This window comes from Stegostoma tigrinum, chromosome 10 (assembly GCF_030684315.1).
Source record: "Stegostoma tigrinum isolate sSteTig4 chromosome 10, sSteTig4.hap1, whole genome shotgun sequence".
In the NCBI taxonomy this organism is placed as follows: domain Eukaryota; kingdom Metazoa; phylum Chordata; class Chondrichthyes; order Orectolobiformes; family Stegostomatidae; genus Stegostoma; species Stegostoma tigrinum.
This window is the reverse complement of record NC_081363.1, coordinates 77,712,338-77,784,426: the sequence shown is the minus strand read 5'-3', so window position 1 is coordinate 77,784,426 and position 72,089 is coordinate 77,712,338. Positions and strand designations below refer to the sequence as shown.

Sequence of the window (72,089 nt, the reverse complement as noted above, 5' to 3'; positions counted from 1 at the left end):
GAAGCTACTGTAGATGATACTGAGGGATAGGATCTATTCCCATTTGGAAGAAAATGAGCTTATCAGTGATAGGCAACATGGTTTTGTACAGGGAAGGTCATGTCTTACCAACTTAATAGAATTCTTTGAGGATGTGACCAAGTTGATAGATGAGGGAAAAGCTGTAGATGTCATATACATGGACTTCAGTAAGGCATTTGATAAGGTTCCCCACAGCAGGCTGATGGAGAAAGTGAAGTGACATGGGGTCCAGGGTGTGCTAGCTAGGTGGATAAAAAACTGGCTGGGCAACAGGAGACAGAGGGTAGTAGTAGAAAGGAATTTCTCAAATTGGAGACCTGTAACCAGTGGTGTTCCACAGGGATCTGTGCTGGGACCACTGTTGTTTGTGATATATGTAAATGATCTGGAGGAAGGTGTAGGTGGTCTGATCAGCAAGTTTGCTGATGACACTAAGATTGGTGGAGTAGCTGATAGTGAAGGGGACTGTCAGAAATTACAGCAGAATATAGATAAACTGGAGAGTTGGGCAGATAAATGGCAGATGGAGTTCAATCCGAGCAAATGCGAGGTGATGCATTTTGGAAGATGTAATTCAAGGGCAAACTATACAGTAAATGGAAAAGTCCTGGGGAAAATTGATGAACAGAGAGATCTGGGTGTTCACGTCCATCGTCCTCTGAAGGTGGCAACGCAAGTCAATAGGGTGGTCAAGAAGGCGTACGGCATGCTATCATTCATTGGACGGGGTATTGAGTACAAGAGTTGGTCGGTCTTGTTACAGTTGTATAAGACTTTGTTTCGGCCACATTTAGAGTACTATGTACAGTTCTGGTCACCACATTATCAAAAGGATGTGGACGCTTTGGAGAGGGTGCAGAGGAGGTTCACCAGGATGTTGCCTGATATGGAGGGTGCTAGCTATGAAGACAGGTTGAGTAGATTAGGATTATTTTCATTAGAAAGACGGAGATTGAGGGGGGACCTGATTGAGGTCTACAGAATCATGAGGGGTATAGACAGGGTGGATAGCAAAAAGCTTTTTCCCAGAGTGGGGGACTCAATTACTAGGGGTCATGAGTTCAAAGTGAGAGGAGGAAAGTTTAAGGGAGATATGCATGGAAAGTTCTTTACACAGAGGGTGGTGTGTGCCTGGAACGCGTTGCCAGCGGAGGTGGTAGATGCAGACACGTTAGTGTCTTTTAAGATATATTTGGACAGGTACATGGATGGGCAGGGAGCAAATGGACACAGACCGTTAGAAAATAGATGACAGGTTAGACAGAGGATCTTGATCAGTGCAGGCTTGGAGGGCCGAAGGGCCTGTTCCTGTGCTGTAGGCTTCTTTGTTTCTACAGGTGAGTGCTGAAGTAACTCTATTCAACAGCACTCGGAACATCACACCTGAGGACAGCAAGATTTTGGATCAGTGATACTGTTTCCTGCTTCTGACTTAGTGCAGCATCTGAATCCCACACTACACAATCTGGAGGAGTTTGGTTTAGAAATCTGGGCTATCATGCAACAGGGCACTCCCACCTGTTGACTGTGAACGATAAGTGTTGCAGCTCACAACATCCATCCACTGCATAGGATTAATCGGCAATAGCTCATTTTTTTAACACTTTCGTCTGGGTCAGAATCAAGTTAACACTGTGGGAAATTGAGACCATAATCTAGGCTGGCATTCCAAGCGTAGTGCTTAGGGAGTGCTATGCTGTCTACTGATAGAGGCCCTATTTGAATTGTGCGATGAAATCCATTTATCTTTGTATCCAGTTGTACTGTGGAAATTGTGAATATTGTGAATATTGTAACATTCAGGAAAACAGGTGTTGCAGTCGTTGCAAAGTGAGTATGTTCAAACCTGCACAGGAACGGAGGGAGCATTTGTTGCTGAAGTAAGTCACTCAAAAATCCAAAGGCCATTGGATGATTCTGTCCAGTTAGGGCCCAAGGACTGTACAAGGTGCCAGTAAAGCAGTGAAATGTTAAGAGTTAGGGCTGTAGGCAAGGCTTAGAAGTTGTGAGGGTCTCAGATGAAGCCTGTGAGCAGTTAATGTTCAGTGTTGCTGAAAGTGAGGGTTGGAAAGCCTGCCAACGTTATTTCCTTGAGCAAGGTTGGAGGCCAAGAAAATGCCAGCAGTTGTTTCAGTTTGGTGAAGCTAGCTATCTGAAAAACTGGAGTTATGATTCCAAGCATTCTTCCCTCTAAACTGGATTGTTGCACAGCCACTCCAAGGTTCCATGCATGCTGATTAACATGATCAGCGCAATGATACCTTGACTTTCAGTGAGAAGAGAGACTAAGAGCCTTCAGAGTTCTGCTGACTGAAAGAAATACTAGAGAAAATATTACTTGTGAGCAGGTGCTGGAGTGCAGTTTTTCAGAATCTAGGAAAGTCAGTACCCAGAAAAGGAGGTGCATTACTTGGACAGGAGTAGTCACTGAGGCAGCCAATGAGGTAGCAGCTTTATAAAGCTAAGTCTTCAAAAGAAAAGAACCAGGCTCCCTTTGAAAGTATTAATGAGTTTTGATGATTCAACATCTGTGGAGTTGGTGAGGAATCAATGGGATGTATTTTGACCGCATTTTGAGTTTTGATATGGGTGTTCAGCTACAGTTTGTCTGTTAGTCACATTTACTTCAGGTTAATTCTGGATATTAGAATATAAATTTTATATATTGAGTAATTCTTGTTCTAACTTTTTTTATTAATGTGTTTTTTGGTTCAAAACATTGGAATTGTGAAGCCTCATTCTCTTAGCAAGTATCTCAGATCTCACACAATTTATCTATTTATAAATAAGTTGCTTATAAATAAGCACAAATTTGTCAAAAACATGGCATTGTTCTGAAGAAGAAGAGAGGAGTTACCCGAGTATTAACGCCAATATTTATCCCTTAAACAACATAAGAAAAGAACATAATAACTTCGGAATCAGGTAAAAGAGTAGGTCATTCAGCCCCTTGAGCCTGTTCCACCATTCAATGCGATCGTGGCTGATCCCATCGTGGCCTCGACTCTATTCTACTCTCCATTACCATTCAATCCATTATTTATTAAAAATCTATCTCCTCCTTAAATTTACTCAATGTCCCAGGATCCACCACACTCTGTGGTAGTGAATTCCACAGATTTGAGACCCTTAAAGAGAAGTAATTTCTCCACTATCCAAAAACCATGATCTCTCATTCTAGATTGTCCCACAAGGGGAAGTAGCTGCTCGATGTCAATCCCCTTTAGCATCTTATATACCTCAGTTTGATCTCCTCTCATTCTTCTATATTCTCGAGAGTATAGGCCCAAACTGCTCAATCACTCCTCATAAACAAACCTCTCACCTCAGAATCAATCTAGTGAACCACCTCTGAACTGCTACCAATGCAACTGCATCCTTCATCAACTAAGATGCTGAAGACTTTTTGCGGTTTCAATAATGCCTCGTCGATTTGCAGATTACACCGATTATCTGGGCATTGTCACAATACTGTTTATGGGAACAATTAAGCTATTGCATTTCCTACATTATGACAGTGACTACACTTCAAGAAAACAAATTTAGTTTGCTGTAAAATGCTCTCTGATATCCAATGGTTTTGAAAACCACTTTACCACTTTCTTTGTCATCACTTTTATATATGTGGGGATTTAATGTGTGAAAATTGCCTGCAGCTGTTTCTATATTACAACATTTCAAAAATTACATTATTAGATGTCCTGGGTCACAAAAAACATTAAACTACTGTAAGGTCCTTCCTTCACTTGTAAGTTATCTTTAGAGCTACAGCGTATGATTTTACTCAGTACTGCAGAAGTTATTAGGGTCCGTCAGCAGAGCCTCTGTAAAAGGGAACTTCTGCCTGTCCAAACTTATTGAATTGTTTGAAAGGATTATTTAGAAGAATGGTGAGAGGAAGATGGCCAATGTTGTACATCTTGACATTTTTCAAAAGGCTAATTGATGAAATGCCACACTGGAAGCTGCTGGCTAATGTAAGACCTTGTGGAATTATCAGAGGGGTATCAGGCACAATAAAAATTGGATAACAAAGTATGGAGCTGGAGGAACACAGCAGGCCAGGCAGCATCAGAGGCATAGGAAAGTTTCATGTTGAGACCCTTCTTCAGAAAAAATAATAACAAATGGGTTGCTTTTACATAGATTCTTTGGGTTTGGATGGGGCAGGAAGTGAATAGTTGTTAATGGTCATGGCTCTGTGTGGGTCTGATCACCACGTGTAATAATGTTCTACCCTTTTGTTGGGGAAGCATGGAGGCAATATTACAATGAAAGTTCCCAAATCTGCACTTAATGCTAACAGTGAATGACAAGAATGGTTAAGTAGTCCTCTCTGTGATAAAATGTATCAGCCTGATAAAGACAGCAGTCTGTGAAAGTAAGTTAAATATTTAACAATATTTACATGCATTTTGTTTGTGATGCTGCCCAATTCATTAGTAGTGATAGATTAGTTATGGTGCTCTCCAGGAACATAGCCAATAATTGTGTTTGTCGTCGAAATGCTGATTATCTCAGGGTCAATTATCAATTAAAATAATAGTCCTTGAATAAAATTACAAAGGTAATTTTCTGGCTCAGTAATGGTATACTTTTTTTTCAATGCCAATTTATTTAGGACCTGGGTTTCTGCATAATCCTGTTGAAGTACACATTTAGTTTCAGTCCACGCAGGTAATGAATATGAACCAAGTACTGGAAGTTGGGATTAGTTTAGATAGGTTGGCATAGGCTCAATGGTCTCAAGGTCCTATTCTGTGTTATGTCCCTCTATGACTGTATGAAGGTGATAGTCTTTGCGCGTTTGTATTTTGTATATTTACTTACATCATACCAAAATGGAGTAAGGTAGCTGAGCTGCATACTAAGGAGGTGCTGAAGTCATTTGGGCCCTGGGCTTTCACTTCTATAGACTTCAGTTACCTCTACCTCAGCCTGATGAGACAAAGGTCTCTTCCTAGTAAAAGGATCCTGCAGATGCTGGAAATCTGAAATGAAAACAGAAAGTGTTGGGGAAACAAAACAGGTCTGGCAGCATCCTGTGGAGAGAGGAACAGAGTTAACTGTTCAAATCCAATGTGATTCTCCTTCAGAACTCCTGTTCAGACTCGAGAGACTAATTTCGTTTCTCTCTCCAAAGATGCTGCCAGACCCGCTGGGCATCTTCTGTTTCTGTCTCCCCCCAGTTGTTGGCTGAAGAGCTCTTCGTATTTTGCATGCATGTAAAGCAATTGCATTCTTCCAATTCTGACCTTTAGTGTATCCAGAGTTCTTTCCCCATCCTACTGACAGCCATGCCTTATTCTGGAATTAAATACTGGAATTCTATCCTGAAACCTCTCTGTTTCCCTACTTTCCTCTATTCTTCCAAGGCATTCCTTAAAATGCTCTTTTTGACCAAGATTTTCATCACCCATTCTAACATATCGTAATGTGGCTCCATGTCTTAACTACATAAAATGTGCTATATAAATGCGCGTTGCTGGTGGTCATTGTGATATAAGGAAATAGTTCTAAAAGGGTTAACATTGGAGATTGCATTAAGCCCCACCCATTCTGATGATATCACACAGTCACGGCGAGAGAACTGAGGAATCCAGCTCTAGATCGTGATGGGGTCAGACAAGCTATGACTGGGTCCTGTTAGCTGTTGTCATGATGCCCGCCTAGGTAATGTAACTTGAGATAAGTGTTACTTTATTGTTTAAGATTTAAAAGTGGCCCATTCTAATGTTACCTAAATAGATCCTTAGACACAATAAAGGCAGGTTCTCTTTAGGAACCAATGGGCACCACACAGGCTAGAAAGCATCAACACCCCAATGACATTTTGAGTTGATTTTGATAAATTTCTGTTTGGTTCTGTTGAACATTTGATCAGATTTTGTTAGTGTCCCACCAGAAGATGGCTAACTTGATTAACATTTTGTTTGAAAGATTACAAAATAGGGCTGGATTGCAAGGGTTCTTCTGATGCACTAGCATTGTCCTTAACTCTGAGCCAGGTGCACTAGTTTCAAGTCCCAGCTGCTCCAGAGATGTGCAAATAACTTTCTGAAAAGATAGATTAAAAATACCTTGGAAGGAGGCAAAACAGTACGCCCACCACAAGCTGCCATTTTTGTGCTCCACATCTATAGAACTGTCATGAATTTCATTACATTACACTTCCCAAATTCAACACTGCATGGAACTAAATTGCAAAGCTCACTCAGCGATGCCACAACTGAGGGAAGTAATGTAACTCCACTACAGCAAGGTTTGATTTTCTTTGATTAAAAATTCATTACAGATTTGTAAGAAACTTTAAGTGCAAAAATGTTAATTGGCTCATAATGATTACTTCTTTGAAGGATTCTTTGGAGAATTACCCAGAAGCAAGTCTTTTTAATGATCAGGGATAATGTAAGCAGATTTAGCAACAGTGCTGCTAATGAGATACAGTGCTTAAATATGGGTTTCAGCCTTGGCTCATTTAGTAACATGTTCACTTCTGATTCAGAAGGTCAGAATCCCACATCAGGGTTCTGAGCACTTGATCTAGGCTGACACTCTCAATGGAGTACTATTGAAATTTGATAAGCAGGCGAAGCGATAGGGGGTGGCAGGAAATGAGATAGCGTGGCTATTAGTATCGATGGGGGACCTGTACAGTACATGGTCGACATACTAAATTGTAGTGTTGGGCTGTAAGGATGAAAGCTGCAGATATAATTTTCATGTTACACGTCACTGGATAATGCAATAGAAACGGAGCACTAGTTTTCCCCAAGTCGGCACAAAAGTTAAAGATTTTAAAAAGTATGAAAGCTTCCCACTTTAGACTCAGGTTAACAGAAAGCACAGAACAGATTTCTGTATTTAACACTGCAAATGATGACTATATCCTTGAGAACTACACGGGGGGTGGTGCATACGTGGAATGCACTGTCGGAGTTAGTGGTAGAATTAGGTACAGTTACAACATTTAAAAGACATTTGGAGAGGCACATGGATAGGAAAGGTTTAGAAGGATATGGGCCAAACACAGGCAAATGGAACTAGGAAATGGTTTAGGAAACCTGGTTGTCATGGATAGGTTGGACCAAAAAGTCTGTTTCCAAGCTGTATGGCTCTTTGACTCTATAAGTCTTAGGTTCCTGCTTCATTGCGAGGGATGGATGCCTTGCAAAGCAGGGTATTGGGAAACAAGGGCTATCCTTTGTGACCATCGCTGATGATCCCATTATGCCCCATGCCCAAGGTTGAGTGTAAATACAACACAGCACATTCCTCAACTAGGGCCACCATGGAGCAGACGATAAGTCTCATGAAGAAGAGGTTTCAATGCTTGGATTAGTCAGGGAGAACACAGGAACTTTGAAGTGTGCATTCCAGACAGAACATGATCATTGCATGTTGTACTCTGCACAATTGGACCATGCAATGAGGAGGATATGTTGAATGCTGAGGAGCTGGGAGAGCAGGATTTTCAGTACATCACCATTTGCATGAAGGAGTTCAGAAGCATCAGGCACTACAAGTTATACAGGGCTTAACTGTTACCTGGTTCCAGTCAATCAGAATTGGCTGTGGTGATCACTCACTGAATGTTAATTGGTGCGCAGGCAAAGGGCAAACAGTCATTTCTGTTCCAAGAGGCAAATGCAGCTTCTATTTGTTCATGTTCATTTTTGCTGTGAGGGAATAAAAGTGAACATTTTGAACTACTTGAATACTTCCCTGTACGTGACTGCGCCACATTGGGCAACGAGAAAATGCTGGGCATCACAAATCAAGTTGCAAAGAGTAGCATTGACTTTGTCAAGGTTGTAAGGTGAGAGGAGGCTAAGATGAGTCAATAGTGCATCGTGGTGCTTAAACAGTGATAAATATGATACTGGGAGCCTGTATGTGCAATGAAGTGTCAACCTTACCACCTGTGTACCTGAGAAGCATTGGATTAGCGTTGCTCTCCTACTATGTATGCAGTGAAGGGCAACTCTGAACTGCCAACACTTGACTGTGAACACAGTTCAGGTTCAAATATGGCACCGGTATCAGAAATTCCAGGATATCCTGGCAGTTCCCAGAACACATATCTAGGGCAAGTCAAAGAATAGAATGAATGGGAGACATTTGGGACTTGATCTGAAGCAAATGAGGAAAGTTTTGGGCTCACTAGGCCTCACTGAGAGAAACTCTCCATGAATCGACACTTCGGTGATTTTCACTACTCTTCCTCATAGAAATCCTCACAACTAATGGCATAATTCAATATAAAATCCCAAGGCGACTTGACAGAGTTGATGCTCAGAGGGTGTTGCCCCTCATGGGAGAGATGAGAACTAACGGACACAGTTTGAAAATGAGGGGCCTTTCATTGATGATAGAGACGAGGAGAATTTTTTACCCATAGACAGTCAATGGAACTCTCTTCTTCGAAGTAGTGAAGACAGTACCATTGCATATTGTTAAGCCATAGTTAGACAGATTCTTGACTAACAAAGGAGTGAAACTATATAAGAGATAAGCAAGAAAGCAGATTTGAGGCCACAATCAGACCAGCCACTGGCTTGTAAAATGTCAAAGCAGTCTCAAGGGGCTGAATAGCCTATTACTGCTCCAAATGATATCTTTCATATGGATAGTTATATATACCAATAGTATCACATTGAGACTTCCAAAAATTAATAATATATTCTAAGACCATCCCTTCTGACAACCCTTGAAATACCATGCCCTAGGCCTAAGCATACAATCATATAGTCATATGAGTCATTGAGTCATAGACTCATACAGTTGTAGAGTCAAACAGCAAGGAAACAGATCCTTCAGTTCAACCAGCCCACATGGGCCAAGTTCCCAAATGAAACTAGTCCTGCTTGGCCTATATCCTGCCAAACCTTTCCAATTCATGGACTTATCCAAATGCCTTTTCAATGTTGTAATTGCACCTTCATTTACTACTTCCTCTGGCAGTTCATTCAACACACAAATCACTCTGTGTAAAATAATGCCCCTCATGTCTTTGTTAAATTTTCTCCCTTACACCTTAAAAATATGGCCCCTGGTTTGAACGCCCCCACTCTAGGGAACAGACCTTTGCAGCTCACCTCATGATTTTATCAATTTCTATAAGATCACCCCTCAACCTCTGACCCTCCAGTGAAAAAGTTCCAGCTTATCCAGCCTATTTTTACTACCAAATCCTCCATTCCTGTCAACATCCTGGTAAATCTTCTCTGAAACCTCTCCAATTCAATAATGTCCTTCCCATAACAAGGTAACTACAGACTGAACATAGTATTCCAGAAGAGGCCTCACCAACAACCTATACAGCCTCAATGTGATATCCCAACTTCGCAAAGGTCTGAGCAATGAAGGCAAACATGCTAAATGCCTTACTAACCACCCTGTCTACCCACGATGCAAATTTCAAAGCAATACATACCTGAATCCCTAAGTCTCTCCATTCTACAACACTATCCAGGCCCCTACAATTAATTGTATAAGTTCTGCCCTTGTTTGTCTGACCAAACCTCACATTTAACCAAATTAAATTAAGCCCGTTGACCCAATTGATCAAGAGTTCTTTGTAAAGCCATCTTCAACTGCTTAATTAATGACCTTCCTACCAATGTAAGGTCAGAAGTGGGGATAACGTATGTCCACTTTCAGTAAGACCTGAACAATATCCAAGTTTGGGCAGCTAAATGGCAAATAAGATTAGTGTCACACAAGTGTCATGCAACAGCAATTTCAAGCAATAGAGAACGTTATCATTGCCTCTTGGTATTCAACGGGTACCATCACTGAATCCCTCACTACCAACATCTTGTGGCTTACTATTGTCCAGAACCTCAACAGGACTTGCCACATAAACACAGTGGCTACCAGAGCAAGTCAGAGGCTAGCAATACTGCGGCAAGTAACTCACATCCTGGCTCCCCAGAGGAGGTCCACCATCTACAAAGCACAAATCAGGAGTGTGATCGAATAATCCCCATTTGCCTGGATGAGTGCAGGTCCAAAAACACTCTAGAAGCTTGACACCATCCAGGAAAGAGGAGCCCACTTGACTGACACACCATCTGCCGCCTAAAACAAAATGTAAAGAAAGAGATCGGAGGCCCAAAGATGCCATGCATAAACCAAAAGGAGAGAGAAATTCCCCAGAAATTCAGTTATACGTCTGCAGAAATTCAGTACGAATATCCAGATATGTAAACTTCTGCAGACAAAACAACTAAGTAGAAAATTTGACATCCTGATGTAAGACGCAGACTTCCAGCTCCCGAATTGAGACAATGTTCTTTCTGCCAGCTCTGCCTAGATAAACCTCTGGATGTTTCATTGCATGACTTCCCAACCTAAACCACGAAGGTGCATAATTGGTTACCTGACACTGTTGTCCCATACAATTTTCAAGCCGATTGGAAAATGGGCAGTCTCCTCATTCCATATTACATCACTCCTGCCCGTCACTCTCCTGTGTCTGATACTTCTGTAACCATTAAGCAAAGTTCAAATACAATAAGTGAACAGCCCTAGAATTATGTTGTGACTCTCGGAGGTTGCAGCATGTTCCTGGAGGGTTAGCAGCCCTAGATTTGCCCAAATTTCTCCTTCATATATGAGAGTTGCCTGTGGGGTAAGGGGGCAAAACCTGGCATCCTTTATATTCACATTGCACTGCTATCAGGTTGATTTAAATGTTTATGAGAGAGAAGGTAATTGCTCAAAAATTAGCGGCTTCAGCCAATTAATTCATTTTAAAATCGATTGTATGGTTAATTCATAAGTTCATAAGATGCAGGGGCAGAATTAGGCCATTTGGCCCATCAACGTCTGCTCCACCATTCGATCATGGCTGATGTGTTCTAACCCCCATTGTCCAGTCTTCTCCTCATAACTTGCATTCCCAATTAAAAATCTGTCTAACTCCTCCTTAAATTTACTCACTGCTCTAGCGCTCACTGCACTTTGGGGTAGTGAATTCCACAGATTCACTATCCTTTTGGGAGAAGTAGTTTCTCCTCAACTCTGTTTTAAATTTGCTATCATTTACCCTAAGACTGTGACCCCTCACCTTAGAATGATGCACACGGGGAAGCATCTGTTCCACATCTATTTTATCCATACCTTATGTCATTTTGAATACCTCAATTTGATCGCCCTTCATTTTTCCAAATTTTAGAGAGTATAGGCCTAAAACGTTAAATCGCTCTTCTTCCGACAAACCCCTCATCTCTGGGATCAATCTAGTGAACTTTCTCTGAACTGCCTTCAATGTTATCATATCCTTCCTCAAGTAAGGGACCAAAACTGTGCACAATACTCCAGGTGCAGTCTCACCAATGGCTTGTATAGTTGCAACAGTATTTCCTGACCTTTATATTCTATTCCTTTAGCTACAAAAGCCAACATTCCATTTGCCTTCTTTATTATCTGCTGTACCTGCCTGCTAGCCTTCTGCGACTCATGAACAAGGGCACCCAGATCCCTCTGCACCAGACCACCCCGAAGTCTCTCCCCATTTAGATAATAGGTTGCCTTCACATTTTTCCAACCAAAATGCATGACGTCACACTTATCCATGTTAAACTCCATCTGCCAAATAATGCTCCGCTCTCCTCATGATAAAACATCTATCCATTTGTAAGGTTCTTATTTCTTCACTGCAATTTACCGACACACCTATTTTTGTATTGCCCATAAGTTTGGCTATAGAGCCTCTAACTCTGTATCCAAGTTGTTAATGTAGATTGTAAATAGCTGAGATCCAAGGGCCAATCCCTGTGGCACTCCACTAGTTACTTCTTGCCATCCAGAAAAAAAACTAATTTATCCCAAATCTCTGTCTTCTGTACATCAGCCAGTCACCTATCCAAGCTAATAAATTACCCCTAATCCCATATGATCCAACCTTCTGAATTATCTGCTGAGCAACAGCAGTGATTGTATCATCGACTTTGACTGTAAGTTTTCTAAAGATGGCAATCACTGCAGGCAAATATTTCATTTATGACAGACAATGTATATAGAAACATAGAAGATAGGCACAAGTCCAGATATATTAACATCTATAGGATCGCCATTATCCATTTTACTTGTTACATTTTCATAGAACTCTAGCAAATTAGTCAAACATGATTTGCCCTTCATAAGACCATGCTGACTCTGATGGATAGTGTTTCGACTTTCCACATGTCCTGATATTGCTTCCTTGATCACTAATTCTGACACTTCCCCAACAACATGTTAAACTAACTGGTCTGTAATTTCCCGCATACTGCCTCCCTCCCTTATTGATTAAGGGCATTGCATTAGTATTTTTCCAAACCACTAGAACCTTTCTCACGTCCAAGAAATTTTGGAATGTTGTCACCAATGGATCCACGATCTCTGTCATCACTTCCTTTAATAGCCCAGGATGTAGGCCATCAGGCCCAGGGAACTTGTCTGCCTTCAATCCTAATAGTTTGCTGAGTACCTTGTCCCTATCAATATTGGTCGTTCTAAGTTCTAGCCTTTCTATTACCTCTGACTTGCCCGTTCCAACAGGAATGGTACTATTGTCTTGCACTGTGAAAACTGATCAGCGTTTATTAGATGCTAACTCAAGCCATTATATAAAAACTATGTTCAACGTACAAAATAATGACTCAACTTTGGTGCAAACAATGTGACCCTTCCAGCCATATTAACTGAGGAGAAACTGTTGTTGGGAAACAGAGGACTACATCAGATTCCAACGGAATCAGCTGGAGTATGTAGGTCATGTGTATCATTTATTCAAGTTTATGAATGGGATGAAGGATTCTTAGGACAAATGTAGGATTTATCACAGAGATGAGGAGACATTTCTTCACCCAAAGAGTGGTGAGCCTGTGGAATTCATTACCAGAGGAAGTAGTTGATGCCAAAACATTGAATGAGCTCAAGAGGCAATTAGATATAGCACTTAGGGTGAATGGGATCAAAGGTTTTGGGGAGAAACCAGGATTAGGCTACTGAGTTGGACAATCAGCCATGATTGTGAAGAATTGTGGAGCAGATTTAAATGGCTGAATGGCCTCCTCTTGCTCCTATCTTCTATGTTTCTATATATGTTGTCTGTCATAAATGAAAAATATGCCTGTAGCGACTGACATCTTTAGAAAACTTACAGTCAAAGTCAATGATACAATCACTGCCGTTGCTCAGCTGATAAAATACAGCAGCTAGCGAGAAAGAAATGCATTTCTGTCGTACCTTTTCTGACCCCCTAATGCCCCATCGTGCTTTGTAGCCAATGAAACGGTTTTTGAAGTGTAAACACTGTAAGAAAGACAGCAGCCTGTTTGTATGCAAAAAGGTCCCTCCCAGACAGCAGTAAGATAACGAAGATTACTTGACCACGTCCTGTAAAGAAGTCCTGAGAATTGAGGAGCCTGTTACCACACACTGCATGAATACCTTTTCTGAGTTTGGTAAGAGGTAAAAACAAATCAGGTCATTCCCAGGGGAAAGCAAGAGCCACAAATTAAATACTGAATGAACTTGAAGCAATTTAGAGCATGAAATAAATCTTAAGACAGAGAGAGAGAGTGAGAGAGAGAGAGACAGAATTATTGGATTATTGATAATAGTATCAGTTTGTCCCAATGCAAATGATTGCCAGACTGGGCATGTGATGTGTGGCCAACTCAATATTGCTTGCTTTGCTCAGCTGCCTAGGACAAACCTTTATGCTTCTGTGCTATTGCTGATGCTAACTCTTCAGCTGGCGCTATCATTTGTATTCCCATTTCCCTAATCTTGCTGTTCCTATTAGCTATCTTATGTAAATCTTTTCCTGAATTCATTGCAGCACAGTGGCTAGCACTACTGTCTCACAGCACCAGGGATCCAGGTTCAATTCTGCATGAGTTTCCTCTAGGTACTCTGGTTTTCTCTCACAGTCCAGTAAACCTAGCCATGGAAATGAAGATTACAGGGGTAGAGGGGGTGGGTCTGGGTGGATGCTCTTTGGAGGGTTCGTGTGGACTTGATGGGCTGAATGGCTTGCTTCCACACTGTAGGGATTCTATGATAGCCTTGCTGTTCCTATTAGCTGTTTTGTGTAAGTGCCAGCCTGAAACCCTGTTAACTCTTCTACACCCTGAAATTTTAAAGAGAGGTGAATGAGTATTGAGATGAACAGATCAATCAAAGTAGAAGAAAGAATTGTAGAATAGTTGTAACAATGAATGAGGTCATTCAGCTCATCATGTCTTAGCCAGAAGGTGAGAATGTTTTTGCTAGCCTATCTTGTACTTAAATCACACTCCCTTTTTCTTCTGATAGTTTTCCTATCATTATGTACTTCTTCAACTCGCTAATTCAGTGCTCTTTTCTAATTTAACATTTATTTTTGAAATCAGAGTTAATGTTTTTGGTCCAGCGACTCTTCTTCAGAACTGATAGCACGACTGCTGCCTGACCTGCTACAATTTCCAGCATTTTTTGTTTTCAGAAGCCAGGAAAAAGTTAAGAACAAAAACAGAAGTTGCTGGAAAAGCTCAGCAGGTCTGGCAGCATCTGTGAAGAAACAATCGGAGTTAACGTTTCGGGTCTGGTGACCCTTCCTCAGCGCTCTGAATTCTGAGTTCTGAGGAAGGGCCACAAGACCCAAAACATTAACTCTGATTTTTTTCTCCACAGATGCTGCCAGACCTGCTGAGATTTTCCGGCAACTTTGTTTTTGTTCCTGATTTACAGCACCCGCAGTGGTTTTTCTTCTGTTTCTGTTCCTGATTATAGTATTTGTAATTCTTTTGGTTTTTAGTTCAGAAAAAAATTGCTGTTATGCACAAGATTGGGTGGGGCAAGGAGTATACAATAGGTGGAGATAGAGCCCAAAGAGAGAGAAAACAAAGGTAGACAGACAAAGGAGTGGATGACAGTCAGCCTAGGAGAGTGAATGGCTGCCAATGGGGACTATTTGTGGCTAACAATGAGTTGTCTGTAATAGCAGACCATTTGATGCCAAGGGCTTTTGTTTTTATCACATGGACACATTCTCCCTTCAGTGTCAACAGCACAGCCAAGATTAAATACCTTATCCAAAACTGGCACCTTAATTTGTGCACCCTCCCTCGGCGAAGTATGTCAGAGAATGAACCATAATCCTCGAAGGATCCTCATGGGTAGAGCAGGGTGAGGAATGGATGCATGGATAGAGCAGGGTCAGGAATGGATGTTGCAGGTTCCAGGGTTTAGATCTTTCATTAAGGTCAGGGAAGGTGGTAAAAGAGGGGGAGGTGTGGCTTTGTTTGTCAAGGACAGTATAACGGTGGCTGAAAGAACTTTTGATGAGGACTTGTCTACTGAGGTGGTATGGGCTGAGGTCAAACACAGGAGAGGAAAGGTAACACTGCTGGGAGTTTTTTATAGGCCTCTGCAATGTTCCAGGGATGTGAAGGAGAGGGTCAGCAAAACTATTCTGGGCAAGAGTGAAAGGAACAGGGTGGTCATTATGGGACACTTTATCTTCCCTAACATTGACAGGAAATGCTATAACTCTAGTACATCGGATGGATTAGTTTTTGTCCAATGTGTGCAGGAGGGTTTCCTGACTCAGTATGTTGAAGGGCCGACAAGAGGGGAGGCCACACTGGACCTGGTACTTGGTAATGGACCAGGCCAGGTGTTTGATTTAGTGGTAGGTGAGCACTTTGGAGAGAGTGACCATTATTCGGTTATGTTTAATTTAGCAATGGCAAGGGATAGGAATATGCCACAGGGCAAGAGTTACAGATGGGGGAAGGGCAATTATAATGCGATTAGGCAAGACTTAGGTGGCATAGAATGGGTTAGCAAAATGCAGGAGATGGGGACAATCGAAATGTGGAGCTGATTTAAGGAACAGATATTGTGTGTCCTTAATAGGTATGTCCCTGTCAGACAGGGAGGAAGCAGTAAGGTAAAGGAACCATAGTTTAGAACATTACAGCACAGTACAGGCCCTTCGGCCCTTGATATTGTATCTGTTGTTAAGCGGAAGATGGAGGCTTATGTGACAATGAGACGAGATGGTTCAGATGAGGTGATGGAGAGTTACAGATTTGCTAGGAAGGCTTTAAAGAGAGAGTTAAGAAGAGCAAGGAGGGGACATGAGCAGACATTAGCAGGTAGAATAAAGGAGAACCCTAACGCTTTCTATAGGTATGTGAGGAATAAGAGGATGACTAGGGTAGGAATAGGGCCAGTCAAAGACAGAAATGGGAAATTGTGTGGACCCTGTGGAGATTGGAGAGGTGCTAAATGATTATTTCTCATCTGTTTTCACTGAGGAACAGGAGAATATTGTAGAGGAGATGACTGAGTTACAGGCTACTAGAATTGAAGGATTAAGGTTAGTAGGAGGAGGTGTTATCAATTCTAGAAGGTGTGAAGGTAGATAAATCCCCTGGGCCAGAAGGGATTTTTCCGAGGATTGTCTGGGAAGCTAGGGAGGAGGTGGCGGAGCCTTTGGCCTTGATCTTTGAGTCCTCATTGTCTACAGGTTTAATACAAGAGGACTGGAGGACTGCAAATGTTGTGACCTTGTTCAAGAAGGGCAGTAGGGTTGACCCAGGTAATTATGGACCTGTGAGCCTTACGTCTGTTGTAGGAAAAGTTTTGGAAAGGATTATAAGAGATAGGATTTATAATCATCTAGCAAGCAACAACTTGATTGGAGATAGTCAGCATAGATTCGTCAAGGGCAGGTCGTGTCTCACAAACCTCATCGAATTTTTTGAGAAGATGACCAAGCATGTGGATGAGGGTAGGGCAGTTGACGTGGTGTACATGGACTTCAGTAAAGCCTTTGATAAGGTTCCACATGGTAAGCTATTGGAGAAAATACAGAGGCACAGGATTAAGGGAGATTTAGCAGTTTGGATCAGAAACTGGCTTTCTGTAAGAAGGCAATGAGTGGTGGTTGATGGAAAATATTCAACCTGGAGTCAGGTCACTAGTGGTATGCCTCAAGGATCTGTTTTGGGACCACTGCTGTTTGTTATTTTTATAAATGACTTGGACGCAGTCATAGGTGGATGGGTTAGTAAGTTTGCAGGTGACACTAAAGTTGGTGGAGTGGTGGACAGTGTGGAAGAATGTTGCAGGTTGCAGGGAGACTTGGATAAACTGCAGAATTGGTCTAAAAAGTGGCAAATGGAGTTTAATACGGATAAATGTGAGGTGATTCAGTTTGGGAGGAATATTAGGAAGGCAGAATACCAGGTCAATGGAAAGATTCTTGGTAGTGTGGATGTGCTGAGGGATCTTGGTGTCCATGTACATAGATCCCTGAAAGTTGCCACCCAGGTTGATAGTGCTGTTAAGAAGGCTTACGGTGTTTTAGGTTTTATTGGTAGAGGGATTGAGTTCTGGAGCCGTGATGTCATGTTGCAACTGTACAAAACGCTAGTGCGGCCTCATTTGGAATATTGCGTGCAGTTCTGGTCGCCCCATTACAGGAAGGATGTGGAAGCATTGGAGAAGGTGCAGAGGAGATTTACCAGGATGTTGCCTGGTCTGGAGCGCATGCCCCATGAAGAAAGGCTGAGGGACTTGGGTCTGTTCTCATCGGAGAGAAGGAGGCTAAGAGGGGATTTAATAGAGACATACAAGATGATCAGAGGATTAGATAGGGTGGACACTGAGAGTCTTTTTCTGAGGGTGATGACTTCAGCTTGTACAAGGGGACATAGCTACAAATTGAGGGTGATAGATTTAAGACAGATGTCAGAGGCAGGTTCTGTACTCAGAGAGTGTTAAGGTGTGGAACGCCCTGCCTGCCAATGTAGTTGACTCAGCCACATTAGGTGCATTTAAACAGTCCTTGGATAAGCATATGGATAATGATAGGATAGTGTAGGGAGAGGGGCTTAGATTAGTTCACAGGCTGGCACAACATCGAGGGCTGAAGGGCCTGTTCTGCACTATATTGTTCTATGTACTAAGGACTATCGTCATCTCTCTTCATTGGAGAGTGACAATTGGTTATATATTGCTTGAGAGGCACTCAAGCATGAGGAAAACGCAAACAGACAGACCTTCATGAACTACAAAAGCTAGTTGAATCCACACCATCGGCATAATTCAGCAGCTTGCTCTGCTCAACAGAGCTATCCAACTTCCCACTGTACTGGATTATCAGCCTGGGTTGCTCTACATTCCTGAAATCCTCCCTTAACAGTATAACATTAAAATTGGAAATAAAGCAGCTTCTGGACATTATACCCTCACATTGCAGATCAGGAGTTAACAGCTCTGTGCTGACAGAACAACAGTGTGGAGCTGGAGGAATATAGCAGGCCAGGCAGCATCAGAGGAGCAGGAAAATTCATGTTTCGGGTTGGGACCCTCTTCAGAAAAAATGCTAAGAGACCCTTGAGTGTAATGGAGCACGTGGAAAGGGCTGGTATATCCCGTTTCACAAATCCTGCCGGAATTGGTGGGATTGTTGCTGCCTCAATTAACTTTGGAGGAAAGTCTTGGTAGATCACTCCTGCAACACTGGCTGAAAAGAACAGGGCATTTTATATCTGCTCAGCAAGCACACAAAAGTCCAATCAATGAGATTGATCCACTGGGACAGCAAAGATTGATGCAGGAAATAATAGATGCTAGCAGTTAAATCCCGTGTGCAGGTGATAGTAAATGATGTTTAAAAGGTGCATTGATTAAACCTTTTTGAGCCATGTCACTGTAAGCGTGCCCACTTGGGAGTGCACTCCCTCACTGAGGAAACGCCAATTCTGAGAGATACATAAAGTTCATGAAAGAGATAGTTAGAAACGTTAATTACAGGGGAAATGGACAGAAAGGGAAGATGCAATCCAAAATATGCTCTGACAAATGTAATAGGGCTTCAGGACCCAGTAGAAATTAAGATAGTTGAATTCCTTCAGTCTGAAAGTAACATAATCCTTGGCTGAGAGTGTCTACAACATTGTTGAGGAGATGAATACGTTTGGTATCCTGTCTGATGAAGGAACAACGTTGCAAAGACTTTAAAAGTGAAACATAGAATTAGAGAATCATACAGGACAGAAGCAGACCCTTCGGTCCAACCAGTCCATGCTGACCATATTCGCAAACTAAACTAGTCCCACCTGCCTGCTACTGGCCCACATCCTTCCTAACCTTTCCTATTCATGTACTTATCCAAATGTCTTTTAAAAGTTGTAATTGTACCCACATCCACCACTTCCTCAGGAAGTTCATTCCACAGGCAAACCACCCTCTGTTCAAAAAATTGCCCCTCATGTCTTTTTTAAATCTCTTTCCTCTCGCCTAAAAAAAAGCATCCCACCCCGGTCTTGAATCCACCATTCTAGGAAAAAGACCATTAACCTTATCTGTACCCCTCCTGAAATTATAAACCTCCATAAGGTCACCTCTCAACCTTCTATGCTCTAGCGAAAAAGTTTCAGCCTTTCCACCTATCTTTATAACTCAAACTTTCCATATGCAGCAACATCCTGGTAAATCTAAACTGAACCTCCTCCAGTTTAATTATATCCTTCCAGTAACCAGGTGACCAGAACTGGACACAGTACTCCAGAAGAGGCCACATCCTTGACCCAGTGACTCTGTGGGTCAGTGGGATGTGGGCTCATGTTTCACTTGAGCAGATAGATTGCACTTCCTCAGTGCTGTTGTCCATGTAGTTAAACCAAGTCTTACCTCACCACAGGGTAGGTGGTGTATACCATTTGCTGCTACCACTCTCACTGAGTGCAGTGATCTACAGTGCCTGCTTGGTAAGTGTGGTAGAGGTAAACGATTTCCCTGTCTGAGTAGAACAGACAGTTGTGCTGGGAAAGAAATAATTTATTGTATGATAGCAATCAGTTACTGTTGAAGAGGGCATTGTTACAAAGATTTTGAGCAGGATCTGAATGTTAGGTCTCACTGTTTTGTGATCCTAAGCTACCCCAAGTCCAGATAACATCAGCCTAGTGGGTATTATTCCTTTCAGACATGGACAACAAGTGACACAGTGGGAATTTCAACTTGGGATATGGCCTTTCAAGTTTCTAGAGACACCACCTATAGATTAATTTTGCCTGCATAATATTGGAAAGGTGTTGAAGCACTAGACAGGGGACAACACATTCACTGGGATGCTGCTAGGTATAAGGGAATACCACGACAAAGTAAGACTTGGGAAAATGGGAGCTATTTGCATGAGAACAGAGGAGAATTATGCATTGATTTGATAGAGGTGTTTGAAATTCTAAAGCAGTGGTACAATGGGTATTTCTATGGGATGACGAACCTCTAATAAGCAGAAATAGAAATATGATTAAATGCAAAAGACTCAAGATTAAGAGTAAAAGGAATGAGATAAGTTGAAAAGGCTGTTTTTCTGTCTAGGATCCAGGGCTTTATGAACTGTGGTATACAGTACCAATGCAAGGAAGCTGAACATGGTCAATAATATGGTCACAGATGCTGCCAGGCCTGCTGAGCTTTTCCAGCAACTTCTGTTTGTGTTCCTGATTTACAGCATCTGCAGTTGCTTCAGTCTTTATGATTAAGGCTCAACTGGCTTATTGAACAATTCTGAGCATCATATTTTAAGATGAGATAACAAGGTGTACAGCTGGATGAACACAGCAGGCCAAGCAGCTTCATAGGAGCAGGAAAGCAGATGTTTCGGGCCTAGACCCTTCTTTAGAAATAGGGGAGGGGAGGGGGTTCTGAAATAAATAAGGAGAGGGGTTGGTGGATAGAGGAGAAGATAGGTAGAGAGGAGTCAGAACGGTCAAAGAGGTGGGGATGGAGCCAGTAAAGGTGAGTGTAGGTGGGGAGGCAGGGAGGGAATAGGTCAGTCCAGGGAGGACAAACAGGTCAAGGGGGAGGGATGAGGTTAGTAGGTAGGAAATGTGGGTGGGGCTTGAGGTGGAAGGAGGAAATAGGTGGGAGGAAGGACAGTTTAGGGAGGCAGGGATGAGCTGGGCTGGTTTTGGGATGCAGTAGCGGGAGGGGAGATTTTGAAGCTTGTGAAGTCCACATTGATACCATTGGGCTGCAGGCTTCCCAAGCAGAATATGAGTTGCTGTTCCTGCAACCTTCGGATAGCATCATTGTGGCACTGCAGGAGGCCCAGAATGGACATGTCGTCTGCGGAATGAGAGGGGGAGTTGAAATGGTTTGCGACTGGGAGTAGCGCTTGGTTTCTCCGATGTAGAGGAGGCCACAACGGGAACAGCGGATGCAATATACCACGTTAGCAGATGTGCAGGTGAACGTCTGCTTGATATGGAAAGTCTTCTTGATGCCTGGTATGGGATTGAGGGGGAAGGTGTAGGACTTAAGATGAATGGCTTGGGGAGAGCATCTGGGATTTATCAGAATTGTTCTGTGGAGACACTAGGGAGGTTGGGATTGTTCTCCATTCACTGGAGGTTATAAGATTTAATATAATAATACAAATTGTGAGGGATTTTGAGAGGGCAGAAAGGGAGGTGGGTGGACTCATTAGCTCAGTTCACTAGACATATCGCACATGACTCAGGATAATACTAACACAGTAAAATTCTATTCCTGCTTCAATTGTGATAGGCCTGAGAGCTGCCTCCGCTCCTTGACCAGTAAAACCACAAACGTAGGCCACAGTTCAGCAAATTCAAATGATCAAAAATGTTACCTAGAAAAGAACAGCAAGACAGAGGGAAAGTATTTCTACCATCACATAACCAGAGGGCACAGATTTAAAATAAACAGCAAAAGAATCAGATGGAGCTGAAAGGAATTTTGGTTTTATTTTGTGAATCCTTGTGAACTGCAATGAACTGACTGAAAGGGCAGTGGAAGCAGTTTCAATAATAACTTTTGAAATAAATTGAATGTATACTTGAAAAGAAGAATAACATGGGATCCTGGGGTGAGACAACTGAATAGTTCTTGCAATGATTCAGCACAGACATGATGGACTGAATGGCCTCCTTCCTCACCGCATGATCGTACAGTCAAAAGATACATTCACCTAAATGTAGGCAACATCATTGTCTTTCCAAAGTATATTTTCACGTGGCACATCACACATATGACATTTCCAGACCATTTTCAATTGAAAGTTACAATGAACTTCTCTAGCTAAATGAACCATTGATGGATTGGTAGAATTCAAGTCCATCGTCATGGAATTATGTCAACTTTCTATGAAATGATGAATGTTCCTAATCTTCTGAGATGTTTGCAGATTTAATATTAACTCTGGTCCATCTCTAGAGTCAATGAAACAGCTTGACAAGTAGCAGCAAGGCCTAGCCTGCCTTGCACCAACCACTCATTGCATGCTGACTACAATTGATCTGACTTAAAGGCAATCAAATTTTGTCATTTAATCAAATTGTTTTCAATTTTATTTTTAAAGCAGGTTGGAATTTTATTGGCGTCAGAGTCAGACAATGAACACATCACTGAGATGTGATCTAAGCAACATCTTGAAGTCTATGCCAAAGGGCACCAGGGAGGTCAACAAGAGTTAGGGGAATCAGTACAAAACGTAATCAAGAATGAACATAGGAATGTAAGAACTAGAAGTGGAGTTGGCAATTCAGCCTCTTGAGCGTGCTCCACCATTTAATACAATGATTGATGATCTCATCTCAACTCCACTTTCCTGCCCACTCCCCACAACCCTTCAACTCGTTACCAATTAAAAATTTGTCTATCTCCTCCGTAAATATGATAACAATTGGTAATGGAGCACAGGCCAAAATTTAATGGCACTGAAGTAAATAGAAAAGTGATACTACAGCGAGAGCAGAGCCTTGATTAGTGTTCATCTAACGGTCCTTCGCTCAATTCTGATCGCCAAACCTCAGGAATGCTGCACTGTCCTGGGAGGGAGGTGAAGCACTGATTCACCAGAATGATCCCCCAGTTGGATGGTTGCATTACGAGAAGAAGTCGCATAAATGTAGCTTGTATTCTCTTGAACTACAGTGGTTATGGGAGATTTCAACATGCGGGTAGACTGGGAGAATCAGGATGGTACTGGACCCCAAGAAAGGGATTTTTTAGAGTGCCTCCGAGATGGATTCTTAGAACAGCTTGTACTGGAGCCTACCAGGGAGGAGGCAATTCTGGATCTGGTGTTGTGCAATGAACCGGATTTGATCAGGGACCTCAAAGTAAAGGAGCCATTAGGAGGTAGTGACCATAATATGATAAGTTTTAATCTGCAGTTTGAGAAGGAGAAGGGAGAATCGGAAGTGTCAGTATTGCAGTTGAATAAAGGGAACTATGGAGCTATGAGGGAGGAGCTGGCCAAAGTTCAGTGGTACAATACCCTAGCAGGGATGGCAGTGGAACAACAATGGCAGGTATTTCTGGATATAATGCAGAAGGTGCAGGATCAGTTCAGACCAAAGAGGAAGAAAGATCCTAAGGGGAGGCAGGGGGCAGCCGTGGCTGACAAGGGAAGTTAAGGACTGTATAAAGATGAAAGAGAAGAAGTATAACATAGCAAAGATGAGTGGGAAGCCAGAGGACTGGGAAGCTTTTAAAGAGCAACAGCGGATAACTAAAAAGGCAATACACAGAGAAAAAATGCGCTATGAAGGAAAACTGGCCAAAAAAAAAGGAGGATAGTAAAAGCTTTTTTAGGTATGTGAAAAGAAAAAAAATGTTTACGACTAAAATTGGGCCCTTGAAGTCAGAAACGGGTGAATTTTTTATGGGGAAGAAGGAAATGGCAGATGAGTTGAATAGGTACTTTAGATCTGTCTTCACTAGGGAAGACACAAGCAATCTCCCAGATGCAGTAGTGGCTGAAGGACCGAGGGTAATGGACAAACTGAAGGGTATTTATATTAGGCAGGAAATGGTGTTGGATAGACTGTTAGGTCTGAAGGCTGATAAGTCCCCGGGACCTGATGGTCTACATCCCAGGGTGCTTAAGGAGGTGGCTCTAGAAATTGTGGATGCGTTGGTAATTATTTTCCAAGGTCCTATAGATTCAGGATCAGTTCCTGCAGATTGGAGGGTGGCAAATGTTGTCCCACTTTTCAAGAAAGGAGGGAGAGAGAAAACAGGAAATTACAGACCGGTTAGCCTGACGTCAGTGGTGGGAAAGATGCTGGAGTCAATTATAAAAGATGAAATTACGACTCATTTGGATAGCAGTAACAGGATAGGTCAGAGTCAGCATGGATTTACGAAGGGGAAATCATGCTTGACTAATCTTCTGGAATTTTTTGAGGATGTATCTATGAAGATGGACAAGGGAGTACCAGTGGATGTAGTGTACCTGGACTTTAAGAAAGCCTTTGATGAAGTCCCGCATAGGAGTTGGTGAAGAAAATTAGGGCACATGGTATTGGGGGCAAAATACTGACTTGGATTGAAAATTGGCTGGCTGACAGGAAGCAAAGAGTAGTGATAAACGGGTCCCTTTTGGAACGGCAGGCAGTGACCAGTGGGGTAACACAAGGTTCGGTGCTGGGACCGCAGCTGTTTACGATATATATTAATGATATAGACGAAGGCATTAGAAGTAATATTAGCAAATTTGCTGATGACACAAAGTTGGGTGGCGTGTGAAATGTGGGGAGGATGTTATTAGAATACAGGGTGACTTGGACAGGCTAGGTCAGTGGACGGATGCATGGCAGATGCAATTTAATGTGGATAAATGTGTGGTTATACACTTTGGTGGCAAGAACAGGAAGGCAGATTACTATCTCAATGGAGTCAAGTTAGGTAAAGGGGAAGCACAACGAGATCTAGGTGTTCTTGTACATCAGTCAATGAAAGCAAGCATGCAGGTACAGCAGGTAGTGAAGAAAGCTAATAGCATGCTGGTCTTCATCACAAGAGGAATTGAGTATAGGAGCAAAGACGTCCCTCTGCAGCTGTACAGGGCCCTGGTGAGACCGTACCTGGAGTATTGTGTACAGTTTTGGTCTCCCAATTTGAGGAAGGACATTCTTTCTATTGAGGGAGTGCAGAGTAGGTTCACAAGGTCAATTCCCGGAATGGCGGGACTATCATGTGTTGAAAGATTGGAGTGACTGGGCTTGTATACTCTTGAGTTTAGAAGGATGAGAGGGGATCTGATTGAGACGTATAAGATTATTAAGGGATTGGACACTGTGGAGGCAGGAAGCATGTTTCCGCTGATGGGTGAGTCCAGGACCAGAGGACACAGTTTAAAAATAAGGGGTAGGCCATTTAGAACAGAGTTGAGGAAAAACTTCTTCACCCAGAGAGTGGTGGATATATGGAATGCTCTGCCCCAGAAGGCAGTGGAGGCCAACTCTCTGGATGCTTTCAAGAAAGAGATAGACAGAGCTGTTAAAGATAGTGGAATCAAGGGTTATGGGGATAAGGCAGGAACAGGATACTGATTGTGGATGATCAGCCAAGATCATAATGAATGGCGGTGCTGGCTCGAAGGGCCGAATAGCCTACTCCAGCACCTATTGTCTATTGAACAATAATGACTGAGGGTGATTTGATCAAATAGTTTAAAGTATTGAATAAAATGTTATCTAGATCCTACTTCCTCAGATTGGGGTCAAGCAAAGAAGCAATCCATTCAAGGCTAAATTCAAGAAATACTTCTGCTCTCAAAGGGCAGTGACAACCAGGAACTATCATAAATCTGTGGCAATTAGAGATTTAGATTAAGATTAGAAAGAACATGAATGACAGATAGGCTTGAAGGGCTGAATGGCTTCCTACTATTCCTAGTGGTGCTTTATTCTTAGGAGTGGGAGAGATCCTCTCAACAAATGTTATTAAAATAGATTATCTAGTTATTATTTTGTTGCTGTTTCCACCAACTTGCTGTTCACATAGGCTTCCGATTCCCTACATTACAGTAGTGGCTACAATTTGCAATAGCTTTTGTCAGTTGCATAGTGCATTGTGAGAGTGTGTTGTGGCTGTGAGAGGCAATTCTTGCTTTCCTCACAGTAAACATCATTTGTCGTATTAGGGGAGATGGCAAGTGGTGATAAACAGGAAATTGTTACACGGGCAGATGCATAATCATTCACAGCTTAGCTGTTAAAATTTAACTTTACACTGTATCTCCATTTCAAAGTATACGGTTCGAGTCCCACATGCCTCTAGCTTACATATCTAACTTTAAGTTGCCCTGCACATGTTGCAAGTCCCAAATGAATGGTTAATATCAGGACAAGGACTTTGGCACTGACCCTGAAATGAGCTCAATTATCAGCACAGATATTTAACAGATGCTGTTGGGCAACCTTCAATAGATGCTTTCTCCCCAGAGTTTCACTGTTTATGCAATGCTTCTTTTTCTCCACCTCGCTGTTGTCACTGTATCCACCAGTCAGTCATCATTTGGAGCACAGTGAGTGGACATGTCAAGATATGGATTCCAATTATTCATACTGTTCAGCTTTTTGTTTGACATCCCAGCAGAGTGAACGGTTCCAGTAATAACTTCTGTCATACAGAATACTTTTTATGAAGGCCCAGCTCTCTGTCTGTGAGGCTGGCTTGTGATTACAACATGTGTCTCCACTAGGCCAGTGGCAGGGCTACTGATGTGGTTTCTGACACAGGGCAGCTCCCTCGGTCATTTTCAAGGATAACTGGGGAGTTGGTAGTGATTTGCATTCATTCACCTCCTCCCCAATATCTACCTGTCTTCTACTTGTCTGAGGGTTCTAGCAAAGATATTCCAGCACCTTGCCCTAAGGATTAATGAGCAAGCAACAGGCCTCTCCTTAGTCTGGTACAGTTCACTTGGATGTGTTTGAGGGTGCGCACATTGCAGTGCTTTGTGGTCAGCTTCCAAGAAGTGCAGAAACATAGCACATTCTTGTATGGGAGCTGGGGTTACATGTGCATCACTAACACTTTCCAACAAGCACCAAGACATTGTTTGGCTGGTGGTGAGAAGGGCACTGCCCATTAAATCCTTCATGTACACCCAGTACATCTGCGCCACTGTATGCTGCCGTGGAAGTGGCTGCTGGGGGGGTTGAGATTGTTACCCATCTCTTGCTGGAATGTGACTTTGCAAAGGAAGTCTGGAGCAAGACGCAGTAGTTTTTCTCAAGGTTTGTCCCAAACAGCTCCATGACACAGGACTCTGTGCTCTACAGTCTGTTCCCCTGGGATGCACATTGAGACAAACAGCAACCGTACCTGGAGGGCCATCAACTCAATGGAAGATGCTCTTTGCACTGCCTGGACTTTGTTGGTTTTCCAGAGGAAGGATTTGGTCTCAACTGTTGCAGACTAGCACATTCCAAGGTCCAGGATTACGTGCTGAGGGATGCACTAAAGCTTGGGGCAGCTGCTGCCCCAAGGCACTGTGGAGAAAGATCACCTTGTAAAGTCTTCCTGCCGAAGTTAAATGGGGGCCTGTTGAGTTATCGGACCCTCCCAGTACTTCAAATATATGTAAATATAATCTTGCACAGTAAGAGATGCCTTGAGTTCTGAGGAAGGGTCGCCGGACCCGAAACGTTAACTCTGTTTTCTCCTCCACAGACGCTGCCAGACCTGCTGAGCTTTTCCAGCAACTTTGTTTTTGTTCCTGAAGAGATGCCTTGGGTTTGTTTGTTGGATACAGTCAAACTAAAGTGTTTATTTGTTTTCTTCACATGCTACTACACAGAATACTGCATTTATGACTTGGTGTATGCGTATAAAGACATTGTTAGGAATAAGGTATATTTTTTAAATTAAAAGATCACAATTTCTCCGCATAAAACAGTCTTGCTATCCCCAGTACTGGTTTGGTGGCTCTCCGCTACGCTCCCTTAATGGTAAGTATACCTTTTTTTTGGTCGGGAAACCAACAGCATTTCTGAAGAAGGATCTAGGCCCAAAACGTCAGCCTTCCTGCTCCTCTGATGCTGCTTGGCCTGCTGTGTTCATCCAGCTCTACACCTTGTTATCTTAGCATTCCAGGTGTACTCTCAGCAAGGCACCTTAACCGAGCCGTCCCTACTTCGGAATGAATTTATCTTCCAGTGAAGATCAATATACCTTCCTAATTACTTGCTGAACCTCCTTGTCTACTTTCATTGACTGGTGTACAAAGATAGCCAGATACCTTTGTAGATATACACTCCCCAGTGTATCAGTATTTAATAAAACTTCTATCTTTTGTTTTACACACCAATCACATTTATCCACTCTGCAGTGCACTTGCCTGTGTTTGCCCACTTGCTGAACTTGTCCAAATCACCACAAAGCCTCCTTGAATCCTCCTGATAAACTCACAATCCTGCCTAGTTTTGTGTCATCAGGAAACTTGGAAATGTTGCAGTTGGCTCCCTCTTCCATATCAGTTGATTGACTTATTGTTGTCACATGTACCAAGATGCTGTGAAAAGTGTTGTTTTGAGTGCTATACAGGCAGATTGTATCATAAGAAGTGCATCAGGGTAGCAGAGAAGAGCGCAGAATAGTGTTACATTTTTATATATTGTGAATAGCTGGGGGCCTAGCACTGCAGCATCCCCTTAGTCGCTGCCTGCCTCTCAGAAAAAGACCGAATTATTCCCATTCTGTTTCTGGTCTGTCAACCAATTCTCGATCCATGCCAATATATCACTTCTTATCCTACATGCTTTAATTTTGTAACGAACTTATCAAAACCCTTGTGAAAATCCAAACATATCGTATTGTTCATACTGGCTCTCCCTTATTTATTCTGTTGGCTGAATCCTCAAAAAACATGCTGGCCCAGCCAGTGACACCGACATCCTGTGAATGAATAACCTCACCACTTAAATCATGAGACTTCTTTCTTAACTATATTTATGTATAACTGACGTACAATATACATATTGTGTAAAAGAAAATCAAGCTTTTTTGTATTGAAGGGAAATAAAACAAAAGCCTAGTTTCGGTCTATCAAGTCACTCTTCTGACAGGAAATGTACAAATCGTATGTGCACAAATAAAATGTGGTTAATAGGAAAAAGTTGAAAACATGTTTCATAAGGAAGAGCTCAGTGATTTGAATTTTGTGCAGCTGTATGTTTGTTGAAACATGCACCAAGAGTTTCAAGAATGTTCCCACCTCTTTTTTTTAACATTTTTTGCATTTTTATCAATATGTTTACAGTCACCTGTCCTTTTTGGTGAAAGACCGGAAAATCATAGGTCCCTGCTGATGACATTCACACTGCACTGAAAGTGGAGTCACAGATAGTCAGGGTAGTGAAGAAGGCATTTGATATGCTCGCCTTTATTGGTCAGTGCTCACAGTATAGGAATTGGGACGTCATTTTGCATCTGTACAGGACATTGGTTAAGCCACTTTTGGAATTCTAGTCTCCCTGCTACAGGAATGATGTTGTGAAACTTGAAAGAGTTTACAAGGATGTTGCCAGGGTTGGAAGGTTTGAGCTATAGGGAGAGGCTGAATAGGCTGGGGCTATGTTCCCTGGAGCATTGGAGGCTGAGGCTGACCTTACAGAGCGTTATAGAATCATGAGGGGCATGGAAAGGGTGAATGGTTGAGGACTTTTCCCAAGGGTGGGGGAGTCCAAAACTAGAGGGCACAGGTTTAAGGTGAGAGGGGAAAGATTTAAAATGGGCTTAAGGGAGCAATTTTTTCACTCAGAGGGTAGTGTGTGGATGGAATAAGCTGCCAGGAAAAGTGGTGGAGGCTAGTACAGTTAGAACATTTTAAAGGCATCTGGTTGGGTATATCAATTGGATGAGTTTAGGGGGATATGGTCCAAATTATGGCAAATGGGACCATTCAGGATATATGGTCAGCATGGACAAGCTGGAAAACTCTATGGCTCTGTGAATTATGACACTGAAATACATCACATTCCACTCCTGTACATTTCAGATATCATTGTTTTTCAAGGACCACACATCCTCCCCGCAGTGGTCGAGAACGCCCTCGACCGTGACTCCTGCATTTCCCACAACTCATCCCTCACATCCCATTCCCACAACAACCACCAAAAGAAAATCCCCCTCGACCTCACATACCATCCCACCAACCTCTGGATCCAAAGCATCATCCTCTGACACTTCCGCCATCTGCAATCCGACCCTACCACCAAAGACATTTTTCCCTCCCCACCCTTGTCTGCTTTCCGGAGGGACCACTCTCTCCATGACTCCCTTGTCTGCTCAACACTGCCCTCCAACCCCACCACACATGGCACTTTCCCCTGCAACCGCAGGAAATCCTACATCTGCCCCCAGACCTCCTCCCTTACCTGCATCCCAGGCCCCAAGAAGACTTTCCACATCAATCAGATGTTGACCTGCACTTCTGCCAATGTGGTATACTGCATCTGCTTGTACCAGTTATGGCCTCCTCTACATCGGGAAACCAAGCGGAGGTTTGGGGACCGCTTTGCTGAACACCTACACTCAGTTCGCAATAAACAACTGCACCTCCCAGTCGCGAACCATTTCAACGCCCCCTCCTATACCCTAGGCAGCATATCCATCCTGGGCCTCCTGCAGTGCCACAATGATGCCACCCGAAGGTTGCAGGAACAGCAACTCATATTCTGCTTGGGAACCCTGCAGCGCAATGGTATCAATGTGGATTTCACAAGCTTCAAAATCTTCCCTCCCCCTACTGCATCCCAAAACCAGCCCAGCTCATCCCCGCCTCCCTAACCTGTTCTTCCTCTCACCTATCCCCTCCCCCCACCTCACGCCACACCCCGTTTCCTTTCTGACAACCTCATCCCGCCCACTTGACCTGTCCGTCCTCCCCGGACTGACCCATCCCCTCCCTACCTCCAAACCTACACTCACCTCTACTGGCTCCATCCCCACTCTTTGACTTGTCTGTCTCCTCTCCACCTATCTTCTCCTCTATCCATTCTGATCCGCCTCCCCGTCTCTCCCTAATTATTTCAGAGCCCTCTCCCCCTCCCACATTTCTGATGAAGGGTCTAGGCCCAAAACATCATCTTTTCTGCTCCTAAGATGCAGCTGGCCTGCTGTGTTCATTCAGCTCTGCACTTTGTTATCTCGGATTCTCCAGCATCTGCAATTCCTATTATCTCTGATACAATTTTAACCTCACTGCCTCTTCTAAGGACGCCTAACCTGAAGAAGTTACCCTCCTCCCTCTGGACAAACCTCAGGGGATCTCTTTCCCACTGCAACTCTCTCATAATCACTTCAGCCTTGAAACTGCTTGACCTTGTCCTGAAGCAAACCAGGTACCACAGCCACTTCACCTTTCTTAGTACCTGCCTACGGAACTATATCATCCCCAATGGACTACAGTCCACATTCAAGCCTTCCCAATTTGGCCCCAACTGTGACAATATCCACATTCAGAATATTGAGACCCTTCAGAAGCGTTTCTCCCTGCGACTCCTGAAACACACACTCGCAGAAATGTGCTGGCATCTCCAGGCACTGCAATCCAGCCTATCCCAGCTCAGAGCCTCCCCCTGCCAGACCTGCAAAGGACCTCTCCTGTTTTTTTATTCTTTGTAGGATTCAAAACCTGAACTCAATTCTACTCAGCTTTATTGGACACTAAAAACCAAAAAGACTGTAAATTCACCGGTCCCTGCCACCTAAAACGGGATTCCTCCACCTCCCAAATCCCCAGCCGTACCCAGGACCTTCCCCATAATGTACCCGCCACCATTGGCCATGAGGCCACTGTCAAAGAACCCACAGATGACGTCACATCTGCCACCGCCGGGAACACCACTTCCGGGACAGCGGACACCATCGCTGTTGAAGCCACCGCCTGCACTTCCGAAACCAACACCACAGACATAACCATCACTGCTACTGCCACTGCCTACCCCACTCCACTTCGCCCATCACGGACAACTTCGCCCACAGCTGATGCCAACAGCGCTTCGCCCACAGCCTACACAGCTAGCAGCTGCAGAGGACACAGCAATATCCAGCCCTGCCAAATCTTCACCATCCCCCCAGACCTCTCCCTTACTGAGGATGAACGGTCAGTCCTCAGTAAGGGGCTCACCTTTGTCCCCCTCCACCCACATATCAACGAATACCAGTCACGTTTGGACATTGAGCAGTTTTTCTGCCGCCTCCGCCTCCATGCTTACTTCTTTAACTGTGAGCCTAACCCTCCCTCTACTGATCCCTTCTCCCACATCCAACGCAAGCCCTCCTCCTGGACACCACCCCCAGGCCTCCTATCCTCCCTCGATCTCTTCATCTCCAACTGCCGTCGAGAAATCAATCGCCTCAACCTCTCCACCCCTCTCACCCACTCCAACCTCTATCCCGCTGAACGCGCAGCCTCTGCTCCCTCTGCTCCAATCCCAAGCTCACCATAAAACCCGTGGACAAAGGAGGCACAGTTGTAGTATGGTGCACTGACCTCTCCATCGCTTAGGCCAGACACCAACGCTCCGACGCCTCCTCCTACCGCCAACGGATCATGACCCCATCCCTGAGCACCAAACCATCATCTCCCAAACCATCCACAACCTCATCACCTCAGGTGATCTCCCACCCAACAGCCTCCAACCTCATCGTTCCCCAACCCCACAGCGCCCACTTCTATCTCCTTCCCAAAATCCACAAACCTGCCTGCCCTGGTTGACCCATTGTCGCCGTCTTCTCCTGCCCCACCGAATTCATCTCCACCTATTTGGACTCCATTTTCTCCCCCTGGGTCCAGGAACTCCCCACCTACGTCCGTGACAGCATCCACGCCCTCCACCTCCTCCAGAACTTCCAATTCCCCAGTCCACAACAGCTCATTTTTACTATGGACGTCCAGTCCCTCTACACCTCCATTCCCCATGCAGATGGCCTCAAGGCCCTCCGCTTCTTCGTGTCCCGCAGGCCCAATCAGTCCCCCTCTCCTGACACCCTCATCCGCCTAGCCAAACTCGTCCTCACCCTCAACAACTTCTCTTTTGATTCCTCCCACTTCCTACAGACAAAGGGGGTGGCCATGGGTACTCACATGGGCCCAAGCTATGCCTGCCCCTTTGTAGGTTACGTGGAACAATCACTTTCACGTACCTACACTGGCCCCAAACCCCACCTCTTCCTCTGTTACATTGATGACTGTATCGATACCGCCTCAAGCTCCCACGAGGAGCTCAAACAGTTCAGCCACTTCATCAACACCTTCCACCCCAACCTGAAGTTCACCTGGACTATCAAGAAGACTTTCCACATCAAGCAGATGTTCACCTGCACATCTGCCAATGTGGTATACTGTATCCACTGTACCCGTTGTGGCCTCTCCTACATTGGGGAAACCAAGCGGAGGCTTGGGGACCACTTTGCAGAACACCTACGTTCGGTTCACAATAAACAGCTGCACCTCCCAGTCGCGAACCATTTCAACTCCCGCTCCCAACCTGGGCCTCCTGCAGTGCCACAACAATGCCACCCGAAGATTGCAGGAACAGCAACTCATATTCTGCTTGGGAACCCTGCAGCCCAATGGTATCAAAGTGGATTTCGCAAGCTTCAAAATCTCCCCTCACCCTACTGCATGCCAAAACCAGCCCAGCCCGTCCCCGCCTCCCTAACCTGTTCTTCCTCTCACCTATCCCCTCCTCCCACCTCAAGCTGCACTCCCATTTCCTTCTTACTAACCTCATCCTGCGCCCCCCCTTGACCTGTCCCCTCCCTACCTCCCCACTCACCTCTACTGGCTCTATGCCCACCTCTTTGACTTGTCTGTCTCCTCTCCACCTATCTTCTCCCCATCCGTCTTTGATCCACCTCCCCCTCTCTCCCTATTTATTTCAGAACCGTCTCCCCCTCCCCCATTTCTGATGAAGGGTCTAGGCACGAAACGCCAGCTTTTCTGCTCCTAAGATGCATCTTGGTCTGCTGTGTTCAGCTCGCTCTACACTTTATTATCTCCCATTGTAGTGTTTCACCTGTTATGACCTGAAGCCTTCCCAATAGCTTTATGTTAGTGGCTAAAGGTTCAACCAGCAGAAGTCATTGCAAAGACAGATACATAGCCACAGGAGGACTTTCTAGAAGTTACTTAGAATGAGAGGAGATCTTGTAAAATATACAAGATTCTTAAGGGTCTTGGTAAGGTAGTTGCAGAGAGGTTCCTTGTGGGAGAGTCTAGGACCGCAGGGCTTCATCTCACAGTAAGGGACATTTAAGACAGAGATAGAGAGGAATTTATTTTCTCAGAGGCTCGTGTACTTGTGGAATGTTTTTACCACCGAAGACTGTCAAAGCTGAGTCTTTCAATATACTGAAGGCTGAGACGGAGAGATTTTTAATGAGCAAGGGAATCAAGGATAACAGGGGAAGTCATGCAGTTGGAGATTATCAGGTCATCGAGTGGTGGAGCAGACCGGATGGGATGAATGGCCTACTTCTGCTCTGATATCTTATTTTCAGCTGCACTATTGCGTGGTGGGATGCTGGGGAGGTGATGGCATCTCAGCTGCTTTCTGGAGAAAGACTGAAAGCCCCTCATCACCTCTTATCATGGTGGGGTGGCACCAACTGCATCTTGTAGATTTGCCAACTTTAGGTACATTTAAGTCATCATTGGATGAGCATATGGACGTACATGGAATAGTGTAGGTTAGATGGGCTTCAGATCGGTATGACAGGTTGGCACAACATCGAGGGCCGAAGGGCCTGTACTGTGCTGTAATGTTCTATGTTCTATGTTCTATTCCACTCAGATCATCAGTGGGCCTTCCCCATGGATCAGGGAGCCTAACAATGCAAACCCCATCCTGCCATCACCACGCCCACCCAACACCTCACGACCAAGGGCAAATGCCAATTGGGACCTGGTCAGTCTGTGGAACAACAATGTACAATGCCCATTGTCAGGTGCTTTGGCTAGATGGAACAAATACCCAGGAGATTGCAGGCAACGCTGTGTGTTCTGCCAACACTATAGGGGCACTAGAAATGGCAGGAAAGGCCTTTAACTGGGGATTAGTTGCTCCATCAAGGATTCAATTTGGCAACAGGAAAGTTCTCCACGTGCTTTCCCGATCCAGATTGAATGGGTAATGATTAAGTGCACCCGAGCATATCAAACATGAGGTGGCTGCAAGATTCTGTTCACAGTTTTAGTAGATATCCTGCCCTGCTCATTATTAAATAATCCATTTATTAATGAACTGTCTATATCGGTTTACACATGAAACAAAATCCTGCCTGAATCTCCTGGCTTTGATGACAGTATCTCTCAATTTATGGGACAGCAGAGTTAGTGTCAAAGCTGCTAGATACTTCACATGAAATCCTAAACCAAGGAGCTGACTCAGATGATTGCAAAAGAAAGATGTCATTGTTAGTGTAGCAGGGGAGTTCTCCCATGTGTCCAGGCCAGCACTGATTGTTCAGTCTCATTGCTGAATTGGATTATCGGGGTTAATTTTACATCTGTCCATAAAAACGACCCCGAGCTTCCAACGTCTGCCATTTCAACACACCACCATGTTCCTCAGCCAGCGCAAGCTAGAAGAACAGCATCTCATTTGCCACTGCAGCCTTCACATCTCAGTATCGAGTTCAATAATTTTAAAGACTGAACACCTCCTTCCATGTCCTTTGCCACCCCTACACCTCAGGCCCTGTCAATGCATGGGCTGGTTTCAGCCATCTGCACCCATTAACAGCTCATGACAGGCCTACTGTCATCTATCCCGTTGACTATCTAACTGTCCTTTCTCTCTCTCTCTCTGTCTGAGCTCCATCTGCAAATATCCTCTCACTCCATTTTCAAACTCACCAACCTCACCACCACCACCTTTTCCAAGCTACAATCAGTTCTGAAAAAGGGGCACCGGCACCAGACTAGGAATGTTAATTCTGCTCTCTGCCCCACAGACCTGCTGAGTTCCACCAGCAATTTCTCACAGTCTGGTCTCTCGACGGTCTCTTGGCCTGGTATGACAATATCTCAGCATGCAAGTGGGTCCAGTCCAGGCATGTTCCAGAGGTGGCAGGAGGAGACTGGGGAGGCAGAAGCTTCAGGAGCAGAAATGGCATTGCAGTCCAACAAGGGAAGGCCTAGTGGTGAGACAGCTTCCCAAGTATCTGTAGCAATGGCGTCAAGATCAGGCAGCTGAGGTCTCTTGGAGAGCGAGATAAGCAGAGGACTCATCAAAGGCTTCCAAAGTTTTAACTTCATTACCGTATTTTTCTAGTTTAAATTAAGATGGACTTTAATGTTAACCATTACCCCATTTCTTTATTTTTCTTAACTTCATTACTTTATTTTTCTAGTTTAAATTAAGATGGACTTTAATGTTAACCATTACCCCATTTCTTTATTTTTCAACATATTCGATGAAGGTAATGCTTTACTTTTTAACTCTGTTTCTCTTCCTACCTTGTACCTGAGCTTTTTGTACCTAGCTACCTTGGTACTTAAGATAGCGCCATATGTGGCAACATTATACACCTTTCACTGTACTCGTACTTCTGTACTTGAGTATACATGACAATAAAATCTAAATCTAAATCTGTTTCTGCAATCTTGCTGTGCTCAGGTTACACAGAAGTAATCTTTGGAATCACTCCAAAAGTACGCATTTCCAAGTGTCTCCAACAGACCAAATACAAACAGCGAAAGGCCTGTGCAAACTCCAGAGCATCTCACACACCCATCTCTTCAAACGCCATTTAACGCAACCTGTGACGGGGAGTGCAGAGCTAGCCTTGGACTATTTACTAAGCTAAGGGCTCACAACTCCAGATTGGAAATAAAAAGCTCATTTTCGGTCACGAAGGGCTGCCTTACAGGCACTTCAAGTTTTACATTGGCTTGAAAAGCACTTGTGGTCCTGAGGCCATGAGTAATAAATCTTGTAGGTCACTTAAGCTTTAAGATCATCAAATCTTTAACATTAACATTGAGTTGGCTTAACAGTTTCAGGAGCAGTATGCATCAGTTCAGGTGGAGACATGTTGCTTTCATAAAATAATAAAACAATTTTGTGTTTAACAATTAATCTTTCCCACTATTTACATTAGTTAGAGCCTGTTGCTCTGATGTCCTCTGAGATAGCGTAACACCCAAGTTCACACCTACCCTATCTTCTGAAGGGCAGGATGGTGCAATGCTTCCATCCAGTGACAGGCTGAAGAATAACCTGCAAAGTTTGGAACAAACTTTTAGGGGGACAGATAAGGTAGACAGAAAGAAACATTTCCCCTTGGTGGAGGAATCAATGAGCAGGGGGCATAGATTTTAGCTAAAGAGTCAGTAATGAGGTAAAAAATGTGAGCATTTCATTCTCACGATGAAGGAACACAGGGCTTTAACACTGTCCTTGGCTCTTATTACCACCTCAAAGGCAAGAATCAGCTCGCTGCATGCTGCACAATTCCCTGTCACACCAAACAAGCTCAGGTAGTCTCTGCGACAGAGGATAAAATTTGCCTTGGTGCACAGAGTTGAGCCTAACTCTCCGAGGCGGCAGTCACAACAGGCACATTTCAGGCAGTCCTTGTGCCAGTGCAGTTGTGACTGTGCAGCTAAGACTGTGGGCTAGAAATCTTGGTTGCCCTGGTGTTGGTTAGGAGCAGTATGATGGCTTAGTGGTTAGCACTACTACCTCACAGCACCAGGGACCGAGGTTCAATTCCATCTTGGGCAACTATCTGCATGGAGTTTACACATTCACCTTATGTCTGTGTGGGGTTCCTCTGGGTGCTCCAATTTCCTCTCACAGTCCAAACACATGCAGGTAGGTGGATTGGCGATGCTATATCGCCCACAGTTTCCAGGGATGTGTGGGTTACAGGAGAATGAGAATGGGTCTGGGTGGGATGCTCTGAGGGTCAGTGTTCACTTGTTGGCCAAAGGGCCTGTTTCTACACTGTAGGGATTCTGTGGACTTTAAACAAAAACGAAAAGAACTGTGGATGCTGTAAATCGGGAGCGGGACTTTAAATGTCGGACTCAGGTACAGCTGCAGATTTCCAATATTTCTTTCTTAACCTTTCCCTGTCTTGCTGACGATATCTTAGGTTGCCAACAGTGATCAAATGTATTCCTAAAGGTTTTATCACATGACTTGCAAAGCTTTGCCACCACCGCCCCCCCCACCCCCACCCCCAACCACCTCCATAGCCACTGGTCAGCCAAAACATCCATCCTTTGTGCTGCACTGCCATTCTACATCAATCAGAAAGCACTAAGGGCCTAACTGGATGACGCTCGACTCTCAGCCACACTACATTTTACTTGCTATTTTCAATATTCTCATATATGGTAAACAGAAATATTTCCAGAAAACAGCAAAAAGTATATATTTTTAAATGTTGCTGTGATTTTGCTTTTGGCCAGGGTTGCACACAGCAGTTTCCTGAAGATTGATCTTCACTGCTTGGGGACTCCAGGCCAGTCCTATAGTGTCAGAAACCCTGGTAACTATAAATCCTGCTCTGGAGACTTGAGGCAACATAGATATATTACAAGAGTCTATGTCCCAAATATACATGCCTTTTAACTCAGGAACACAGCATGGGGCAGTACAAAGATAGGAGCATTAATAAATAAACTTATTCCAGTCCCACTGTGCCAGGGACCATTGCCAATGTCCCAAACGACTCCACAGCTGCTAAACCAGGCATGTAGGCTGTACATCCCAAAACTTCACAGTCATAGAAGGCCATTCTGTCCATCATGTCTATACAGGTCAAAAACGACCACTTAATGATTCTAAAACTATTTTCAAGCCCTTGGCCCAATCCTTGGTATTACAAGTGCACAGCAAAATACTTTTTAAGTGTTATGAGGGTTTCTACTTTCCACCCTTATAGCCAGTAAGTTTCGCAATTCCATCACCTGGGCAAAAAAGCTTTTCCTCACATTTTCCTTCAATACGGGGCCCAAAATTGCACACAATATTATGAAATGCAGTCTGACGAAAGCTTTATACAGCCTCTGCTCTTCTACTCTCACCCTCTCGAAGTGATTGCTATCATTGAATTTACCTTCCTAACTGCCAACTCAACCTGCATGTTAATGCTGAGAGAATCCTGAACTAGGATTCCCAAGTCCCTTTGTGCTTCAGATTTCTGAAGTCTTCCCCCATTTAGAAAATAGTCTATACCTCTATTCTTCCTACCAATGTGCGTAGCCTCACACTTTGCCACATTGCATTCTATTTACCACTTCTTTGCCCCTCTCTAGCCTATCCAAGTGCTTCTTGAGCCCCTGCATTTTGTCAACACTACCTGTCCCTTCATCTATTTTTGCACCATCAACAAACGTAGCAACAATGCCCTCAATTCCTTTGTCCAGATCGTTAATGTATAATGAGAATAGTTGTGTTCCCAACATGGACCTCTGTGGAACCCCACTAGTCACCGACTGCCTTTCTGAAAAAGACCCCTTTATCCATACTCTCTGCCTTGTGCCAGGCAGCCAATCTTCTATCCATGCCAGTACCTTGACTCTAATACCATTGGCTTTTACCTTATCTACTACCACCATGAGTGGCTCGGCAGCTGTACGGCTGATTGAGCTGGTCGGGTCCTACAGGACATAGCTGATAATCTGGGTCTGCGGCAGGTGGTGAGGGAACAAACAAGAAAGAAAAATATTCATGACCTCATCCTTACTAATCTTCTAGCTGCAGTTGCATCTGTCCATGACAGTCTCGGTAAGAGTCACTATTGCACAGTCCTTGGGGAGACAAAGTCCCACCTTCACATTGAGAACAATCTCCATTGTGTTGTGTGGCACTATCACCGTGCTAAATGGGACAGACTTCGCACAGATCTAGTAACTCAAGGCTGGGCATTATGAGGCACTGTGGGTCATCAAGAGCAGCAGAATTGTACTCCAGCACAATCTGTAACCTCATGGCCCAACATATCCAACATCTTTGCAGTCCTGCCACATCCAGTTGGATATGGTGATGGGCAATTAAACAACTCACTGGAGGAGGCTCCACAAATATTCCCTCCTCAATGATGGAAGAGCCCAGCAATTAAGTGCAAAGGATAAGGCTGAAGTAGTCGCAGCAATCTTCAGCCAGAAATGCCGAGTGGATGATCCATCTTGGCTTCCTCCAGTAGTCCCCAGCATTACAGATACCAGTCTTCAGCCAATTCGATTCACTCCAGGTGGTATCAAGAAACAGCTGGAGACACTGGATACTGCAAAGGCTACTGGCCCTGACAACATTCCGGCAATAGTACTGAAGACTTGTGCTCCAGCACCTGCCTCTCCCCAGCCAAGCTGTTCCAGTACAGTTACAACACTGGTATCTTCTCAACAATGTGGAAAATTGCCCAACTATGTCCTGTACACAAAAAGCAGAACAAATCCAACCCAGCCAATTACCACCCCATCAGTCTCCTCTCAATCATCATCGATGGAAGGTGTCATCAACAGTGCTATCAAGCAGCACCTGTTCAGCAATAACATGCACAGTGACGCCCAGTTTGGGTTCTGCCAGGGCCACTCAGCTCCTGATCTCACTACTTGGTTCAAACACGGACAAAAGAGCTGAATTCCATAGGTGAGGTGAGAGTGGCAGCCCTTGACATCAAGGCCGCATTCGGCCGAGTGTGGCATCAAGGATCCTTGGGGAAAACTCGAATCAATGGGTATCAGGGGGCAAACACTCCAGTGGTTAGAGTCATACTTGACACATAGGGCTATGGTCATGGTTGTGGGAGTCAATTATTTCAGCTCCAGATCATCTCGGCAGGAGTTCCTCAGGGTAGTGTCCTAGGCCCAACCATCTTCAGCTGCTTCATCAATGATCCTTACCTTTATCATAAGGTCAGAATTGGGGATGTTCGCTGAAGATTGCACAATGTTCAGCACCATTCGCGACTCTTCAGATACTGAAGCAGTCCATGTTCACGTGCAACAGGATCTGGGCTGACAAGTGGTAAGTGACATTCGTGCCACAAAAATGCCATCTCCAATAAGAGACAATCTAACCACTGCCTCTTGATATTCAATGGTGTTACCATCACTGAATCCCCCCACTATCAACATCCAGGGGGTTGCCATTGACTAGAAACTCACCTGGACTCACCACATTAATAGAGTGGCTACAAGAGAAGGCCAGAAGCTGGGAATACTGTGGCACGTAACTCACCTCCTGACTCTCAAAGCCTGTCCATCATCTACAAGGCACAAGTCAGGAGTGTAATGGAATACTCCTCAGTTGCCTGGATGAGTGCAGCACCAACAACACTCAAGAAGCTTGACACCATCCAGGACAAAGCAGTCCGTTTGATTGACACTACATCTAGAAGCATTCACTCTCTCTACCACGGACACTCAGAAGCAGCAGTGTGTACTAACTACAAGATGCACTGCAGAAATTCACCAAAGATCCTCAGACAGCATCTTCCAAACCCATAACCACTCCATTTAGAAGGACAGGGGCAGCAAAATATGGGAACATCATCACCTTCAAATTACTCTCCAAGTCACTCACCATCCTGACTTGGAAGTATATCGCCATTCCTTCATTGTCACTGTGTCAAAACCCTGGAATTCCCTCCCTAATAGCATTGTGGGTCAACCCACAGCAGGAGGACTGCAGCGGTTCACAACCACCTTCTCAAGAGCAACTAGGGATGGGCAAGAAATGCTGGTGAGCCAACAACATCCACGTCCCACAAATGAATAAAAGAAAATTGGTAGCCTTCTGTGCAACACCTTTTCAAAAGCCTTCTGGAAATCCAAATAGACCATGTCCACAAGCTCTCCTTTGTCTAACTTGCTTTTAATGCTCTCAAGATATTCTAACAGATTTGTCAGGTAATTTCCCTTAATGAGGCCATGCTGACTCAGCCCTATTAACCCATCATGTCCAAGTACTCCGCAATGTCATCCAGCTCTTAACCATCATCCTCCACCGATCATTAAACCCCTGTCTTGACTGTCAACCATTGACAATCCTCTCCCTCAATATTGATTCTCCCAACCTCCTGCATGCTCTCCTGCTCATCCCTCTCCCAATCACTGTCCCTGTTCCCAATTAAACCCATCCGATCAGCCCATTTCAAACCACTGTGCTCCCTCCCAATCAGATCCGGTTTGCTCCCTCCCTGGTCCCCATCATTTGTTCACTTCCAGTTCTTCCCTGTCACACATACCCTCCCAATCCATCCATCTCCCCCATCCCACTCCAAGGCCCACCTGGTGATCACTGCAGCAGCCTCTAATCAACATTTGTGTGGAGGCCCAGGGACAGTAGCAGTTCACTTAGCTGGGGTAAGTAAAGCCCAATGTCTAATATCAGGCAGACCTCTCAGTTTTTATAGAATCCCTGTAGTGTAGAAGCAGGCCATTTGTCCATCGAGTCCAAACCAACCTTCTGAACAGCATCCCACCTAGACCCACCCCTACCCTATCCCTATAACTCTGCATTTTCCATAGCTAACCAACCTACCCTGCACATCTTCGGACTGTGAAAGGAAATAGGTCCACCCAGAGAAAACCCATGTGGACATGGGGAGAACGTGCAAACTCCACAAAGTCAATCACTGTGTGGCAATAGTGCTAACCAGAGACACCTTGTCACCTGTAAACATCTTTCTATTGGTCCAACTGTAAACAATTTCTAATAAACAAGAGCAAAAAAAGTAAGTTAAAGATAACAGTCATGAAGATCACCAGGTCGCAGATACCCAGCATCCCAAGTTGTTCAGACAAATCAGGAGGATCTGTTTCCCTAAGCCTTTCCATCTCACTCTCCTTCTGCCAGACAATTCTTAAAAGCTATCATTTTAACAGAGGTCTTGGATCATGTGGTTCCTTATGTAATTTGCTTTCGCATCTATATCAGTACATATTACTGCAGAGTACCTTGGGATAGTCTATTATCATTGCAGTGCTATCTAAGTACAAACTATCATTACTGAATTGTTCTTCTTTCTTTATGAAGGGAGGGACCAACGTCATTGCAGAGTTCAGTAGTTAGTACCAATCGCTGATCATCCTTGAGAAGATGATGGTGAGTTGTCTTCTTGGGTTGCTTCTTGGTAGTCCCTAAGCTTATGTGCACCAAGTCAAAAAGAGAATTCCAAGATTTAATTCAATGAGAATGAAGGAATGGTAGTTTAATTTCACGTCAGGATGGTGCATGTGCCCTGAGAGGAACTTGCAGGTTGGAGGTGTTCCCATTTATCTGTTGCTCTTGCCCTTCTAGGTGTTCAATATCACTGGTTTGGTAGGTCTGTCATAGGAGCCTTGGTGAATTACTGTAGTCATAGAATCAAACAGCATGGAAACAGACCCTTCGGAGCAACCTGTCCTTGTCAAACATAATCCCAAACTAAACTAGTCCCATCTACTTGCTCCTGGTTACTAGCACTCCAAACTTTTCCGATTCAGATACTTATCCAAATGACTTTTAAACGTTGTAATTGTACACACGTCCACCAATTCCTCAGGGATTTCATTCCACGTGCAAACTACCCCATGTGTAAACATTTGCCCTTCATGCCTTTATTAAATCTCTCTTGTCTCACCTTAAAAATATGCCCCCCTAGTCTTGAAATCCCGCATTCTAGGGAAAAGGCAAATATCTCTATCTACAACTCTATCTATAGCCCTCATTATTTCATAAATTTCTATTAGGTCTTCTCTCAACCTTCTATGGTCCAGTGAAAAAAGCCCCCGCCTATTCAGCCTTTCTTTATAACTCAAACATTCCATACTCAGCAATATCCTCATATATCTCTTCCGAACCATCTCCAGCTTAATAACATCTTTCCTGTAACTGGGTGACCAGAACTGGACACAGTATTCTGGAAGAGGCCTCACCAATGTCCTGTACAATCACAACATGATCTCCCAACTTGTGCATCCTGTGTGGTGCTGCCACTCAGCATCAGTGGTGAAAAAAAATGAATGTTGTAGGTGGTGGATGTGGTGACAATTGGTTTGCTTTGTCCTGGATGGTATCAAGCTTCTCAAGTGTTGTCATTGAGGCAAGTGGGGAGTATTCCATCACATTCCCAACTTGTGCCTTGTAGACAGTGGACATGTTTTGGGGAGTCAGGCAGAATTTCCTGCCTCTGACTTGCTCTTGTATCCACATAATTTACGTGGCTGGAACAGGTTAGTTTCTGATCAGTGATAATTGATGGTGGGGATAGTCAAATTGCTGAATGGGATGGTTAGACCCTCTCTAGCTGGAGGTGGTCATTACCTGGTGCCTATGTGGTGTGAATGGTACTTCCATACAATAGAGATGCACGTAGAATTTCACTCAAATTTAATCTGTTTCCTCCAACAATTGCTTAGCGCAATGGTTTGAATATTTGCAATTGAATGGTCACAAAGAATAAAATTGTGATCAGAGATAATGGGAACTGCAGATGCTGGAGAATCCAAGATAACTAAGTGTGGGGCTGGATGAACACCGCAGGCCAAACAGCATCTTAGGGGCACAAAAGCTGATGTTTTGGGCTGAGACCCTTCATCAGAAAAGCTTTTCTAATGAAGGGGCTAGGCCCAAAACGTCAGCTTTTGTGCTCCTAAGATGCTGCTTGGCCTGTTGTGTTCATCCAGCACCACACTTTGTTATCACAAAGAATAAATATTGGATTGACAAATTAATTTTAAAATAATCGCTTTGCACTGCAGCTCTTGAAATAGCTCCAGCCATTCCTTAAGATTTTGGTCCTATGCGTGACCACTGCTGTTCATTGGAAGGTCACAGGCTGACCACGTCGCTCCAGTCAACTACCCACTTGTAACAGGAACCAGTTTGGCAAAGTTTGCACCTCCTTCAGAATTTGCATTGATCAATATTTCAGTGTTCTCAGCCAAACAAGCTGATTGAATGTACATAACGTGAATTAATGAAGTGGTGAATATAAGATTGAGACTGGAATGCTTCACAGAATTGGGGTTGGTTGCAGTTCAGTGAGCAGCACACTCAACTTAAAGATCAAAAAGGTCATCTTTGTGTTAAACCTCAGGAGATGGGAGTGATTAAATGAATATTTCACGCCAGTTTTTACTGTGGAGAAAGAAATGGAGGATAGAAAACTCAGGGAAATAAATATTGATGTTTTGAAAACAGCTCACATTACAGAGGACAAAGTGCTGGAGATATAAAGGTGGATAAATCTCCGGGATCTGATCTACTGCATCCCGGGATATTGTGGGAGGTTACGGAGGATATTGTGGGCGCCCTTGCAGAAATAATCGTATCATCTATAACTATGGCTGAGGTGGCAAACTACTGGAGAGTGACTAATGATATAATGGGAACTGCAGATGCTGGAGAATCCGAGATAACAAAGTGTGGAACTGGATGAACACAGCAGGCAAAGCAGCATCTTAGGAGCACAAAAGCTGAAATTTCAGGTCTCGGCCCGAAACGTCGGCTTTTGTGCTCCTAAGATGCTGCTTGGCCTGCTGTGTTCATCCAGCTCCACGCTTTGTTATCTCAGAGGGTGATTAATGTTTTGTTTTGTTTATGAAGGGGTGTAAAGAGAAGCCCGGGAACTATAGAACTGAGTTTGACTTCAGTGACGGGTAAATTGTTGGAAGTGATTCTGAATGGCAGGAATTATATGCATTTGGAGAAGGAAGGAATGATTAGGGATGGTCACTGTGGTTTTGTGAGAGGGAAGTCAAGTCTCTCAAACTTCATGGAGTTTTTTGAGGAAGTAACCAGGAAGACTGATGACGGCAGAGGGGAAGACTTGTTTACTTGGACTCTAGTAAAGTCTTTGACAAGGTCCTGCACCGTAAAGTTAAGTTACATGGGATTTTGGGTGAGTTTGCCAATTCAGCACAAATTTGGCTAAGGTAGGAGACAGAGAATGATGATGGAGCGTTGTTTTTAAGGCGGGAAGCCTGTGACCAGAGGTGTTCCACATGGTTCAGTGATGGGTCCACTTTCTTGTCATTTATATAAATGATTTAGATGAGAATATTGAAGATTAGTAGGTTTGCGGACAACACCAAAATTGGTGGTGTGGTGGACACTGAAGATGGATATCGAGGATTAGAGATCTTGATCAGTTGAGTCAATGGGCTGAGGAGTGACAGATGGAGATTAATTTGGATAAATGGGAAGTATTACATTTTGGTAAAACAAACAAGGGCAGGACTCATGCAACTAAAAGTAAGACCTTGGGTAGTGTTGTACAACAGAGAGACCAAGGGGTTCAAGTGCATAATTCTTTGAAGTTTGCATCATAGGTAGATGTCACAGAGTAGTTAAGGAGACATTTGAATTCTGAGGAAGGGTCACTGGACCCGAAAGGTTACAACTCTGTTTTTTCCTTCACAGGTCCTGCCAGACCTGCTGAGTTTTTACAGCAACTTTGTTTTTGTTCCTGATTTACAGCATCCACAGTTATTTCGGTTTTTAAGTCATTTAGCACACTTGCTTTCATTGCTTAGGCATTTGAGGGCAGGAGTTGAGACATTATGTTGAATTTGTACAAGACATTGGTGAGGTCTCTTCTGGAGTATTGTATGCAGTTCTGGTCAGTCTATAATAGGAAGGATTTTATTAATCTGGACAGGGTTCAGAAGAGAGTTACCAGGATGTTGCCAGGAATGGAGAGTGTGAGTTATAAGGAGAGGCTAGATAAGCCGGGACTTTTGCACTGGAGCATAGGAGGTTGAAAAGTAACCTTATAGAGATTTATAAAATAATGAGGAGTACAGTAAAGGTGAATGGCAGGTATCTTTTTGCGAGTGTGGGGTTTTCAAGACTGGGGGCATATTTTAAAGGTGAAAGGAGAAAGATATAACAAAGACATGAAAGGGATTTTTTGTTTTTACACAGCAAGTGGTTTTAGTGTGGAATGAACTTCCAGTGGAAATTGCAGGCTCAGTTACAATGTGTAAAAGAAATGTGGGTAAGTACATGAACAAGAAATAAAAACAGAAGTTGCTGGAAGCTCAGCAAGTCTGGCAGCATCTGTGAAAAAAAATCGGAGTTAATTTTTCAGGACTGGTGACCCTTCCGAAGAGTAAGAACTGTTTGGAGGAATATGCACCAAATGCAGACAGGTGGGACTAGTTTAGTTTGGGATTTTGGTCAGCATGGACTGGCTGGACCGAAGAGTCTATTTCTGCCCTTTTTAACTCAATGACTGTAAAACTGGTTTCCAGATCCAAGTCCATTCTAGAGATGTGAGATTGCAATCCTGGCTGTCAACCTAGTACATTGTTGTGTTGTCAGGGATGGCCTCTTTTTGCATGAGATCAAAAGCTATTTCCAAAAAGAGCAGGATAGCTCTGCATTGTAACCCAGCCACTCATTATATCACAACCAACGTCACTACAATCAGATTGTTTTGTCATGCTTTGATGTTCTAGGGTGATATATAAGTTAAAGTTATTCTTTCTTTAATTGTGCTCGTCATGGTCATCCTAGACAAATACCTGCCATGTCTAAAAAACTGTCTGAACCCTTTGTCGTACCTCAGCTGCGCTGGATGCAGCATCATGAAACTGATATTTTCTGACCACATTGTGTACTTTTCACTAAAACTTAATCTGTTCCCTCGAAGGATTGTTTAGCACAATAGTTTGGATATTTCTATTGAAAGAATAACGCATGATTGATAAATGAATTTAAAAATATTTGGTTTGTACTGTAAAACACTAAAACTCTTTAAACAGGTACAGCCTTTCCTTAAGATTCTTGTTCCATATATATCCATTGCCGTTTGCTTGGAAAGTCAAATACTGATCATTTCTTTCCTGTCAACTAGCCTCCTAGATATGAAAGGAGAAACCAAAAGTGAAAACCCCTTCAACGTCAACTGGGACGTGGCACCTTGCACTGCTGGACTATTATATGGTGATACTGAGGAGGTACAATGTGGAATTATTTAAAATTTACATATTTTACACTCCACACATGCCTCCTCTGTCCTATGTAATAAAGTCCAATCTGCGCAGCCTTTCCTTTTCATTTCTTTCATGACTACATTGAGCCTCCCTCTGAAAGTTACCTCATGGTCTTAATTTCCTAATTCTAACACTCTCTGGGTAAAGCAGTTGTTCATTTTGTTCATTATTATATGCATTAATGACAATCTTGGAAATATGGCCATTACTTGTCATTTCCTCAAAAGTCGAACCATCTCTATAACCACACAATCAAATTCCTTGATAATTTTTGAAGACATCTATCATGTCACCCCCTTATCCTTCTCTCTTCCAGAACATGGAGGTCCAGATAACTTCACAGCCTTGCCGTCATCCTTTTAAAATTTAATATATACATTCTCCTTTGTCTTTCCCTTTGTTTTAATTTTTGCCATCGAGCAAGTAGAACTATGCACAGTACTCCAAGTATGGTCAAATAACAGGTCATATAGGAAAGTTTTTTTTAATTCATTCATAGGATTTGGGTGTCACTGGCATTTATTGCCCATTGGGCAGTTAAGAATCAACCACATTGCTGTGGGTCAGGAGTCACATGTAGGCCAGACCAGACAAGGATGGTAGTTTCCTTCCCTAAACAACATAAGTCAAACAGATGGGCTTTTCCCAACAATCGACAGTGGATTTATGGTAATCAGGGATGGAGGATTTGTGTTATAGCGAGTGGGTGAATAGGCTGGTGCTATTTTCCCAGCAGTGTCAGAAGCCGATGATACAGAAGTTTATAAAATCATGAGGAGCATGGATGAGGTGACTAGCCAAGATCTATTCCCCAGGCTAGGGGAGCCCAAGACTAGAGGGCACTGGTTTAAGGTGAGAGGGCAAAGATTTAAAAGTGACCTAAGGGGTAACGTTTTCACACGGAGGGTGGTGCATGAATGGAATGAGCTGCCAGAGGATGTGGTGGAGGCTGGTACAATTACAACATTTAAAAGGCTTCTGATACATGAAAAGAAAGGGTTTAGAAGGATATGGGCAAAATGCTGGCAAATGGGATGACATTAATTTAGCATATCTGTTCGGCATGGACACGTTGGACCAAAGGATCTGTGTGCTGTACATCTCTGTATACGTTCCCTAATACGCAAACACATTTGTGCAGAAATGAATGCCAGTGCTTTGCTTGAATATAGATGGTCTTGCTAAAATGTTTGTCGATAAGTCAAAGGCAACAAGCACAAAGTAAAGGAGGCAATGAAAATGACCAAACTATGGTAACCACAGCACAAGAAGCACTACTGGAAACATCCCAGGTTCCAAAGGTCCTGATTGAGGTGTACTTGCTCAGGCATTAGATTTGATCATTAAATAAGATTTTCAATTCATCTTGCAGGGCTTTTTGAATATGCAAGACTGTGGCTCACTAGAGGCATTCACCCTGTTGAGGCAATAGTCACAGGTTAAAGTTCCAGATCAGAGGTAATGGAGATTGTCATTGCAGTGTAGTGCTGAGGGCACATTGTAATTTCAGAGTTACCTCCTTTCAAATCAGATGTTAAATCAAGGTCACATCTTCCCTCCTTGGTGGATGTAGAAGATCCCATGACACAGATCCAAAGAACAGCGAGCCTGGTACTCTGGGCAATTTTGATCCAACAGGCACAATGGGCTGAATGGTCTTGTGTTGCTAGATTAACTTACCTGTTCTTTATCATACTGCAATGTATGCAAGTTAACTAGCATCTGCATTTTCTATTTGATAAAGTAAAAACTATACTTCAATAAGATTTGTTAATTAGCTGTGAAACTTTTTTAGGTTGTCTTGCCAGTAATGGAGACCATTATATAAAGTGGAGTTCTTTCATAATCACAACAAAAGAAACAAAAATGACAGCAGCAAGATTTTTTTTTCTAAAAAGAAACATTTAAACAGCAGCAATCTTAATACAATATTTTATTACTGCACCATTCCAATACACCTGCCACTTTCACAGGCAAAGTCCCAATCAACACCAATTTTAACACAGAGTAAATAGCTCAAAATCAGAAAGCCAAATGCGACAAAATTCTCTATAAAGGACAGGCTACATGGTAAATTACAGTAAGACCTAACCATTTGCTTCCCCTTTCACTGATTCTTAGAGTAAAGGGACAACTAATGATACGGATACAGTTTGGGGTCAACAAAGGCTACACCATCACCTTTGCTGTCACCAGTTTCCATTTCTGATCCATGCCAGGCAATATTTACAAAAGCACGATCCTGCAGATGCTCGAAATTCAAAATAAAACTAGAAAATGCTGAAAGTATGCAGCAGGTTCCACTAAGGGAGAAACAAAGTGATTGTTTCAGGTCAATGGAAAATAAGATGTCTCGAGAGGCAGGCTAAGTGGGAATGACAAAGATACAAACAGCTGCTGTGGGGAGCGCAGGAAATGGGTAGAGATTAAGGTCTGAAACTGTTAACCTCTGAGTAAAGCACCTAATCAAAAGCAGCCATTCCTGAAGCTTTGGCTAAGCTCAATTTGTAGCACGCAGGAGGGGAAGAGCTGAGAGGTCAGAGAATTAAAGTGACAGAAAATCTGGAGTCTTGGGGGTCACACTTGCAAACTGAATGAAGCTATCCCAGACAGCAGTCACCCAGCCTGCATTTGGTCCCACACCCCTCGCCCCACATTGTGCAGCGGGTCAAGCCATGAGTTGTGAATAAAGTACACTAGATAGAAGTAGTACAGGTACAGCTGTAAAGGTACACTGTACAGCTGCAGGTGTGCTCAAGGTGCAGTGCCTCACCTTTCACATCAGCCTTCCACTGCCTTCTGAACTCAACACTGAGTCAAAAATTTCAGATCATAATCTTTGCCCCTGTTTTGTTTGGATGGCAGCTGCTGCAGAAAACATTGCTTTTCTTGCTTACACATTCTCCAGATTCGTTTTCTTTATTTAGTTGTCCCACTCCTTTTATCTTCCAGCCATTTTTGCCTTTAATCTCTCCTGCTTTCCAGCCCTTCCCTTTCATTCTTTAACTCTCTCCACCCACCTTCACTTTGCCTTGCTATTGCACCCACTTAAACCCAGCTACTGCTCAGCTCTCTGCCTCCTTGTTCCACTGGAATGTCACCAAGTTGAAACAGTAACTGTTCACAGAATCACAAAATTGTTACAGCACAAGAAGAGGCTGTTCAGCCCATTGTGCCTGTACCGGTTCAATTACCTGAAGCCAATCTCCTGTTTTTACCTCATATCCCTGCGCACCACTTCTAGAGTCATAGAGGCAGACATCATGGAAACTCGTCCATTCTGACCAGATATCCTAAATTAATCTAGTCCTATTTGACAGCATTTGGCCCACATCCCTCTAAACCCTTCCTTTTCAAGTACCCATCCAGATGCCTTTTAACTATTGTAATGGTACCAGCCTCCACCACTTCCTCTGGCAGCTCAATCCATATACACACCACCCTCTTCGTGAAGCAGTTACTCCTTTAGGTCCATTTTAAGTCTTTCCCCTCTCACTTAAACCTGTGCCCTCAATTTTTGGACTCCCTTACCCCAGGGAAAAGGCCTTGGCTATTCATCCTATCCATGTGTCTCATGATTTTATAGATCTCTATAAGGGCCTCCAATGCTCCAGAGAAAATAGGCCCAGCCTATGGAGCCTCTCCCATAGCTCAAACGCTGGCAATATCTTTGCACATCTTTTCTGAACCCTTTTGCAACATCTTTCCTGTAGAACAAACCAGAATGCATGCAGTATTCCAAAAGTGACCTAACCAATGTCCTGCACGGCCACAACATGACCTCCCAAATCTTGTACTCAATGTACTGACCAATAAAGGCAAGCATACCAAATAGCTTCTTCACCACCCTGTCTACCTACAACTCAGTTTTTGAGGAACTAGGAACCTGCACTCCAAGGTCTCTTTGTTCTGTAGCACTCCCCAAGGGCCCTGCTAAATAGCCATCTAGTACCCTCTATAGAACCTATCTCCACATTTCCAAGCAGGGCACTCCATATTCTGACTGCTTGTTGTGTGAAAAAGGTTTTATTTTCCCCCATCACCCTCGTTTCGTTGGCACATCACTTTAAAACTATGCCCTCTCATTTGTTTTTCTTTCACAAGCAGGAACAGTTTCTCCCCATCTATCCAACTTATTCACGATTCTAAAAGTCTCTTTCAGATCTCCCTCAGTTTTCTTCTTTCTGAGGAGAACAGAGCCGACCTCTTTAACTTTTCCTCAGAACTGAAGTTCTTCTGCCCTTGTGTATCGTTCGAACTGCCAAACATTTCCAGCATTTTCTGGTCTCACTCCAGGCTGCATTTCCCTGGTTGCAGCCACATTGCTGTAATTGCCAATTTAGTTTGGATGTATGCCTGGAGATTTCAACCTGTCACATTGCCATAGCAATCAAACAGTCACTTTTTGCTCTCTCCAACTCTTCTCATAGAGTCATAGAGAGATATACAGCAAGAAACAGACCCTTCACTCCAACACATCCATGCCAACCTGATATCCTAAATTAATCTAGTCCTCTTTGCCAGCATGTGGTCCATATCCCTTTAAACCCTCCTTATTCATGCATCCATCCAAATACCTTTTAAATGTTGTAACTGTGTCAGTCTCCACCACTTCCTCTGGCAGCTCGTTCCATATTCACAAACCCTGTGTGTGGAAATGTTGCCCCTTACATCCATTTTACATCCTTGCCCCTCACCTTAAACCTTTGCCCCCTAGTTTTGGATGTCCCTACCCTGGGGAAAAGACCTTGATTATTCACCCTATCCATGCCCCTCACGATCTTAGAAACCTCTATAAGGTCATCCCCCAGCCTCCCTCGCTCCAGGGAAGATAGCCCCAGCCTGTTCAGCCTCTCCCTTTAGCTCAAAACCTTCAAGCCTGGTAACATCCTTGTAAATCTTTTCTGAACCCTTTCACATTTAAAATCTTTCCTGGAGAAAAGTGGCCAGAAGTGCATGCCAGTATTCCAAAAGTGGCCTAAACAATGTCCTGTACAGTCGCAACATGACCTTCCCACTCTTGTACTCAATACACTGACCAATAAAGGTCAGCATACCAAATGCCTTCTTCACTATCCTGTCTACCTGTGACTGCACTTTCAAAGAACTACGAGCTTGCATAACCAAGTCTCTTTGTTCAGCAACACTCACCGGGATCTTACCATTAAATATATAAGGCCTGATGACAGATAAAGAACAGTGCACGTAAAGAAAATCATATTGAACATACTCTCCTCTTTAATGCCCTAATGATGTTTCCCATGAGTTGCTCACTTTTCAATGGATGGAGATTGCAGGGCAATCCTGGACATTGGGCAACTCTGTGTAGTCTTCAATAAGTTGCTCCTCAACTATGAGCCTGGACAGCAGGAGACCGGAAGATGAGTCAGTAGGTGAAGGATCGGTCAGAGAGTTCAGCAGCTGAGTGCCATGGTTGCGTGTTAAGGTAGGTGGGAGAAGGACCATTTAATGAGGTGTTGACAAGCATCGCCTGTTCTCTGCCCTCTCTATCCAGATGCCTGCTGGATGAGTTCCCAAACAGACTGTGGGTGAAACCAGAAATGCCAACTTAATTTTCTCAGTGTATCCTTACATTCCTTTTTGCGTTTTGTACTTATCTAGGTTTTGCTTAAATACACATATGCTATTTACCTAACTAATTCATGGCATACCATGTTCCATATTCTCCCTATCTTGGGACGGAGACTTCAATTCTTCATTCCTTATTGTATTTATTAATGACTACCTTAGATTTTTTGGCCGCAGCTTTGAACTTTCCCTCAGGTACAAACTTTGAGTATATTTCATGTAATGAATACATAAGACCATAAGATAATGGTGCAGAAATAGGCCATTCAGCCCTTTTATATTTTAGACAGGCTTTTGCATCTGATTTGATATTACTTACAAGTTTACAATCAACATTATTTTCTTCCTCTAACATTTTTGTTTTTTTGTGGTTTTAAAACTTTCCCGGTCCTTTAGCTTGCTATCAATCTTTGCTACATTGTGAGTTTTTTTTTCAGTTTGATGCTAACCTTACTTTCACCGGTTAACTATGGTTGGCTGAGCCCCTTCTTAGAATCTTTCTTCGTTGCTGGAATATATCTTTGCTATGAGTCATCAACAATGTTCTTAAACATCCACGATGCGTTTCCACTGTCTCTGCTGCTAAATTCCTCTCACAATCCACTCCAGCAAGCTCAGGCCTCATTCTTTTCTAATTGCCCTTATTGAGTTTTATCGTAGCTGTTTCTAACCTGAGCTTCTCCCTCACAAATCGCATGCTAGATTCTACCATTTTATGGTCACTGTTTCAGAGGACATCTTGTATACTGACATCATTTTTTAAAACACATCTCATTACACATTATCAGATCCAAAACAGGCTAATCACTAGCTGGATGCACAACATATTGTTCTAGGAAACCATTCCGAATACACTCTATGAATTTTTCCTTATGGCTACTTCTACCAATCTTATTTTTCCAATATACATGAAGATTAAAGTCATCCATGATTAATGTACTGCCTTTTTTACACACCTTCATTATATCCTTATTTATTCTCTATCCTAACAAACAGCTACTGTTTGGATCTGTAGACTACTCCTATCTTCTTCCCATTATCTCTTACATCTATCCATATGGAATCTATAACTTTCAGTTCAAAATCATTTCTTGCTATCGTTCTAATTCTGTCCCATATTGATAAAGCTACCCCACTACCTTTCTTACTTACCTGTCCTTTTAAAAGTTCACATACCCCTTTGTAAATATAAAGACATCTATCAGATTACTTCCTCATTCTTCTGTTTGCAAAAATAATCATAACCTCTCAGCCTATTTTCAGGATTGTAAATCTTATAACTTCACCAGTACTTTTATATTTCTCTTATAGAGACACACTACAGAACTGACTGTAATCGAACTCAACATCTCTATAAATTTAATGTAACCTCTCTGCTTTACATGGATATTTTCAACGTTCAGAATTGTTAGTTCACACATCTGGACCTGAGCCAAGTGGCCCAGAAGTAGGGACACTACCACTGCACAGCAAAATCCCTGCTTTTAGAGCTTTACCCTGAGCATCTAGATTACTAGAACAGTGGCATTATCACTGAACCACTGTCACCTTCAGATGCTTTACTATTAGAGTTGAGAATGTACACCAGTGGTTTGTTTGTGTTCTTGACTGACTTAATAACACTTGTTCGTCAAATGAAAAAGCCCAGGGCAATGGAGATGATCAAAAGCTAGACATTGTAATTTAAGCAATTCAGGAAGCATCCTATATTCAGGATCTGGGAACAAATTACTGCAGAAGGTCGAATCTGCACTGAAAACAACAAATGCTGGAGATCACAGTGGGTCAGGCAGCATCCATGGAGAGAGAGCAAATTAATATTTTGAGTAAAACAGTAGCTTGCTCTCTCTCCATGGTTGCTGTTTCACCGGCATTTGTTGTTCTCCAGCATTTGTTGTTTTCAGTGCAGATTCAACCTTCTGCAGTAATTTGTTCCCAGATCCTGAATATAGGATGCTTCCTGAATTGCTTAAATTACAATGTCTAGCTTTTGATCATCTCCATTGCCCTGGGCTTTTTCATTTGACGAACAAGTGTTAATAAGTCAGGCAAGAACACAAACAAACCACTGGTGTACATTCTCAACTCTAATAGTAAAGCATCTGAAGGTGACAGTAGCTCAGTGATAATGTCACTGTTCTCGTAATCTAACAACAAATGCTGGAGATCATAGTAGGTCAGGCAGCATCCAAGGAGAGACAGCAAATTAATATTTTTGAGTAAAACAGTAGCTTGCTCTCTCTCCATGGTTGCTGTTTCACCTGCATTTGTTGTTCTCCAGCATTTGTTGTTTTCACAATATTCATGATCCTCTGGCTGAGGTGTTTTTTGACCTGCTATCAGGCTTGAACTATTTGAATTACACTACACCCTCTTCTGAGTCAGAATATCATGGGTTGAAATCTGACTTCAATGCCTTAAACCCAGATCGGGGTTGACAACCTACAGCAGTCCTGAGGAAGGGTTGCCACGCTGGTGGTACCATCTTTCAGGTGAGGCCATGAATTCAATCCCTACCTGAGCTTGCAGGCAATTGTAAGACTCCATACCACTATTTTGAAAAGTCCAGGAGAGTTGTCCTTGCAAATATAATCTCTGAGCAAATTAATCATGAAAAGCTAATTACTATTTTGGATAGAGTATTAGTGAGGGACTGGGCTGATTGGGTTTGTATTTAGATTAGAAGTTGTATGATAGGTTTGAGGCTGATATTTGATGTAAGCTGGGGCCTGAAAAGGATGAGGTGGGGAGCTAGGTTGCCAAATGCATGGGGATTTAAAAAAGTTGATGGTTCTTTGGGGTTTCAGATATAGGTGGGTACAGAATGGGTTAATCAAAATGATATTTTGTTTAGATTGGATGTGAAGATATAGGATTGGACAACTGTAGTGGTAGAATTGGTTAGGAGAGTGGTTGTGTGACTTTGGGGTATCAAGTAGTCTGTAAGAAAGTAAACAGCTTGCAAGACCTTGGGGTTTCTTTTTAAAGGTTGGATCAACAGAAGCAACCTGAGTGGGTGTGGTCAAGCTCTCACAAAACCAAGATCTTTAACTTTCAGCAGTTGCTGATGAGGTCTTGAAGAAGTGAAAGCCATGTCTTTCTTCTCTAGGTTACAGCCAAAAGCTGAGTGCTCTCTGCTACTACAGGAGCTGCATGTGAGACAATCTGTGTTTTGAATATGCCTATTTCAAAGGGTGTGTTTATGGGATGTTACTATATTGGAACAGGTAATTAGCAATAGTTACCATATCAATTATTCTGTTAAGTTTTCCAATATTACGTTATTCCAATCTTTCTTTCTTTTGTTGTATTTTAACTATAGTGGATGAATAAAGCATATTTTGCTTTAAATTCAGTAGCTTGACCAATCGAATTGCATCTGGAACGCAACACTTTATATTTACCTTTAAAGTAAGAAAAAGTTAGGGTCTCGGCTATCTTCTGAATATTGTGTTGGGGTTTGGTCTGTCCATAACAGAGGTCACAGCTACTGATATCTGACTGTTATGAAAAGATGCTCCCTATAAACAGAAAATTTAAAAACAAGGTTCAACAGTTTTGAAGAAGTGTTTCAACTTAATGGAAAATTTGAGCATAATTTATCATGGGTGGCAGAAATCTCGCCTTATGCCTAGTATCAACTCCAAGCCACCTCTGTTCAGGAAGGCTGGTCTGCATTAAACATCAATTAATCAGGCATTTAACTGAGGCAGAGGCAGGTCACCCCTAGCATCAACATAGATCCCAGCTGCCAACCAACAAAGAGGCTGACTACAGCTAATGTTCAGCAGCACCACTTGGGATGCAATGCTTTGACAAAGAAAGCCTGGATGTGCAAGAATACAGAATTAAAGGAGCAATTAAAAGAGAATATGAAAGGTCACGACAGTGGAGTGATAGGGTGGGGCAAAGCCATGGAAGCTTGCTAACAGGGTGAAGGCAACCACCACCTTGGGACTGTAAAGCAATTAGGATTTTGAAGCTTTGGCTTTCACAGTAGTTTGTTTGGATTAATTAATAGTTTTCCATGGAGAAGCAAAGTGATTATGTTGAACATTTCAGTAAGAAAAGGACAATTTGAGAGGATGGGAATATATAAGCAGCATGATTGTGAAGAACACAATGTGACTCCTGTAATTGCTATCTTTTCTATGTGTGTGCCTACAATCATGCCTGTTGGGCACAGTATTGGGAATGCTACTTCAATAGTCTGCTTTCTCCTCGCACCAAGCAGATAGCACTGTGGACAGAGTCTAAGTACGGTGACAAAATTGCAGAATTCCTGTCCTGGCTTTGATCTCTTTTCTGTGTAAAAATCAGATTGTGAATGGAGATGTTTCAACTGGGAGAGGGAGGGGAGGAAGTCCCAGCTGATGTTGGTTTTGTCAACCCTTCAATGTTTTAAAGGTCATTCTCAGGATGTAAAATTACACTGTCAAGACTGATGTGCACACTCAACCTGAGAAACTACTGAGACAACATCCTGCCTTCTTAGGCCACTTCCAAGGGCATTTAAGGGTTTGACATGATACCGGAGTCACATGTGTAGGACAGTTTCTCGTCAAGTTTCGAACAACAGTCCAACAACCTCCCAGTCACTTTTCTTTCTTACTGTACCGATTTATTTCCAGACTTTTAAAAGTTCTCCAATTATCACAGTGGTACCAAAACTCACCTCCTGTGGATTACCAGTGCACTAGCAATAACAGTAATACAAAGGATGTGTTCTTAACTATAACAGCTTTAGTTAATCCAGCAACCATCTCTCCAGAGATCTTGACAAACATACAACACCAAATCTATACATTGTTGGTGAAGGTATATTTATTGTACATGTCCACTCTTTTAAAAATCCTTAAATAAAATTTGTTAACGGACCTAGAAACCCTTAAAGTGGCACTGCAGAATAGAATAGAATCCCATAGAATCACCATAACAAAGACCAATTTTCAAAGAAAACTTACACTTAAATTAATAACATTCTGGGGGTGGAGAGGGGGAGGAAGAGATGAAGCACTCCAGTCCCAATAGCATAGTATATATTGTATGTATATGCGTGCTCTCTCTCATCATCCCACTCACTATCCCTCCCATCATCCCTGACCCACATGACATCAATCCACTTAGAGACTAGACAGCAGATGCTTCATATGAAACTCAATCCCTGAATGTATCAACATTCTTATTATGCAAATAAATATCGAAGGGAAGGACTGGGATTCGGGAAAATGGTAGTTGGGTGGGGAATCAATCTGAGAGACTCCTTCCCCAAACACACAGGATATGGTGCATTTCTGTGAGGTGGTCACACCTGCAATGCTAACCAGATAAGGCCGCCACATCAGATTTCAAAATGGAACTGTAACCTGAGGAACAGCAAATTCTCATCTTTTGGGTCTGTTTACGGATTACACATTCCTGAGTTTGGATGGTAGCACTCTCATTCACCACTCCACCTTATTTCCCACTCATTTCCAGCCTTTCCAGTACCTGAGTTCATTTCTCTGTTCACTTGCAATCTGAATTCGCTGTCACACCAACCACATCTTTCAATAATCTGCACTCACTTAGCACATCCATTCACTGTAAACCTAAAAACTCAAACTTATTGCACAAACTTTATTTGATCAAAACTGACATAAGTGGACCAGATAAAGATTTTTTTTTTCTGTAAAGACTTTAGCAGCTTGGGTGAACTAGGTTAGACCAGAGTTAACACAGTGCAGTGCTGGAGGCAGTGGGCCAGGCAGCACCGGAGGAACAAGGCAGTTGGCGTTTCAGATTGGGACCCTTCTTCAGAAGTTGGGAGGGGGAAGGGAGCTCCAAAATAAATGGAGAGGAGGGATAGGGATGGGGCTGGGGAAGGTGGGTGGGATGGTGATAGGTGAGTGCAGGTAGGGAGTGGTGGGGATTAGTCAGTGTGGTGGGGGGGTGGATAGGTGGGAGAGAAGATGGACAGGTTGTGTCATGTTGTCTCAGGTCAAGGAGGTGGGGATGAGAAGGAGGGTTGGTTATGAGCTGAGGCTGGGGTGGGGAGATTTTAAAACTGGTAAAATCCACATTTGACACCACTGGGTTGCAGGGTCCGAAGGCAGAATATGAGGTGTTGCTCCTCCAGTTGCCTGTTCCCACTGCAATGCTCTGGTAATCTCTTTGGTCCTGAATAACTATTTATTTCAGAGCTCCCTTTTCCCTCCCCCATTTCTGAAAAAGAGTCCTGACCCGAAAGTCAACTTTCCTGATCCTCTGATGCTGCCTAGCCCGCAGTGCTCCTCCAGCTCCACACCGTGTTATCTGAGTCCAGTATCGGCAGTTTTTACTATCTCTAGATCAGAGTTAAGACATTCCAGTGTTTAAACAGTAACTTTGAAACTAAAAAAAAACTACAGCGACTGTGTGCTGTATAGATTGGTCCTGTGAGAAAGGATCTTGGCCATATTATATGGAACAACAGATATCCCTTCCGTAGCCGAGGTTTAGTACCTGCCAACACTTCATATCCATTAAAAGTAACACAGGGCCTTACAAACACTCAGCAAAGTTACCAACTAAGTTACGTAGAACGTATTAAACCCTAATAAAGGCAACTATTAAAGACACCCTTTACCCAATTGTTCGATTGTGCTCTGTACCTTTTAAACATCAAAGCATTACATACATGGTATGATGCACAACAGACTGAATCTTCTGCAATATAAAGCTTTTCTTTGAAAAAAAAGGCAGAGTTTGGGTTAGTTCCGAAGATTAGCACAGAGGCTCAGAGAGGGAACTCGCCCGACCTACTTTTTGTCCAGGTGGGCATGCAGTTCTGCCTCAAGGGCCATCTTATCGAAAGTCCTCGTGTTTATTTCCAAGCGCACCTTATCTCGGATTTGGAAGGAGGCCCTGGCCAAGGATCGTGAGTTCTCCAGGGCAATCTGCCTTTCCCTGAAGATGCGCTCGCTTTTCTCCAGTTTTTTTGTGATGGAGTCTTGGATCTCCCTCCGCTTGCACTCCTCGTCTTCCTGCAGTTTCATTTTGTTGAGCCGGTGGATCCTCTCTCTCTCCACCCGGCTCTCGCCAGCCCTGCGGGATATCTGGTTGATCTTTTCTTGGGCGACCTGCGTTGCGTGCCGGAGCTTCCTCTCCGCTGCCCGAGCCAAGGCTTCCAGGTGTTCCTGGTGCTCCTTCTCGTGCTGCTCGGCAGCTGTCCTCGCCCGCCGGATCTGAAAATCCTCCCTCGTTGCCCTCTCCTTCAACTCCCGATTTCGCTTCTCCATCAGCTGTTCGTAGTTCTCCTGAGACCGGGCCAGCTTCTGCTCCAGAGACATCCTCAGCACCTTCTTCTCCATCTCCATTTCCTTGGAGATCTCCTTCAGGGCAGCCTCGTGCTTCAGCCTCTCCACCGCGTTGGCCAGCTTCTTCTCCTTGGCCTGCTTCTCGTCCTTCTCCACTTTCTTCTGCTGGGCCAGGTTCAACTTCTGGTGCAAGAGCTGGTCCCTCAACTTGAGGTCCGTCTGCTCTTCCAGCTCCCTGGCCCTCAGGTGCTCTTCCTGCTGCATCTTCTTCCCCAGCGCCTCGAGCTTGGCATGCTCCCGCTTGCCTCTCCTCTGCCGTTCCTGGCTGCCCGCCAGCAGCCTCCACTTCTCCTCTTGCAGGAGGGACTGCTGCTGCCGGAGCCTGGCCGCCTCCTCCTGCTCCTGGCTCAGCTTCGAGCGGCGCGCGTCCAGCGTGCACTCCCACATCCTCCGGCACTGCAACAGTGCTCTCTGCCTCCCGCGCTCCTCCGCCTCCCTCCTCGCCGCCTCCCTCCTCCGGCGCGCCTCCCACTCCACGTGAGTCCGGTGGCTCCGGCCGCTCATCAGCGCCTCCTCCTGGCGCCTGGCCAGCATGAGGGCGGCAATCTTCCTGTCCCGGTCAGACACCTCGACGTGCCCCTTCTGCTTGACCTCCCGGACGATCCGAGCCACCTTCTGAGCGGTCTGAGGAGACTGGCACAGGTCGCCGAGGCTCAAGCTCTTGCCTAGGCTGGCACCAAGTGCCATGCCCCTGGGGCTCGCCCTGAGCAGCCAACTGTGCCCGTCCTTGGCGGCGTCGCCACTGAAGGAGGACGAGGAGGCTCCTGAATCCGAGGAGGTCACTGTTGAGCGGCTGCCCGGCTTCTTCTGCAGCTGGTCCACGGACTGACTCCTGCTCAGGTCCAAGGGTTGGCTTTTCTGAGCCCTGCTGGAGGATGGGGAAGCGGGGAGGCTGTTCCTGACCACTCCTGTCCTCCTCCTCCTCCTCTCCTCCTCCTCCCGGATGATCTTCTCCCTCTCCTGCCTGCAGTCCCTCAGCTTCCTCCGCCTGTCCCTCTCGTACACCTCGTACAGGCCGCTGGCCACCCTCATGGAGCGGCCTGGAGCCTCCCGGGCGAACTCGTTGACGTTCCTCTGGAGCAGCTCGACCGGCCTGACCCCGCACCGGGCGCAGGCTTCCAGCGACCGGGGGCTGGTCAGCACATAGCGGCTGCCCTCCGCCTCCGAGCTGTCGAAGTTGTCCAGGTCCAGGCGGAACAGCGGCGACTCCTGGCGCCTCGGCATCCCGCCCGGCATGGCCGGGGCCCCCGTGGGCTCGGCGCTACCGTTCCCGGCCTCTTCCACCATCCCGCCGGCGGGTTCGCTAAGGGAGCCCATTCCTCATGCAGCAGGGACCGGGTTCTGCAGCAGGGATACAGGCTCCTGCTTCCAGTCCCGGAAGGCGCACATTGACACAGCGATTATATAACCTCAGGCAGCAAAGAAACAGGGGCATTTACCAGCTATTGAACAGCTCCCTCTCCATTCATTCCTCTCCTCTCTCAGTATTCCGTTTTTTACTCTGGATTCCTCTTTCTCTCTGTTTTCTTCTCGCTGTATTCCTTCTCTTTTTCTCTGTATTCGTTCTTTCTCTGTATTCCTATTCTCTGGATTCTTCCTCTCTCTGTGTATTGTTCTTTTTCTCTGTATTCCTTCTCTCTGGATTCCTCCTCTCTGTTTATTCTTTTTTTCTGTACTCCTCTCTGTGTTCCTCCTTTTCTCTGTATTCCTTTTCCCGTTTTCCTCCTGTGTCTGTATTCTTTTTCTCTGAATTCTTTCTCTCTCTATTCTCTATATTGCTCCTCGATTTATCTATATTCCTCCTTTATCTTTGTATTCCCTCTTTCTCTCCCTGTATTCCTTCTCTCTCTGAATTCCTCCTTTTCTCTGTATTCCTGTTCTTCCTCTGTATCAAAGGAACAGAGACTTCCTCTCACCTCCGGCACCCCTCTTCAAACGCTGCAGAACATGTCACCACCTCCTCCGGGAGTGTGTCTCCGGGCCGAATGGCAGCTGGCGGCTGAAGGTTTTTGTCTGTCTGTGTGTGTGGTTGGGCGGAGCGATGTGGGTCACAGCCGCGCTCCGGAATCATTGCCGCAGCATCCCGGGCCCACGCCAATGCGATGCTCAATGTGTCTATCTCTACTTCCCCACCCACTCCCCGGCCCTTCTCTCGCCGCTCCCTCACTCCCAGCCCCGCCGGATTAACCCTTCACCGCCAGATCTAGTCTGATCGTACTGCACTCCTCAGCTCCACTCACTCACCTCCGAAGCTCTTCACTCCCCCTCCCTCTCCTCCAAATCTCAACTCCCTTCTCCCTAGTCCTCCAAATCTCCCCACGTCTCTCCCTTTCCATCATTTGCCCCGCATCACTCCCCCTTCTCCAAATCTCCTCACTCCCCCATGACTCCTCTTCCTCCTCACTGCTCTAAATCTCCTCATATCGTTATTCCTCACCCTCCTCCAAATGTCCTCACTGTTTCTCACCCCTTTCTTCTCCCCATCCTCCAAATTAGTGCAGTCCTCTTCCAAATCTCCTTATTCACCTTCTCCTTTTACCCTGTTCCTCAATCCCATCTTCCACCTTGTCCTTGGGCTACACTCTCTTCCTTTCTTTTTTCCCCTCTTCCTTGGGCTGTCACCCTCCTCCTGTATTTCTTCCTTAACCCCCTCCACACCCATCGGCATCACCTTCCGTCCTCCCACCTTCTCCTCCTCCAGCTTCCACCCCAACTGAAGTACTGTCATACCAGGCTCAAAATGTTAACTCTATTTTCTCTCTCCACAGATGATGCTGGACCTGCTAAGTTTCTCCAGCACTTTCTGTTTTGTTTCCGATCTTCACCATCCACAGTTCTTTACTCCATTCTGTCTTTCTCCTCCACAGTCTTCTCCACCATGACCTTGGCTCCTCTATTCCTCAGCTGTAAGTCCCCAAGACATTTCACAGCAACATTTTCAGGCTGAATTTGATAGTCATTTCTGGAGCAAAGAGGACAGGTCTGGGCGGCATGGTGGCTCAGTGGTTAGCATTGCTGCCTCACAGCACCAGAGACCAGGGTTTGATTCCATCCTCGGGTACTGTCTGTGCGAAGTTCGTACATTCTCCCCGAGTCTGCATGGCTTTCCTCCAAGTGCTCCAGTTTGCTCCCACAGTCCAAAGATATGCAGGCTAGGTGAATTAGCCATGCTAAATTGGCCATAGTTTTCGTGGATGTGTAGCTTAGGTGAGTTATAGGGGGATGGGTCTGGATGCAGTGCTCCGAGGAGCAGTGTGGACTTGTTGGGCCAAAGGGTCTGTTTTCACACTGTAGAGATTCTATGATAGGTGACTAAGTATTGAGTTAAAGAGCACACTAAAGGAGTACAAAGTAAACTGAGAGGTTTAGAGTGGAATTCCACAGTTTACCACTCAGGCATCTGACAATGGCAGGGAAAAGGATGGGAGATACACAAAAAAGCACACGATTACAAGAATTTAAGTGTTCTTGGAGGATAGTAGGGGAAGAGGAGGTTACAGAGGTAGAGGTGAGATTAGGCAGGGATTTGAACACAAGGATGGTAAATTTAAATGGGAAATTTCAAACGGGTATTGCCTGGATTGTGTGTACCCAAATCTTTGGAACAAAGCTTAAGGCCATAACGTTTTGGCTGTCCACCAATGAGATCTATCTGCCTTATTGCTCAGAATTGCTGCCTGGGAGACAATATGGATCAGCAAATGACATAGAGATGGGGAACTAGATAATCATTTGTGATCACCTTTCTACAGACATTGTAGAAAAGGAATGACATGCCAATCTGGACTATTCCCTTCTTCAAGTATCAGGTCATATTACGCCATGACAAGTGTTGCTTCCCCTCGCCCCTCTTCATGCCTACCAGCCCCAATATTCTTGTGTTTACAGAAACTGAGATACAAGCACCAAGCAGTCTGCTGATAGCCGAATAAGCTGTCCCCTGGCAACTGCAGATCAATCTCTAGCTGAACATAACTCCAGGCTGAAGACATTTTGTCAAAACTGAAGGCAAGTTTAAGCTTGGAAATTGTGATATGAGATAATTCACACCCAGGGCAGGTTGAGGTTAATATTTTACCCAAGAGATGGCATCTCTGACAATGCAGCAGCCCTCGGTGTTGCCTGGATTGTGTGTACCCAAATCTTTGAAGTGAAGTTTAAGTCCATAACCTTGTGGCTGTCTACCAATGAGATCTATCTACCTTATAGTTCAGAATTGTTGGACAACATTATACACCTGAACAGGATGTGTGATAGGTCAGCATCATCCAAATCAATATAAATAATGTCAGCAGATTATCAGAATAGAAAAAAAAATCCACTAGTAAAATCTAGATTATGCTCCCCTGATTTGACATTGATCTATTTTCAGCTCAAGGTCATTGCAGCCAGTAGGTATTTTCCCGTTATTTGCCAAATCATGGTCTCAGGTTCTCTGATTTTTATAAATGGCTGTGTAGTGTATTCACTTATATTGCCTTATCTTCCTGGTGTTGGAACAAGAAAGACTTTTGGAATACTGCAAGATATTGTTAAACTTGAAATGGTTCAGAAAATGATTTACAAGGATGTTGCCAGGGTTGGAGGGTTTGAGCTGTGTGGAGAGGCTGCATAGGCTGGGGCTATTTTCCCTGGAGCATCATAGGCTGAGTGATTTATAAAATCATGACGGGCATAGATAGGGTGAATAAGCAAGATCTTTCTCTCAGGGTAGGGGAGTCCAAAACTAGAGGGATTAGGTTTAAGGTGAGTGGGGAAAGATTTAAAAGGGACGTAAGGGGCAACATTTTCACACGGAGGATGGTACATGTATGGAATGAGCTGCCAGAGGATGGTAACAATTACAACATTAAAAGGCATCTGCATGGGTACATGAATAGGAAGGGTTTAGAGGCATATGGACCAAATGGGTCTAGATTTATTTAGGATATCTGATCAGTATAGATGAGATGGACCGAAGGTTCTGTTTCCATGCTGTATAACTGTGTAACTCCATTGGATCTACACCATGTTGATTCTTCTTGATTGTGTCAGACCAGCTAACTCACCCACTATCTCAAAGGGCTCAACATTGTGCTAAAGGGTGGACTTAGTGCTCTATGTTGAGAAGAAGTAAAGAATAAAATTGCTATGGTTGCTCACACCTGATTTTGTCCTATGGAGTGAGTGAGGACGGGATCAGACCTGGCACCATGATGATGATATTAATGCACACGTTAATGCTTTCTGGGGAATCTTTAAACATGGTTGAATTGACTGGAATTTATTACCAGGATTTTGGCTTTTGAGAGAGAGAGAGAGAAAGAGAAAAAAAGAAAGAAACAGAAAGTGTAACAGCTCACCTGTCTCCTCTAAACCTTCACTATGTTAAGTGTGGTCACTCTGGAAGTAGGAAAGTTAACTTTTCTATTAATTATGTCAACAATCTAAACCAAAGTGGACACTTGCCCTGTCTCACTATTTGTATACAGATTCTTGATGCCTCTAAATCCTCTCCCAGAATATAAGCAAAGTGATTCTAGTTGTCAGGGCTCCTGTGAGGCAGATGTTGATCATTAATATTAGTCTGGTGTTGAGATTTGGATCAGCAACGGCCAGGTTGGTATCCAACTAGCTGCTCTTACATGGGGTATTAGCAGGGTATAACATTGAGCCTCAGAGCACCTTGGCTAGTGGGTCAGCAATGCAGACTGGTAGCACTTTTACATCTGACTGAAAACATTCCTAGTTGGTTTGATTCCAGGGACTTGAGTGCAAACATCTGATCTGCCATGCCTGTGCGTTACTGAGAGAGTGCTGCACTGTCAGAGCTACTGTGTTTCAGATAGACATTACACACAGCTCATTTTCAAGATGAACAAGAATCTTCTTCCAGCGGTCTTGATGCCTGAACCAACAACACGTGGTCATCCTCATGATGCTGTTTGTGAGTCCTTACTTTCCACCAATTGGCTGCCACACAATCATAGGGTTTCAAAGGTATTTCACTCACTAAAGCACTTTGGGACATATTGACAGCTATGAGAGTTGCTGTAATGATGCAAGTCAGACTCCTACTCATCCATGCTGACCAGATATTCTAAATTAATCCAATCCCATTTGCCAGCATTTGGTCCACTCTAAACCCTTTCTAATGATGTACCCCTCCAGATGTCTTTTAAATGTTGTAACTGTACCAGCCTCCACCACTTCCTCTGACAGCTCATTCCATACTCACACCACCCTCTGCGTGAGAAAGTTGCCATTAGGTCCCTTTTAAATTTTTCCTATCTCACCTTAAACCAATGCTCTCTAGGTTTGGACTCCCCTACCCTGTAAAAAAGACCTTGGCTATTCACTCTCATGCCCCTCATGACTTTATAAATCTCTATAAGATCACCCCTCAGCCTCCAATACTCTAGGGAAAATAGTCCCAGCCTATTCAGCCTCTCCCTATAGATCAACCCTTCAACTCCAGCAACATCCTTGTAAATTTTTTTTTAAGACTCTTTCAAATTTAAGAACATTTTTCCTATAGCAGGGAGACCAGAACTGAAAGCAGTATTCTAATTTACCCAATGTCCTGTACTGCCACAACATGGCCTTCCAACTCTTATACTTAATGCACTAACAAATGAAGCCAGTGTGCCAAACGCCTTCTTCACTACCCTCTCTACCTCTGACTCCACCTTATAGGAACTTTGAACCTGCACCCCAAGGTCTCTTTATTTGGTAACACTCTCTTTGACCCTACTATTAAGTGTATAAGTCCTGAAAAGGAACAAAAAAAAAGCACAATTATAGAATCATAGAATGCTTGCAACTCCAAAGGAGGCCATCCATTACATTGGCCACGTGCCAGCTCTCTGCAAGAACGGTTCAGTTCATCCCACAATCCAACCTTTCCCTTTTGCCTGGGAATCTTCTCTTCAGCAGTTTATCCAGTTCCCTTTTGAAAACCACAACTGAATCTGTGTCCATCACAGTCTCAGACAGCACATTCTAAATCATCATAGCATACTGTAAAACATACATTTTTCCACCTATTGCTTTAACTTCTGCCATTCACCTTAACTGTGTCCTTCGATTCTTGACCCTTGCTCCAATGGTAACAGTTCCTTTTTGTCTACGGTCTTGACCCTACATGTTTAGAACACCTCTTTCAAATCTCCCCTCAACCATCTTGAAGGAGAACAATCCCAGTTCTTACAATTGCAGAGATAACAAGGTGTAGAGCTGGATGAACACAGAAGGTCAAGCAGCATCAGAGGAGCAGGAAAGCTGATGTTTCCGGCCTAGGCCCTTCTTCAGAAATCTCCATGGAAATTTCTTGTTATCTCAAATTCTCCAGCATCTGCAGTTCCTACTATCTCTTACAATTACAGACGGGTACAGCAGGTAATCAGGAAGGTGAATGGAATGTTCGCCCTTATTTCAAGGGGTTTAGAATATGAGTGGAGAAGTCATACTGCACCTGTACAGAGTGCTGGTGAGACCATATTTAGAGGACTGTCAGCAGTTTTGATCCCCTTATTTAAGGAAAAGTATAATTTAATTGGACGCAGTTCAAAGAACATTCACTAGGATGATAGAGGGATTTTCTTATGAGTAAAAGCTAAATAGGTTGGGGCTCTATTCACTGGACTTTAAAAGAATGAAAGGTGATCTCTGGAACATACAGGATTCTTAAGTGATTTGGCAGGGTAAATGTTGAGAGGATATTTGCCCTCATGGGAGTGTCAAGGGTCAGAGGGCATCATCTCAGAATTAAAGGGTGCCAATTTCAGACTGAAATGAGAAGGAATTTCTTCTCTCACAGGGTTGTGTGTCTTTGGAACTCCTTGCCACACAGAATGGGGAGGGGGAAGGCAGTGTCCTTGTGTACGTTTAAGGCTGAGATAGATTCTTGATCAGTAGGGGAATACTCAAGAGGAATATTGGATCAGCCATATTGAATGATGGAGCAGTCTCGAGGGGCCAAATGGTATACTTCAGCTGCTGTTTCTTACGGTCTTAATCTATCCGCATAACTGATGTCCCTCTTCCCTGGAACCATTCGTGTATATTTTCTTCTGCACAGTTCACACTTTCATATCCTTCATAAAATGTGATGCCCAAAATTGGACAGAATACTTGACTTTAGGTTTAACTTGTGTTTTCTTTTCAAAATTCTCATCATAACATCCTAGATTTTTGCACTCTGTGCCTCTAATTATAAAACCCAGGATTCCAGCTGCTTTTTTTAAGCCACTTTCTTAACCTGCCCAAACAATTACAGAGACCGTGGTCGATATCAAGCAGTGAACGGAGGCATACCAGAGGGTAACAAGATGAAGAGGGAATGCTGAATTCTATTGCAGTCAAATATTGCACTATATTCAGATGGTGCTAGAGCATGATGACACTTTGTGTCTTGCACACAATAAAACATTTTCACTGTATTTTTATATACGTGACAATAATTCTAATTCATTTCAACAGTTTGTGCATATAACACCCAGGCCCTTTGTTTCCTTTAGAAACATAATACCCTTTTCATTAACGTAGGTTGCCACATTTTCTCCTCCAAAATGCATCACTTCACATTTTTCTGCACTAAATTTCATCTTCCACATGTCAACCCATTTCCGCAGGCTGACTATGCTCACTTGTTGTCTACCGTTATGCTCTCACAATTCCGAGTTCTGGGTCATCCACAAATTTTGAAAATCTGCCCCCTAAACAAGGGCTCAGGCATTAACACAAATTAAGAAAAATGATGGTCCAAGAACAGGCCCCATTGGCAATCTAACTCTAACTCTCACCACTACCCGTGGAGAGAGAAACAGGTGCTGCCCGACCTGTTGAGTTTCTCCAGCTATCTCTGTTTTTGTTTGTTTCAGATCTCCAGCGGTTCTTTGTTTCCGTCACTATTACCCTCCGCTTGTCGTCATTCTGTCAACTTTGTATCTGTTCACTATTGTCCTTTTTATTCCACAAGCTTCAGTTTTTTTTTATTGAGCTGACAATCCTGTGGCGTGGCTTCTTAATCAAATGCCTTTGGGAAGTCAACATGCACTATAACGCATCAATCTTGTTCTCATCAATCTTTTTCTGTTACCTCTTCGAATGTTTCATCAAATAATGACTTGCCTCAACAAATCTATGCTGCCTTTCCCTCATGAATCCGTACTTGTAGTGGCTGTCAGCCTTGTCCTGAATTATCATTCCGCTACGGTTGGGATTTAAAAGGGCGACAGACGGTCGTGTGCTCGCTCGCGCCATTTCAGGCCGCTTGCGCGCAGGCGTGTGCGGCTCGCGAGGTGCAAGCACCTTATCGGCCGGCGCGCCCGGATCGCGTGTGCCCTCGGATGGTCCCGAGGTGCGGCGAGCTGTGCGTTTTGCTGTGACCGAGTACAACAGGACCAGGCGTCCAGCTACACTTTCGCCGGAAAGGATGACGAGCATCCTGTCTGCCGAGCGGCAGGTAAACGGGCGGCGCTGTGCTGCTCACCCATCCCTGGTTGGCGGGAGAGGGTGAGCTCGACTCCTCCATGGAAGAAAGACCGAGAGGGTTTGGGGCAGGCCTCGTGGGCGTGGGGGCATTGGGGGGGGGGGATGAAACTTGGCTCGGACTGTGTAGAATTTTGACAATACCTTACAAATACTCAAAGAAAGGTTTGTACCTTTTTTTGTTGGATGCCTGTTAGAGCTGCAAATGAGAGAGTAACTTGTATAATATGTTAAAAAGTTAGTAATTAACTGATAGGGTGCCACGGAAGGAGATGGCTGAAACCTTGGTTGAAGATATGGGATTTTGAGGAGGCCCCTGTAGCAGAAAGACGTAGAAAGGGTTGTGGAGGGACTTCCAGAGCTTATGAACCAAACAGTTGAAGGTCTGGCTTTCAATATGGGAGTGCTCAGAGACCCACAGTTTAAGTTGTTGGTATCTCAGGATGATAGACTGGTTTTAGAAGATTACAGAAAGGAAGGGGAAAGAGCTGTAGAGGAACTTGTAAACAAGGACAAGGAATTTGGAATTGGGATATCATTGAATCAGGACCTGATGGATAGCCACAAATGCAGGAATTATGGTTATAAGTTAATATGTTGATTAGTGGGGATTTTGACTGAGCACAAGGAAGATGAGCCTTGACAGTAAACTATGAGAAGAATTGAATCTAGAATAAGAAAACAAAGGCATGGATGAGCTAAGGAAGGAAATGAGTCAGACATGTTGTGGAGGTGATAGCAGGTAGTTTGGCATGGAGGCTGATTAATCTGTCAATTTCAGGTAGCTACCCATGTTTGAAATGCTGGTCAGTGAACAGAAATCATTGGTTTCACTACCAACAAAGTCAAATTGAACATAGCAAGATCCAATAAACTAGATCAAGATAAATGACCTGTTGGAAGGGATAGTTGCCAACTTCAGCTAAACTTCCCAGAGATTTCACCACAGGTTTTTCCTGCCTCTAATTGTCCTGCTGACTAAACAGGATTTTGTGGAGGTGGCTCAGTGGTGAGCACTGTTCCCTTACTGTGCCGGGAACCTGAGTTCAATTCTATCCTTGGGCAACTGTGTCTGTGTGGGTTTCTGCTGGGTGCTCAGTCCAAAGATATGTTTGTTAGCTGGATTATGTATACTAAATTGCCCACCGTATTCAGGGATGTGTGGGTTAGATGCATTAGCCATGGGGAATGCAGGGTCGCAGGGAAAGGGATGATGGGTCTGGATTGGAGAGTTGGTATGAACTGGTTGGGCTGAAAGGCCTGTTTCAACACTCTAGGGATTCTCTGTAATTCTGTTTGGTCTCTTGCTGCGATTAAACTTTAATTCTGAGATCATCCAAGAGGACTGACAACTATATTGGAAAGATTCATTATTGAACAGACCTCTGCAGCACTAAGACAAAATTATTAAACATTGATATTTCCTGGTCAAGAGGAAAGAAGCTTACTTAAGGTTGAGGAAGCAAGGATTGGACAGGGCTCTAGAGGTAGCCAGGAAAGAACTGAAGAATGGACTTATGAGAGCTAGAAGAGGACATGAAAAAGCCTTGGTGGGTATGATTAAGGAAAACCCCAAGGCATTCTGTACTTACATGAGGAATAAGAGTATGGCCAGAGTGAGTGTAGGGCTGAGCAGGGATAGTGGAGGGAACTTGTGCCTGGAGTCAGAGGAGGTCCTTAATGAATACTTCGCTTCAGTATGCAGTAGTGAGAGGGAACTTGTCGTTGGTGAAGATAGCATGAAACAGGCTGATATGTTCAAACAGGTTGATGTTAGGAAGGAGGATATGCTAGAAATTTTGAAAAGATGAGGATAGATAAGTCCCCTGGGCCAGATGGGATATACCCAAGGTTCCTACAAGAAGTGAGGGAAGAGATTGCCACGTCTTTGGTGATGA

General features: G+C 43.9%; 1 protein-coding gene across 1 annotated transcript; it reads right to left on the bottom strand.

Moving 5' to 3' along the window:
• Nucleotides 1–49,742: 49,742 nt before the first annotated feature.
• Nucleotides 49,743–62,728, bottom strand: ccdc177 (coiled-coil domain containing 177). Its single transcript, XM_048537008.2, has 2 exons — nt 56,788–62,728; nt 49,743–53,337 (listed from the first exon to the last, which is right to left on the bottom strand). Exon 1 carries the CDS (start codon nt 62,035–62,037, stop codon nt 60,163–60,165), a length of 1,875 nt encoding a protein of 624 aa, XP_048392965.1. The 5' UTR covers nt 62,038–62,728; the 3' UTR covers nt 49,743–53,337; nt 56,788–60,162.
• Between the last annotated feature and the right edge of the window lie 9,361 nt (nt 62,729–72,089).

Excerpts from the sequence above, each read along its gene's own strand:
- ccdc177 (XM_048537008.2), bottom strand. The coding sequence starts at position 62,037 with ATGGGCTCCCTTAGCGAACCCGCCGGCGGGATGGTGGAAGAGGCCGGG.